This window comes from Salvelinus namaycush, chromosome 41, assembly GCF_016432855.1.
Source record: "Salvelinus namaycush isolate Seneca chromosome 41, SaNama_1.0, whole genome shotgun sequence".
In the NCBI taxonomy this organism is placed as follows: domain Eukaryota; kingdom Metazoa; phylum Chordata; class Actinopteri; order Salmoniformes; family Salmonidae; genus Salvelinus; species Salvelinus namaycush.
In genome coordinates, this window is record NC_052347.1 from 13,892,354 (window position 1) to 13,951,029 (window position 58,676).

General features: G+C 44.0%; 1 protein-coding gene across 2 annotated transcripts; it reads right to left on the minus strand.

Annotated features, from left to right (window-relative positions):
* Positions 1-3,216: 3,216 nt before the first annotated feature.
* LOC120033910 (netrin-1-like) lies at positions 3,217-52,401 on the minus strand. Of its 2 annotated transcripts, none has more exons than XM_038980301.1 (7): positions 52,149-52,401; positions 50,757-51,801; positions 22,387-22,575; positions 17,164-17,313; positions 15,942-15,995; positions 11,663-11,737; positions 3,217-5,892 (listed from the first exon to the last, which is right to left on the minus strand). In XM_038980301.1, the coding sequence occupies exons 2-7, from the start codon at positions 51,769-51,771 to the stop codon at positions 5,573-5,575; spliced, it is 1,803 nt and encodes a 600-aa protein (XP_038836229.1). In that variant the 5' UTR covers positions 51,772-51,801; positions 52,149-52,401; the 3' UTR covers positions 3,217-5,572. The 2 variants fall into 2 exon arrangements, with proteins under 2 accessions (XP_038836229.1, XP_038836227.1); XM_038980299.1 differs by having other exon boundaries at positions 52,118-52,401.
* Positions 52,402-58,676: the final 6,275 nt, after the last annotated feature.

Consider the following 58,676-nt stretch of genomic DNA (forward strand, 5'->3'; position numbering starts at 1 on the left):
ACTAACTTTGACTCATCACATACACTGCTGATACTGCGCATTATCTATCCTGTTGCCTGGTCACTTTACCCCTACCTATATGTACATAGCTATCTAGCTATCTACCTCAATTTCCTCGTACTCCTGCACATGGTACCCTGTGTATATAAACAAGTAATCGTTATTCATTGTGTATTTATTTCTTGTGTTATTATCGTTCTATTATTTTTCCGTTTTTCTCTCTGCATTGTTGGAAAGGGCACATAAGCATTTTATGGTTAGTCTACACCTGTTGTTTGCTAAGCATGTAACAAATACATTTTGATTTGACATTAGTGTTCATCACCATCATAAAGCGATTGGGTCCCTATGGGTCTTCATACTGACTGACATGATCCTCTCCTCAGATGTTCTAAAGCAAATAACGCTTGAAAAATATGTTTGCTGAGGAAACATTGGGTTATATTGTTCTTTGTTTGGTTGGCTGTTTGGAGGGGTTTTACGGAGTGTTAAGAAGATGGAGCGGGGGGGTGTTCCAGAAACAAAGGCACTGATTGCATCTACTTTTCAGAGAGAAGGGGATCAGAACCCCATGGCTCTGGTTCTACGTGATTTAAACACACCCTAAAGCTTTCCCTCGAAGAAAATGTGGAGGCACTCTTCTAAAAAGTTAAATGAAGTCTCTGTTTCACAGAGTCACTTCCCCTCACAGAGTCACTTCCCCTCAAGAGAGGAGTGGAGCGGAGGGGGAGAAGGAAGGGCTTTACTAGTGTCAGATTAACCATGGTGGCGCTAGAGGCCCTACTGCCTGCTGAGGGCCCTGGTTGTATTGGGTCTCAGAGTTTCTCACGGCACCTCTTCTCTCCAGGCTAATCCACTCTCCAAGCCTCAGACCTCCCCTCAGCCCTTCACCATCCACCCAACCCCATAGTATTCCCGTCGATGGTTTGCATCTCAAATTCTCCGAATGGTGTGCAATGGTGTTGGGTGGTGTAGGTGGGAGGCTGGAGTGTGTATGTGAGTCAGAGTTGTGTGGTAGTTAATATAACAGTGAAGTGGTGCTTCACAAGAGGTGTGAACCAGGAGAATGGGGGTGGGAATGTATTCCTGGATATGATGTGAAAAGTTCAACAGCGATGTGATCAGATCTTATTTCTACTACCTTCTAATTTACTAATAGAAGGTGGAGGGGTCCTTTGCTTCATTTAGAACTTTGTTTTAATTTTACCTTCGAACATCACTGTCTCCACAGTAACAGAGAAAGGGGAAGCAGATGGTAATTCTATGCCCCTCAAAAGTTTCAGAGTGAAGCCAAGGAGCAAGGAGCGAAATAGAGATTTCAGAGTTTGAAGCATTTGAATGTCTGATTGTGACAAAAAATATGGTCTTAAAAACACGGTCCTCTGGCACTAAAACAACTGACTGGGAACTGAAAACATGGATGGTCATATGATGGAAGGTTCCCCCATTTCCTGTCAGTGGCTGTTGTAGACCAGTAGTGGGGGGGGGGGGGGCTGTCCTGTCCTGCTGTCAGTTTGGTCCCTGTCAGACGTGCTGGCGGAAGCCTTTGTTTTTGGAGAAGTCTGCAGCCTGTTAACAGGGAAACAATGGCAGGAGTGTGTCTGGCCCTGGGCTGGATGTTTATGGAATGTACAGGGCTAAAGGCGGGAATCCCACCCTGCTGCAGTCTACTGGAGACTGCCTGCATGCGAGCTGAAATCATTCCTCCTCCCAATGTCAGTCCACAGCCCTCTCTCTCTGCATCCTGGAGTAGAGCCATGTGTTGCTCCAGATCCTCCTGTTCTCACACTGAGAGTGAGGCTCACACACACCCAGATCCCTTTTCACCTCATTTCCCATCCCTCCCTATTAGACAGTGAATAGAGGGAGAGCACATCATTAAACAGTCTGAACGTTTTAGTCTGAAGTGAAAGAGTTGTTTTGGGTGTTCAGGACTGAACTGTGTTTTTGTGGAGGAGGCCTGGAGCTTGGATAGCAAGAACATTCATCCTGGCAGCCAGCAAAACCAATAGAAACCAATAGAAACCAATAGCAGCACATAGAGAAAGTAGCAAGAGGCTTGTTGTGCAACTCCAGACACACCACATCTTTTGTCTGAATGAGCATTATGAGTTTACACTCATCCATAGTGACCTCATCCTCTGTCTTTCTCTCCTCTATCTTTAAGGCTTGTTAGTTGGGATCTTTTTACGGCCATGTCGGCCAGTCATGTTATTGGTTGTGGTCCCTTTCACTAATGAAGAGCACAGGCTTTTATAAAGGGGCGGTTGGTTGGACCCTTGGGAGTATTTTGGATTGTGTTTCCCTTGAGTAGGCCTAGCCTATGACCAATCAATCCTACTGTAGTGTTGCTACAAACTCCCATAACAGACAAAAAACTAACTAAGGACTTGAGTTGGGGATGGGTAATTTGTATGATGGTTAAAGCGGGGCTACTTTTGGCCATGACCACGTTGTTGAGAATGAAGTTCAGGATGTCATCCAATGACTACAATGCCTCCACCTCACAGTTCCATCTGTGCTGCGCATTAACTAAAAGCTTAGTGATATAATCAGCTTAATATCGAGTACTTATTGTCTGTGAAGATTATAGAGTTCAGGGATCTAAAACCAATGATGAGAAGGAATTGCTGAGTTAACTTCTTTGTGTTGTTGTAAATGACTGGAGCTCTTGGGCGGTAATGTCTAATAAATGTTGAATACATTTACTCAGTGAACAACTCTTAGTGTTGCTGTTTTCTGTAGTCACCCTCTGTGCTGACTGACCTGAAATGACCTTAAACTAGGAACTTGGTGCTGTTTAGATTATTATTATATATATTTATTTAACCTTTATTTAACTGGGCAAGTCAGTTAAGAACAAATTCTTGTTTACAATGACGGCCTACACCGGCCAAACCCGGACGACGCTGGGCCAATTGTGCGCCGCCCTATGGGACTCCCGAGCACGGCCGTTTGTGATACAGCCTGGATTCGAACCAGGGTGTCTATAGTGCCTTAGACCGCTGCACCACTCTTAATTTCCCCAACTGTAATTCGCTGTTATTGCAGGAGGAAAACAGACAAAGGCTGATGCAGTCTCATAGGGTAATGACAGACTGTGGTCTTATTGGGCCACACCATTTAGCCCATGTAAAATCCCAAATGACTCACTGAAGTACAGAACTACCAATGAGACACAGATGAGATGATGAGAAACAGTAGAAAGTCCACAAGTACTTTTACAGAGCTTTATTTCAGATTTACTAGGCTGTTCAATCGCTACAGACTTTTACTTTTTCATTACAGCCGTCTATTATCCAAAGCAAAGAGTAACCAAAAATAAAAACAGGCAAAAACAAAAGCCACATTGTTTCATATGTCATTAAATATATTCATTTGTGATAAACATAATATATTAGTATGCATTACAGGACATTACACAAACTTTTGCAATGGACAGAGCTAAACAACATTTACAAGCCCAAGTATGAACACAAGCAACATTCAGATATAAATTGTAGCAGATATCTGGTCATGACTGAGTACCATTCTCCAAATGGGTGGAAAACTGGTCTAACTTTACACACTGACAGCTTTGATATGTGAAGAACCAGAGATGGATGCACTGGCACAAGAACATTTGAAATGGATTGCAATAAAAATGTCAATACAAATATGTTTTTAAAAAGTGTGTGGGTATGTGTGTGAGCAGGTGTGCATCTGCTTGCATTTATATGTGTTATGCATTTCCCAAATATTTTTGGGACTGTTTATTACAGGTTGTAGATAAGCCTCTCTCTGCTTAAATATACTCCTGGGTATGCATAACTTGTAAACAAGAGAAATCTGCCTCTTTCTCATTCATTTTGTCTACCCATTTATTAAGCCTATGGTATTTAAAACTCTGGTTAATAACACATGGACATAAATCTAGTAAATGTTTAACAAAAAATAGTAAGAAACTATACAGCTATATAACATTTAAACAGCCGGTCACCCCTTTTGTTGAGTACCAAGTAACGTCTTGAAAATGGAATGTCTGCAAGGTTTGAAGTGAGAATCAGATGCTGACACAGTGTGTTGATCACACAGCTTGACTCCTGTGATATTTCATCACTCCACATGTTTTCTTTTACAACATAATGCATGTATCTTTATACAGCATATACATACTGTACATACTGTCATCCACAACTTGGTTAGCTTAGTCAGCTAAGTAGTCAGCATGCATCTATTATTTTAACAAAACGTAGGTTCATTTTGATAGGTCTTATCAAACCACATGAGGTGATTCACTGTTGAAGACATCAGAATGTCCCCCCCATGATCAGTCCTTTACCAGCAGAAACAGGTCAATGCTCAGAGGAATGTTCAAGCAGTACTTTGTATTTTAACAAACGTGAACAGGATAGCAAACCAAATGCATCAATCAATGACACAGAGTCAGTGGACATTAGGTTCCGGGACCAAAGGCCAAAGGCAGCACATAATCAGTCAAATGTGTGATCTCAGTTTGAACAATCATGAATGGACATACATTAGTTCTTTGATTTTTCTGAAACCATACAGTATGTTAGTTTGTATCCTGCAAAGTGCCATTAAACACTGAACATATCTTATATGTTCTGAATACTGTTGAATACTAAAGGACTAAAGATTAAGTGCATGGTTAACTAATCTATTTTAGTTCTTCTAGTTGAGAACAGAGTGCTGTCTAAATACAATAATATTGTATAATTATATCATGCCTACTGGTACTTTTATTTTGCTGAGGTCACAACCACACTGTCAGGATGGCAAGGAAATGTATCATTTAACAGACTCTTTCCCTATGCTAGTATCTGAGGAGCAACTTCTTCATGGCACTTTCATTTTGATTACATAGTTAGCAGTAATAATGAGGTAACAACCACATGAGGAGCTCTTAAAGAAGAAAGGTAACTGGCAATAGCTGGCTTGTTTTTGTTTTTTTTCTCCCATTTTTACAAGTATATTCTGAAACCACAGTAAAACCTAGTTTAAATGATCAATTTAACGTGTTAACACTCTTAGCAGTTTACACAGTTTATCTTGACAAGGCCTGGCAAGCAGGAGCCACTCATTAAACATGAGAGAGATTCCCCTTAAGCCATGCCGTGCCACCTCAGCTTGCTAGAAACAACTTTACACAATATATATATAAAGAGCCTCTTTAAACACAGAAATGTGATACAGTAGATTTTTTTCTGATGTTCTGTAGAAATGAACTGGAAATATAAAAATAATGGTATCACAAATAAAACAAAAAAAAAGTAACTTATCTGAAATATTAGGTGCAAACTCTGCAATTCCACAATGAAACAAACCTTGAAGGACAAACAGAACAACAACTGTAAAAAGAGCTCCTTCACACGAACGTTTCTAAAACTAATATTCTCTTTTTGCTTCCACTCAAAGCAGCAGCACTCAGTCACTTTCTCCCTCTCTCTCTGTTCACTTCACCTCTCCCTCTTTCCTCTCTCCCTCTGGTGTTTCCTCTTTCTTTCTCCTCCTCCTGTGTTCCTCAGACTTCGAGGTGAGCCCCCTCTCTTTCTCTCCTCTCTGGCGCCTCTTAACACTTGCCCCTCTTGTCGCGCTGTTGGAACTTCCTCAGTCTCCGGCCCCACAGGTCCTTCCAGGGGATGAGCAGGCTGCCCTTGTCCGCCACCACGCCACTCTGCCCGGGGGAGTCGTCACCCGTGCCCAGCAGCAGGTACTTCCTGCCAAGCTTGATCTTGGGGCACTTGCAGGCCACGTCCTTGGCACGCACCCACAGGAGCTGGTCGCCGCGCCGGATGCGTTGTTCACCTTGCTTGTAGACGGAGATGATGTTCACGGTAAACTTCCACCACTCCCCTGCCTTGTCTCCTTTGAGGACGTGCACTTGGACAGCTGGATGACCAATGAGAAGAAGGAGTGAAGGGGGAATAAGAAAATGTCACAATAAAGCAAGCAACTCTTGAGTATAAGAGATTCAGTTAAAAGTTAATGTACAGTAAAACATAGATCCTCTTAATAAAACACAGGGTAACTAAGCAGGGAATCCTTAGCAGCCTGTGGGTTTCTGTTCCTGGGGTCCAGACTGGCCTGGGGGTGACCCCTCAGCTGTAAATGTCCTGTTTTACTATAGCTCCAATAACTGCTCCAATGTTTGAGTATGATTCAGGAATTGCTGACCCAGTGTGTGTGGATTGTTCCCCTGGTCCCTCCCCTCAGCCATGACCCCTGACCTCTCCTTGTTGTGTTGGCTAGCATGCTCCGTATTACAGCAACAGTTGCCATAGTGCTCCCCAGGATAAAGACAATGGGTGCCCGCTGAGTACATTTGAATGAGCACCTCCCTGAGACTGGCTGTAATGTTTGACTGCTGTGGACGTATCCTTAGAAATGCTTTCCTTTCCTCAACTGAAAAGCCTGGAGAAAAATAAGTGGCGGGTATACTGGGTTCAACTCAGAAAGTCCAACAGTGAAAGTGCAGCATTCAACCTTTACTAAAAAAATACCACATCTGTTTGAGGTAGAAGCTCTGAAGCAAAGCCATTCCTGTGCTTTTGATAGAATGGCCTTTCAGCTGTTAAGCAGGACGCTGCACATCTTAAGAACCCTGGGCTAGAGCAACCTGGACCTGGTAGCCATTGAACCTTTCTCCCAAGAATTTGGCCCCTTAGAGCAGGCAGAAATACAGCCCCCCCTTACAGCAGCTCCCCTGCATGGATTTCTCTGTCACATAAATCTACCATTACTTCATCACTCTGATTGCAAAAACGCCTCAGTCATCGCAACAAGGGGGAAGCAACTGAACTCACTCGGGTAGGAGCTAATCTGTGCTTGAGGTGAAGTGGTTTAGCTGGGAATGTGCTATTAACGATTGGACTAAAGTAGGGGGGAAATGAACCAACCTGAATAGTTTCCACTCACAATTGTTTGAATTGACCCAATTTGGGAAACAGTGTGTGGATGGTGTGAAATGTTTCAAACACACTAATAAATACACACACACACACAAATGCATACATGCACATGCAGACACACAAGTGCACACATACACACATACACACACATACATGTGTGTGGACTAATGTTAGAAAAATATAGGTGGCTGAAAATAGCATAGGAAGTATTTTTTTCTCTCCTTGTCTCTCTCTGAATGCCAACGCTCTCTATTGCGAGCCGCATCGATTGTCCCCCATAACAGTCTGGAACGTTCTAAGAGAACAGGAAGGGGGGCCCTGCTAGTGTGAGCAAATTGTACACAATTTCAGAAGAAAGGAGGCCTGTTGGGCTGAGTACAGCACGCTCTCACAGTCCTGCCATTCATTAACAATGTGTCTCTGGGCTGGAGCCTACTCCTTCATCCAAACACATAAAGGGTGTGTGGGGGGGTGGAGTGGGCCACTATTTATCTTCCCAGTCACAGAGAGGCTTCCAGAAGAATCGCGATGTGTTCCGACCTCATGAGCTATCCGGGTTCTGCTCCCAGAGCCCCATCCAAGAGCAGCGTGAGAATCCAGCAGAGATAGCCCTCTTCTCTCTGGGTCGCTCTTACTGACCGACTGGCTAACGAGCTCCCCGGGTGAATGGACCAGACTCAGCTCTCTGCTGTCTGACACCAATGCAGAACCCTCTGTCACTCTATGGGCTGCTCAGGAAATTGGTAGTTCTCGAAGCAGATAGTAAAATACTGTTATACTGGACTGAGATTCCAGCCCATGAGGGGAGCAAAGTATGTAGTACTAATCATGGATGTTAGCTGGAAAGACCAAGCAGCTCAGTCCTCACACCTCTGCACATTGCTTCAGTCCTGCTTCTCACCCAATGAAGTCCAAAGCGCCCATGGGGCGGGTGTTGAGTTGAGCTCATGAATGGAGATCTAGGAAACTAAACTTCTGTTTTTCTGTTAGCAGACAATATGGTACATCAGTACTACTTGGACCATCTTAGCAGGGTAGCACAGAGGGAGGGAGTGAGAGGAAGAGGGAGGGAGTGAGAGGAAGAGGGAGAGAGAGGAAGAGGGAGAAAGAGAGGGGTTTAATAACACAATGGCAGCCAAGCCTCCCGCTGGGTCCCCTCTCTGAGCAGTGTGCTGGGGCTTGACCCACACACCGCCGACAAGGGGGCTATAATCAAATTAGAGCGTGTTTAATTTCAATACTGAGGCCCCTGTCCCATCTGGTTATCAGCTGAGTGACTGATCTGGGCCCTGCTGCCCCCAGGGTGAGCTCACAGGGACTGCCGGGTGACGGGGTTGTGTGACCCTTCCTTTCACCACTGGCCCTGAACGTCTGCAAAAGCTCTTTGATTCATTGTCCTCCCCGCTGGAGGGGTGTCAGCCCAGAATATAACCCTTTGTGGCTGCCGTCGCCGTAGCTACGGCCGCGATGGAAAACAAAAATGAATAAACACAACATATTTCTTTCTCTCCGGGGTGGCAATCCGTCAGCGTCGGCCTAATTTACCACCTGTTTGCGCCCTGTGGAATGCTCCGAGCCGGCAGAGTGCACCACTGTGTTTAAACAGGGGGCCTCTTCCCGCGACCCCGGGAGGCCCGCAGCGCCACTCACACAGGGGGGTCGTGGCCCCAAAGAACAGAGACACTGTGAACCCCACAAAGGCCCAGGGACAGCCCTGAGAAATGAATTAGATTGAGGCAGAGAAAAAGCCCCCTGAGGAATGGTCTCTCCATACAGCCCCAGCTCAGCCACAGGAGAATCATCTGCACTCTGTTTTGATGAACTCTTTAAAAACCAAGCTTCTGCTTTTCATGAATCAGTCTTGTGATTTATAGATTCGTCCGTTCTTTTCATGGATGACTAGCAAGACTAAATTAATGAAAATATGGATTCTGATGGCTGTTCAGTTTTCTGGTGAACTGAAACAAGGAGCTCACATTATTGTCTCTCTCTGTGTTGCACAATATTGATTGAGAAAAGAAGAACATTTGGCCATTTATGCATTGAAACGTTGTTAAAAGTCTCTGATGTATCGCTCTGTTTGATTGATGAACTATGATTGATGATCTGGCTTTTGGACATGTGACAGATATGAAGGGGAACAGTGTGGCCAATGCAGCTGGATGTGTTTCATTAGAGAGAACACTGAGCTAAGTCTTAAATGGATAGTTCACAAAAAAAAAAAAAAACTGACAGTGGTTTCCTTACCCTGTAAGCAGTCTATTAACAAGGTATCACAGCAATCCATGCTTTGGTTTAGTTGACTTGACTTGAATGGGATTTATGCCACAAATGCTAAAACATTATCATGTGAACAGTGAAAGTAGAAAACAGTGCCAGGGAAATTACATCAAAGCATGGATTGTAGTCATTCCTTGTCAATAGACTGCTTACAGGGTAAGGAAACCAATGTGTCATTTTGTAATATGGGTGAACTATCCCCAAACCCTGATTATAGCAGATACGGTCTTGTATGAACAAATCTATTCTATCAATCAAAGGCTTAACAATTTGAACACCAATTTAATGGGTATAACTACAGAGGAATTGGTGACCAAAATATTCAATATGATATAGGCCTACTGTACAGTTAGGTTTCATGCCAGGAGTCTAAGAGATCTTGCATTGTCTTTTATAAAGGAAACTTATGTGGGTATTTGGCTATAGGGAGTACGATCTGTTCTCAAATGCTGGCAGAGTGCTGGACGTGCCTCAGGGTTTGTGCTGCTGCTGCTGCTGCGGTTGGGGAGATTTGTACGGTGGTTAGCAGACATGAATCTGCTGATAGGAGATCTGCACCATAATACTACTGTGATTAATGGAATGGAAAACCCTCAGAGGCGAGGGAATCATTCTCCATATGGAGATATGGAGGCTACACGGTGGGACAGCACAATGAAACACTATATAGGAGGCCTATGATATGATCCATGGACTGTTCCTACTGCTACTACTGTCTCTCTTACATTACCCCCCACCTTCTCATTCTTTTTGCTCTGTTTTTAGATCTAGTGGTGCTGTTTTTTGGTGCTGATTCAGAATATAATGATACAAGTCCAGCATCATCAATCATCAAACTCAAATGTCCTTTTAGCTTCAAGTTACAGAAGTTATTTCATTTGTGAAACCGTTCTAAAAAAGCAAGCTATGTAATACCTGTATTTGGCTTGAACATGAATGTTTTCATATTATTCACTTACTGTAACGCTGTGATATCTACAGTGCATGTAATGGCACATTTGATCACAAGTATTTCAGATGCAGATGAACTCCTGTGGAGTCATTGATGACAGAGTATATTTGTTGTGAGATTTGGCTAATTGTATTAATATGGGGCTTGCTGACAATTCCTAAGGGCCAGCTCCGAGCCAGAGCCTCATGCTCCCAGGGTGCACCAGCCTCTCACCATGGAGCAATAAAACTGGACCCCACTGAGGCTGGCGGCTGAGAGGGGCCAGGGTGAGCAGGTCCACAGGGCTTAGAGGGAGGTGGAAGGGGAGAGGAAATTGTCCGCTAGCTGTAATTGAGAGGGACTGTGAGAGGACGCAGTGGGAGCTTGTTCTGCAGCCCTCTGAAGCTCAGAGCCCTCTCTTTATGAGGTACAACTCCCCTAAGACACACACACACATCCGTCAAGGTGGGACAACAAATCCAAATAGTTCCAGCTAAAGCCTGGCAGAGCGGAGCTTTGCAGCTCTCCAAACCAACAGGGGGGCTGGCTCGTCCCACAACCTATCTCTGAAGACAGTTTCAGCTGGAGTGGAGGAACTGATATGAGCTCAAGATGTAGAGGTAAGAGTTGAATATTCCCTTTGTTTCTCTGCCCAGACACTGATGCCACTGATCTCTATCTTTGGTGATAAAAGAAGAGGCCCTGCGGTGACGATGCCCCCAGCAAACACTCTTCTCTCTGTCCAGCTCCCCCCACCTCCAGTGAATCTCACATAGTAATGAGTGTATGTCAGTGCAGGGATGTTAGGATATGTTAGACATAGGTTTTGTGTGGCTAGTTTACAGATGATAGATAATAATATGTATATGTTTTCCATGCTAACTAATCAAAGTGTAAGTAGACTGGATTTATTTATTTTATTTTATTGCACCTTTATTTAACCAGGTAGGCTAGTTGAGAACAAGTTCTCATTTACAACTGCGACCTGGCCAAGATAAAGCATAGCAGTCCGACACATACAACAACACAGAGTTACACATGGAATAAACAAACATACAGTCAATAATACAGTAGACAAAAAGGAAAACAAAAAGTCTATATACAGTGAGTGCAAATGAGGCAAGATAAGGGAGTTAAAGCAATAAATAGGCCATGGTGGTAATTACAATATAGCAATTAAACACTGGAATGGTAGATGAAGACACATCTGGATACATCTGTTAATGTGCTTTACACCGTCATTGCCCAAACACAGTCGAAAGCTCTCTGGTTTTGTAACACAACCTTCAAGAAATATATATATATTTTTAATTCCATTATTTCCCAGAAAGCAGCACTCCTCAGTCTAATACTGGCTGGCCTGTCCATCAGCGGGGTCCCCTGGGCTCAGTTCCGAGACCCTTTGATGCAATGAATCCTGGGAGCATGAATAAGCCACAGAGAGGGGCTTGGGAGTGGGCATGCCTGTGATTAATAAATACATCTGACCCTTGACTGCTGGCCGACGCCTGGGCATATAATTCCTGCACAGTGGACTCACCATAGTCTTTCTTGCAGTACTTCTTCATGTTGATCTTCAGCTTGCCCTTGGATGCCTTGCAGTGAGAATCACAGTCTGTGGAAGCGAGTGAAATAATGGGTGGATTAGGTTACAGCACAGCCAACATAACACAAACATCTAGATTTGAATTATTCTCTCTCTCCCATGGTTTATGGACTGACCTCAATTATGTTATCTAATAAATGCCTTTTAGGTACATCCAAGGGTCTACACTCTACCCCCACCGTAAGGGATTGAAAGCTTACATCTATTGCCAGGCCATTTTAGTGTACTTATGGTACACTGTCTCATGTTATGCTGTTATGGTGTCCCTGTGGAGCTGGTGGAGGCTTAAGGCTTCCGCATGCTTCGGTTCGGCTGGCGCCTAGTAGGCGAACCGAACGAGTGTGCTCACATACTCCATTATAAGACCTTCGCTTGAAAAATGAGAAAAAACGGCAATAGTACTGTTTGTCCATCTTGAGGCGCCGTAGCCAGTATACACTTCCTCAAAATAGTTTGAATAAATCTAAGATAACTCAAGAAATCTGTCATTCATTTTGACGTTTTTGCAGAAAAGATCTGAGTCACACAATTTTACATCTAACTAAGATGTTCGGTTTAGTATTTCTCAAGTGAACAAAATGTGCATGAAAATGAATCATCTATCGTTGAATGTCGACAAACACTTAATTGAAGAATCCCTATTGTTGACCAATGACCAACGAAGGGGCGTAGACTTCGGCTACTGTCACGCCCTGACCATAGAGAGCCTTTTTATTCTCTATTTTGGTTAGGTCGGGGTGTGACTAGGGTGGGTAATCTAGGTTGTTTTATTTCTATGTTGGCTTGGTACGTTCCCAATCAGAGGCAGCTGTTTATCGTTGTCTCTGATTGGGGATCATATTTAGGCAGCCATTTCCCCACTGTGTTTTGTGGGATCTTGTTTATATGTAGTTGCCTGTGAGCACGCCATAGCTTCACGTGTCGTTTGCTCTTTATTGTTTTTTGTGGGGTTCACTTCTAATAAAATGTCGAACCGATTCCACGCTGCGCTTTGGTCTGAATGTTATTACGACGATTGTGACAGCTACTGAACTTGCAATAGCCTCGAGAAAAAATGTGGTGTGCACGAACAGCCGGAATAAAAACCTTGCCGAAGACCAAAACAAACAAAAACATCACAAAATGTCATAAGACACTGAGTGCACAAAAACTGATTGAAGTGGATTTAACAGGTGACATCAATTAAGGATCGTAGCTTTCACCTGGATTCAACTGGTCAGACTATGGTTTTGTACACTCAGTATATACGCAAAAACTGTTCGGAACAGTTTAGGATGGGAAGCATGCGGACGCCTTTACACATATCCTATTGTCAGCTCACTCCCACTCTCTCCCTCCAACCTCTCCACACAGAATCTCTAGCCTGTCAGAATCCTGGCATCCATTGTGTCAGCACTCAGGGTTGGGAAGGTCACTCACAAAAGGAGGTCACTGAGGGAAATTAGCTAGTAGCCTCACAAAAATTAGCAGGGGCCTAAACAGTATCCAACCCACTTGAGGCAAGAAAGAGAATACTCTCACTTTGGCCGGGGCCAATCTCTCTGTGGCCGATCTCTCTGTGACCTCTGAGAGGAGCCTGTTACAAACCAGTGGCCAGAAAGAGCTCATAGTTATGATTAATTGCTTTCGGGTCTGGTGCTATCCCTTTGACACCAGGCTGTGTTGACCTGGGCTCGCAGGCGTGCCAAGAGGCTTTATCGATGTCCGTCGACCGTCGTGTTGTCAGGGTGCCAGGCACCTTTTGTAATGGGGGAGATGGGGCTGGGACGAGAGGCCAAACAGAAAATGGAAATCGTTTGTTCCCACTTTTCCACTGACTGGCACAAATTGGAACCAGAACATCTCCTGGTTTTGCTCCCCCTCCCAGTGTAATAAGCCCCATGCTCTTTTATGGGGGAGGGGGCTGGTCGGCCAGGGGGAAAGGGGGAGCAGTTAGGAAAGAGGGGACCTTTCAGCTTGCCTGAATATGGACAAACTTCATTATTTCTTCCAGCCCTCTGTCCAGTCCTCCCCTTTCTTTCCCTTTATACTCTGTGTGAATGAGGTTGCCCGGGTAACAGCGGAGCGAGAAAAAAACGCACTCCCCCCAAAAAGGCGGATTGGGGCGGAGGCAGGGGGATGGGGAGAGAGTGCATGTATGTGGAGAAAACATTTCTAGTGAAACGCCTGCCAGCTTTCGGGCTGGTGTAGAAATGAAAAAGTGAAGGGAAATCCCAAAGTAAAATAATTTGACGAGTCCATATCGACCACGCCTGATTTCCATTTAAATGTGGCTAGGGCGGGGGCCCATTTGTCTCCCCCTGGCCCCTGGAGGCCTTCATCGTACCTCCCTTTGATAGCTGGCATTGCCCATTAGCCCAGCAGCACAATCCCAGGACTGGCCATCACACCCACAGCTCTCATTAAGGCCCCGGCCCCCGCTGGGAGGACAAACGTCCCCTTTGTGTGGCCTCTCTAGCGGGGCCACCACCATTCTCTAGGGTCCCTGGGGACCACACCACTCTTAATTTGGAGGGTGGTGTCTGTGTGGGGTTCCTGACAAGACTCCAAACCCCATTGCAGCTGGTCGCCAACGTATGTAGCAGGTTGGCCATTCAGCTCAGTGAAATATGTGGAGCCACACTGTTAGTCCCATGTTAATGATCAAAAGTGACAGAACCTATATGTTTTACATGCATGGCAATTTAAAGGAATACTTCGGGATTTGGGCAATGAGGCCCTTTTTCTACTTCCCCAGAGTCAAATGATGTCTCTGTGTCCAGTAAGAAGGAAGTTAGAGGCAGTTTCGCGAGCCAATGCTAACTAGCATTAGAGCAATGACTGTAAGTCTATGGGAATCTGCTGGCATGCTAGTATCCATTTAAGTAGAAGTTGGACCAAAAACAAGTTGGCTTAGGCAACAGGTTTTAGAGACCAATACTTTGCTCCAGGTCTCTCTTTTTCTCCTCATACGCATGCCAGGGGATCTACCTCACAAGCTTGGACTGAGCAGTGACTGAAAGTATGAGCTAAATGTTACAGTGGTATGTCATTTCAAATCAGTGTTGCACTATAGCACGCAGACGCAGAGCTGTGCATTTCAACAATAGGGTTGTAAATAAGTGAGCAAGGGAAGGGTTCTCTTCCCTCTCAGCGCAGCGAGAGATGATTGGAAAACAAACTGGTGCAAATGAGGCATGCAATCAGATTATGGGCTGGAGGCAGAGTGGGAATACATAATGGGAGGCCGGGGAGAGAGAGCTGACCAAAAACCTGGATTTAACATCTCCTGACACATAGACATCCACTTAAATACTGCAATTATGGAAGGTGACCCTTAAAATACTACAATGTTGAAGGTGGCCCTTAAAATACTACAATTATGAAGGTGGTCCTTAAAATACTGCAATTATGAAGGTGACCGTTAAAATACTACAATTATGAAGGTGGTCCTTAAAATACTACAATTATGAAGGTGGCCCTTAAAATACTACAATTATGAAGGTGACCCTTAAAATACTACAATTATGGAAGGTGATCCTTAAAATACTACAATTATGAAGGTGGTCCTTAAAATACTACAATTATGAAGGTGGCCCTTAAAATACTACAATTATGAAGGTGACCCTTAAAATACTACAATTATGAAGGTGACCCTTAAAATACTACAATTATGAAGGTGACCCTTAAAATACTGCAATTATGGAAGGTGACCCTTAAAATACTGCAATTATGAAGGTGGCCCTTAAAATACTACAATTATGAAGGTGACCTTTAAAATACTGCAATTATGAAAGTGACCCTTAAAATACTACAATTATGAAGGTGGCCCTTAAAATACTACAATTATGAAGGTGGCCCTTAAAATACTACAATTATGAAGGTGGCCCTTAAAATACTGCAATTATGAAGGTGACCCTTAAAATACTGCAATTATGAAGGTGACCCTTAAAATACTACAATTATGAAGGTGGCCTTTAAAATACTACAATTATGAAGGTGACCCTTAAAATACTACAATTATGAAGGTGACCCTTAAAATACTACAATTATGAAGGTGACCCTTAAAATACTACAATTATGAAGGTGGCCCTGAACCCAAAATATAAAAAATAGAAACTGTGGAATGATATGAATTGTGCTCGTACTAAAATACAATACATTTGTTATGTTATGCTTTAGTAATTGCCATACCCTGTGGATACCACATGGCTCAGCAGTGTCACAAACTCACCTAAGGGCTCTTCAGAGCTGGTATAGGTGGAGGTGGGCGATGCAACTGGAATCTCTGCAACAGAGAAACCACACCACAAATATAATGACATTTCACATCACTACTCAGTTTGACAGCTTCATATGTGGAAAAAAGAGCAAAGTTGTTAGAACGTCTTAGTTCAATTTCCTGCTCGCCTTCCTTGGGGCTTAAATGAACCTCAGAGCATTGGTGATATACTCTCAGGTATTCCTTAATAGGTTGTCATGTTATTGATTGCTGATTAGGACACAGAGATTGTGCTTGGAATACACATTAATAGCCAGTTTCCCATTTGAGTTTCACTCTCTTGTATTCGTGGCATGCTGTATTGTAAGGTACAGAAAGCCAGGGCCCCTGGCCTTGTTAAAATTGAAGTTGTCAGGAAGTTTGATATAACACAAATGTAATATTAAGCTATTAAACCTAAAACATATTAGCTCGAAAATATACAAGAAACCAAATATTTTTTGCTCAATTTTCAAGACCCCCATTTCCTCCATCTTTTTTACACTACATTTGTTACTTTCCCAACGAAATGAAGGAAATCATATTCCAGTGGGTTCACAGATTGATTTTATCGCTGTGGATCCTGGCCAAGCACACTGATTCCTTTTCCACAATGGCTTTGTTGAATTTCCAAATACAATTTTATCGGAAATGTCACCAATTGACACGGCTATATAAATGGTGGCCAATTGTAAATGTCTATGTGTCCCAGCCATCCGAGTCATCTTATCTGGTCATGCCAGCTGTGTTGGCGGTGCTAGCCACCCATTAGCCTATCTTGTGTATGAGGTGTCGTTTATCGCCGAGAGGCTGGAATCTGTGGGCTGCTGATACTGCCAATAAACATATCAGTCATCATTACCCTGGACTGGCTGGGTGGATTTACAGGGAGATGGGCTGTTAACAGTGCTACGACTCACAAGGCCATGTTAGCCTAGACATTATGCCCTGTTTACTTAAGCTCTGGTCTAACTGTAAAATATCCATCCAAAGAAATAAAGGAACAGGGGGAAATAACAAAATGAAAAGAACTCTTGAATTCCTGCATAACAAGCATGGGGTTTTGGTGCGATAGAGTACTTGTCAGCGACTACTCCTATTGATGGGGCCAGTGTTGTTACTAGCTGGGCTTTGGTTGGGCTGACTTGTGTGGTCTGTCTGAGGACATTTCTCTTAGTACTGAGGCAAGTCATACTTATGCAGGGGGCGATAGGAGAGCGGCTCTGCTGGTAGCCCTTGGCACAGCGGTTGCAGGTAATGCCGGTCACGCCGTCCTTGCAGGGACACTGGCCAGTGGTTTGGTTGCAGGTCTTGCCGGCTGCGCCAACTGGATGACAATCACACGCTGTCAGGAGGAAAGAGCAGAAGAAAACATAGATGAGATGAGATGACATCAACAAAATGTAGATGAAATCTGTTAGGTCTTCACTAGTATTGGTTTAAAACCAATTAGGCATAAGGCATCCTTTTCAATTCACTGCCTCTCGTTCCTCCAATGTTGACTCTCTGAACTTCAAAGTAAGCTTTGAACAAGCTTAAAGTGACTCACAGGCCACCACAGATGGGGACTGGGACCTCAAACAAGTTACAATTACTCCCTTTTTCCTTAATGATTGTAGGCCTTGCCATCAGGCATGAGTATTGAGGAACAGTATATTACATTATCAAATAATATCACATTTAGAATTCACTGCACAGTTCCTCTGCCTGGTCTGTTAGCACTTTGAGACTGTGTGTGTGTGTGTGTGTGTGTGTGTGTGTGTGTGTGTGTGTGTGTGTGTGTGTGTGTGTGTGTGTGTGTGTGTGTGTGTGTGTGTGTGTGTGTGTGTGTGTGTGTGTGTGTGTGTGTGCGTGCGTGCGTGCGTGCGTGCGTGCGTGCGTGCGTGCGTGCGTGCGTGAGCCGTGTGTGTGAGCCGTGTGTGACCAGTCTTTGTGTTCTCTCTGTGGAGCGTTGTGATCCACGGCGGGCAGAGCAGAGCCTGTGCACCTCTCAGATTGAGTTTACAATCTAAAGCTTTTTGGCAAAGAGCTCCTCGCAAATATATCCTGAATAATGTTCCCCATTAATGGGAGAGTGGAACACACTTCAAAGCCGTCTGTTTAAGTTGTTAGTCGGGAGGATCGCACATTAAATGTGAGAATTTAGTTTTGTGCATGTGCTCTGCCAAACATTTACCATAAAGCCTGTGTTTGAAGTGGAAGCCCAGCTCTCTCCATTAGAGTTGTATGTGTTTTATGTAGCTGAAGAGTCATTTGAAAATAGCTTTAAGTGGTCCAACAGAGGCTGAAGTTGGGTGTTATTAGCTGGGATTCAATGGGTTTCATGAATATTAGAAGTCACTTGTTAAATAAAAAAACTAAAACTTTTCTGTCCTCTTTCTACTCAATTTGCAGTATAAGTACATTTTGTCAAGTTTGTTTGACACATTTTATTGAGGTATAATAAAATCAGCATACAATAATCCTGCCAAAAAAACAAAAAATGAATGAAAAGTTGTTTCTAATCAAATCCTCCATCTTTACCAGCCAGAATGTTATTGTGGTTCTTACGTCAGGAATACAATAAATATGCCCATTAATTTAGAAACAGGATTCTAAACTGTACGGTACATGGACTGAAACTGTAGGCTTGCTCTTGCTTTCTGTTGATTTCATGGGCATTATCTTCTAAAGCATTTCCAAATTACTTTTTAATGCAGGGTGGGACCAAAACAAAAAACATGAGGTCACTCTTGTCCCTCCCGATGGCATGTGGGTAACATCCATGTGTATTCTAAAGATGTGTGTCTATTTCTTAAGGGGTTATAAGGGATTGTATTTGAAAGCCACATTAAAATAACTGTTGTTTTTGTATTACTTTATATTAGTTCTAGAGATGCCACTAACCACACATCACAATAGAGATGCACCACTGCGTCTCCACTCACTCCATCCGCCACCATCTAGTCCTCTTCCTCTGAGCTCAAACCACTGCATTGTGCTCTTAATGTTCTGAGTCCTACACTGGGAACCAACTGGAAACATTCATTCATTTCCCTGTGCGTGTATGTAGCTGCCTGCGGTGTGGAGGTAAAGAGTTGCTGAGAGTTTGAGGGGGAGTGTAATTCAGTGGACTGTGTGGCTGCTCCACTGCTGTGGGCTCCCTGGGCCTGGTGAAAGGCTTATACGGCGGAGCGGATGAGAGGACTGGGAATAAAACAAACCGTTAGAGCTGGGGGCCGCCGGGGGCCGCGCTGTGCTCCGAGAGCCGTGTTTACACTGCGCTTGATGAGGGATGAAGTCGTTAATCTGGGAAATAAAACATGAGGCATTCCACAACGCTGGTGTTTCGGCCTTTATGGCGGAGGGGTCTATTTTGTAATCTCCACCTTTCAGAGAGTGGTGATCCTCCATTTTGGGGGTTCAGGTTGAAGAATGAAAGCAGACTTCCTCCTGGCTGTGTTGGCACAGCATTGTGTTTCTTGTCCAAAAACAGCAGAGTGAGATGGTTGGCTGAGTTGAACAATAAATACCATGGGCCCTAACTGATGTCACAAAGCGCTGAGTTTGTCACCTGAGGAGAGCGCAGCAATCATGCTGTTTGGGTTTGATCCCAGAGTATGGAGCAGAGTAAATGTTGGGGCAGAGCTGGAAGCCTTCAGGTTACTGATACAGCCCTCTAGAAAGCCTAAGACAGGTTGCTGTATGTGGTTAGCTCATTAGGGAAGGAGAGAACCTCTGTAACACTAACCTGCCCATAGCTTCATCCTCTGCCCGCCCCTGACTGCATCCCAAATATAGACTGTAAAAATGTTTGGGCTGGCAGCGTGCAGTGAAACAATGATGCTCCCAACTATTAGTCACTTTCGAGAAGTGCAAAAGATCCATGAAATGGGATAAGAACAACAGCACAACATGAACTACATTTGCCCTGAACTCCAATTAGGTGTGAACTCTGACAGCCACCACTGTGAAACGACCCCAAAACACTCTGGGTAAGTGGCTGAGTTTTATACATGATGGTGGACTGTGTTGATACTTTCACTCCGTGAGACTTGGAATAGTCAGTATGAGTTAAGAGTGAAGGTCCCTTGTGGTCTGCAGTAGGAAATGTAATATGTTGCAGTTCCTGTGACTAATTGGTGGTGGACCAGGCTGAAGGGCACTGGAGAATAGGTACTCCGAGAACCCACTCTGAGCCAATAGGAATGCAGCCAAGGCTGTGGTTGGAGACCACAATATGCGGGTCTGCACAGAGTCACTCACTTGTCACTGAAGCGCAAGCTGGTCCCAGTGTAATACAGCACATTGAGATGTTGTAATCGGACCGGAAAACAAACGACTTGAAACAATATTCTGTCTTTCATACAAGGAGGATATTACACTCTTAGAAAAAAAGGTGCTACTGTATCTAGAACATGAAACGATTTTTCGGCTGTCCCCATAGGAGAACCCTTTCAAGAACGCTTTTTGGTTCCAGGTAGAACCCTTTCCACAGAGGGTTCTACCTGTAACCAGAAAGGGTTCTCCTATCGGGACAGCCGAATAACTCTTTTTTTCTAAGAGTGTAGGATATAATATATATATATAATATTGTTGTATTATAACTCTTTGGAAAGACTAGAAGCCATCCAGTTCAGGGTAATGTGTGATGTTGGTGGATCTGATGCTGAGGTGAAATGGTTGGCTTGTTCAGGGTAATGTGTGATGTTGGTGGATCTGATGCTGAGGTGAAATGGTTGGCTTGTTCAGGGTAATGTGTGATGTTGGTGGATCTGATGCTGAGGTGAAATGGTTGGCTTGTTCAGGGTAATGTGTGATGTTGGTGGATCTGATGCTGAGGTGAAATGGTTGGCTTGTTCAGGGTAATGTGTGATGTTGGTGGATCTGATGCTGAGGTGAAATGGTTGGCTTGTTCAGGGTAATGTGTGATGTTGGTGGATCTGATGCTGAGGTGAAATGGTTGGCTTGTTCAGGGTAATGTGTGATGTTGGTGGATCTGATGCTGAGGTGAAATGGTTGGCTTGTTCAGGGTAATGTGTGATGTTGGTGGATCTGATGCTGAGGTGAAATGGTTGGCTTGTTCAGGGTAATGTGTGATGTTGGTGGATCTGATGCTGAGGTAAAATGGTTGGCTTGTTCAGGGTAATGTGTGATGTTGGTGGATCTGATGCTGAGGTGAAATGGTTGGCTTGTTCAGGGTAATGTGTGATGTTGGTGGATCTGATGCTGAGGTGAAATGGTTGGCTTGTTCAGGGTAATGTGTGATGTTGGTGGATCTGATGCTGAGGTGAAATGGTTGGCTTGTTCAGGGTAATGTGTGATGTTGGTGGATCTGATGCTGAGGTGAAATGGTTGGCTTGTTCAAAGAGACTGTTTGAATCAACTCCTGCACTCCTGAATTCCATGGCAGACCTCACTTCTATTGTTAGCCACTCATCTTTTTTCCCCAGAGAAATCCTTTGAGTTCTCCACCTCCCCCGTTCACAGAAATGTAGGGCGATTCATCATAGCTCTCCAAGTTAAGCAAATAAAGGCTAATAAAATGTGGTCACTAGGGACCGAGTGTTGGGATCCTCCCCTGCTTTAGTGATAAAGGTACTCCAACTACATTGTTTCATAGGCTCTGTCCACAGAAATGCTGTTATTACTGTAACCTGTAACCTCTATTTGAGAGAGAGAACGTATGACTTGGACAAGGAACAGAGGTAGAAGTTAAAGCATTTGAGGTAAATGCGCAAAATATGCTTTTTATTAATCCACTCACTCAAACCTGCCTCAGCTTGTGCTGGTGTTTGTGTGATTGCATGTGTGTCTGTGTGTGCGTGCACGTGTGTGTGTATGCATGTGTGTGTGGACGCGTGTGTGTGCGCGTGTAAGTGTGTGTGAGTGACAGGTGCTTGTTTGCTCAGTGCCTCAGAGCCTGGCTTCTCTCCCCACGGTGCAGGGAGACAGAGGGAGTGAAGCTTTTCTCTCCTCACACACTAATCCTGAACAGCATGGACTCAAACCTGACTTATGTGCTCACACCTGTGAGTGTGTGTGTGTGGGGATGGGGAATGATAGCAAGATCTGTTTCCACTCAACTGTACAGCGGATCAGCTCACACATCACTCAGTTTGTTTTGCTTGTGTTGTCATGGAAATCCCAATAGACTCCAAATAGCAGAGTCACACAGGTCAGCAACACTCACACTGGCACAGGTGGGAGCTTTTGTCTTTACAACTATCTTTCACCTGTCTCACATAATAATAAATAGTAGTGAAGTAGTGGAAAGTTATACGCAATAAAGTTATCAAAAGATTGTTGTTCAACTTGTTTTCCAACAACATACGTCAAGAAAGTCCAAAACTGAAGCAGAAAATCAACTAGCGTGAGGTTTGGGTGTCATGCCATTTTGAGCAGCCCACCCAGCAGACGCCCAGCCCAGGTACTGTACCTTTGCAGGCCCTCCTGTGGGAGATGGCCTTGGACATGTCCCGGAAGAAGCCCTCCTTGCAGTAGTGGCAGTGGCGTCCGGCCGTGTTGTGGCGGCAGTTGAGACAGACTCCGCCGCTCCTCCGCCCAGACAGCTTGTACAGCTCCATGTTGAAACGACAGCGCCGGGCGTGCAGGTTACAGTGGCAGGCTGCAGAAAGATAGAGAGAGGGGGAGAGAAAGAGAGGCAAGGGGGAGAATAACACAGAGGTCAGTGCATTCGCATGCTTTTTACACAGGTGTTGAGTAATGAAGACTTTGGCCTCCTGAACCTCAACACTCAACACAAAAAAACTCCCACCATGCAACCTTGCAGTTCAGCTAGTCTAGTGCTTCATAAGACGGAACTGAAAACTGATGAACTCAGCAATTTCATTCACATGTTGTACAGTATATCATAGTAGGGTGTTGACCACGTTACTTTCCGATTTCCAAAAGTCTAGTGGAGGGGAACCAAATAACAGCTAGTGAACTGTAGTGTATGGAGACCCTGAGAAAGTTACTGTTACTTTAATGACATCAGTGGGTCAAAGTCCTCTGGTCAGACATGTCATTTGAAGACAATGAGTTATGAAAACAGATGGATTGGCCAGGCTGTGAGCGATCCAGTTTCTAAGAGTAAAATGGTGTGGTCCGACTCCACGCTCTCCTTTCCCCTCCACCTGCTTATAGATTTGACCTCTGACCCCTAGTGACGTCAGGAGAGAGATTTCCTTTCCCACAGATCTCGCAGCCTTTACTAACTCTCTTAGTTGTTTTATTGTCATAACATTATGAGGGATAACTTCCCAATTAAATCGGGTGAGTCATTCATCAGTTCATCAGTTCTCTCTGTGTGTTAGAGCCAGGGTGGACATTACACCTCTGCTCTAGTGATATTCTCTTCCAAAGCACTGTGAAAGAACTTCAATGTTTTGGCTTGCATTTGAGCTTTTCTGTTTTAGTCTCATCCAGGCACGTACTGCTGTGATAGGGCTGGAGGAGGAGAAGCCCACATGGTTTCTTATTTGTGGATAATCTCTCCATCAGTGCACCCTGCCTTAAGGTTATAGCCACAAGATCTGAGCAATAAGGGCACATATGCTACACGTTCATCAGCGCTCCCAATCACGTACCAACCAACTCACACCTGCCATTGGGGACCAGAGTTGCCAGGTGGGTGGGATTCAGAGCCGCTTCCTCTAAATTGGGGCTTAAACGCACACAGTCACACACAAACCGAGGTGTTTGGCAGCTGTCATGGGCTTATCGCACCTCAAACCCCAGGGCCGATCAGCACACTCAGAGCACACCAGACCCCCGGAGCTTTGAAGCGTGCTCCCTCCCTCCTTCTCTATCCCCCCTCCCTTCCCTCTCTTTCCCCCTTTCTCTTTACCGACTTCTTATCCCAGATGTGATCTCCACTTTGGGTGGACGTGTGAGTACAAATGTAATGGGATTTTTTATGAATGGGAAATGGAATGGAATGCTCTTAGTTTTCTAATCAGAGGAAAACATCCTACAGATAAATGCCCAAATAAAGGAAACACCAACATAAAGTGTCAATTAGCCGCCAGAACAGATAGATATTCTACAAGTGTCTGGAACTCTATTGGAGGGATGCTACACTATTCTTCCACCAGAAATTCCACCCTTTGGTGTTTTGTTGACGGTGGTGGAAAACGCATCTCAGGCGCCGCTCCAGAATCGCCCATAAGTGTTCAATTGGGTTGAGATCTGGTGACTGAGACACACAAACACACACACACACCCTTTAAACCCCCTATGCTACTTTGAGACCCCTCTTTTAAAGTCACTGAGCTTTCTTCTTCTAGCTATGGTAACCAAAATAATGGGTAAGTGGTCATTTTAAACATGAGCATGAGACGTTAATTGCTTAATTAACTCAGGAACCACACCTGTGTGGAAGCACCTGCTTTCAATATACTTTGTATCCCTCATTTACTCAAGTGTTTCCTTTATTTTGGCAGTTACCTGTATGCTGGTACTGTAACCTTAATCTTCCCATTGAGCCAGATGAAAGTTGAGAGATAAGAAATACCAGGTAAGTATCTGGGCACATGCATTCTGCATGCAATATAGGCCAAATCTCCTATTACTTAGACAAGCAGCACGTCTTTGTGCGGTCTGTGTGTGACCCACTGTGTGTGGTGTCGTTGTGGTGTCTATGTGTGTGAGAGAATGTCTGCATCATGTGATTAATAAGCGTTATCTCCTTGGCTTTCCCCAGCCTCTCCTAATGAGCGCTGTGCTATCTCATACACACTTCCCTGGCCAGCTCTCCAATCACTCCGCTAACTGTCCCTCAGTTCCAAGGCCTCAAGTACTGATAAGCTATATTTAGACCAGCAGGCCCAAAATATCCCTCACAGCATCTATCACACACACTGTTGTGTTTACAACTGGGAAGCCTGACAACAAAACAACAAGTGAAGAAAAACAAAATCTCCCTAGTTTTCAATATGTGTTCAATAAGAACGTACATTTTGTCCAATTACGGGAGGAAATGTGATTTCTGTAGTTTCACATCGATAATAGAGGTCGTAACAGTGGCTACATACCTGGCAGTGTAGCCTACACGTAGGGCCTTTTTGTTGTTATTTGAAGCACTGTAGAACATACTTAGAGGTACACCATTTCAATCTATTTATTTTCAAGTGTTGTAATACTGCACAGTGAGACGCTGACATGATGAATCATCCCACAGTTTCCTCTAGGTGGATTAATATTCTGTGTTCTGCGAGAGAATCTCAAGGCCATACATGCCCTGTATTGATAGCAGGTTCTGGATTGTTGCAGGGACTCAGCACCTCCCTGCCACAGACACACATAACCTACCTGTCACCAGGTGTCTGATGTTAACCAAACACTCTGTGTACACGGCTGCCTGTGTTCCTAGGCCGCAGACAGAGGAGTTGTGTGATTTGTATTGAGAGGAATGCTTCGCTTGTTCAAGGATGAAGAGGAAAGGAATTCCAGTGAATTATTGTTTATCCGGGATCAATTAGTCCCTCAGTCAGTGAAGGCCCATAATGATAGTGGCCCATATTATGAGAGGATGATGTGTGCCAAGCCAAACAAGCCTCTCATCCTCACCCTGTCAGTGATCTGAGGAAAATACAACATCAGTGCTCTGAGCAGGTTCATATGCTTGTCACATTCTCTCCGAGGTATCCAAATCAAATCAAACTTTATTTGTCACATGCGCCGAAAACAACAAGTGTAGACCTTACCGTGAAATGCTTACTTACAAGCCCTTAACCAACAGTGCAGTTCAAGAAAGAGTTAAGAAAATATTTACTAAATAATCTAAAGTAAAAAATTTGAAAAAGTAACACAATAAAATAACAACAACGAGGCTATATACAGGGGGTACCAGTACCGAGTCAGTGTGCGGGGGTACAGGTTAGTTGAAGTAATTTGTACATGTAGGTAGGGGTGAAGTGACTATGCATAGATAATAAACAGCGAGTAGCAGCAGTGTACAAAACAAATGGAGGGGGGGGGGGGGGGGGGGGGTCATTGTAAATAGTCCAGAAGCCATTTGATCAATTGTTCAGCAGTCTTATGACTTGGGTGTAGAAGCTATTAAGGAGTCTTTTGGTCCTAGACTTGGTGCTCCGGTACCACTTGCCGTGTGGTAGCAGAGAAAACAGTCTATGACTTGGGTGACTGCAGTCTATGATAATTAATGTGGGCTTTCCTCTGACACCGCCTATTATACAGATCCTGGATGGCAGGAAGCTTGGCCCCAGTGATGTACTGGGCTGTATGTACTACCCTCTGTAGCTCCTTACGGTCAGATGCCGAGCAGTTGCCTTACCAGGCGGTGATGCAACCGGTCAGGATGCTCTCGATGGTGCAGCTGAAGAACTGTTTGAGGATCTGGGGACCCATGCCAAATCTTTTCAGTCTCCTACGGGGGAATAGGTTTTGTCGTGCCCTCTTCACCACTGTCTTGGTGTGTTTGGACCATGATAGTTTGTTGGTGATGTGGACACCAAGGAACTTGAAACTCTCGACCCGCTCCACTACAGCCCCGTCGATGTTAATGGGGGCCTGTTCGGCCTGCCTTTTCCTGTAGTTCACGATCAGCTCCTTTGTCTTGCTCACATTGAGGGAGAGGTTGTTGTCCTGGCACCACACTGCCAGTTCTCTGACCTCCTCCCTATAGGCTGTCTCATCGTTGTCGGTGATCAGGCCTACCACTGTTGTGTCGTCAGCAAACTTAATGATGGTGTTGGAGTTGTGTTTGGCCATGCAGTCGTGGGTGAACAGGGAGTACAGGAGGGGACAAAGTACACACCCCTGAGGGGCCCCAGTGTTGAGGTTCAGCGTGGCAGACGTATTGTTGTCTATCCTTACCACCTGGGGGCGGCCTGTCAGGAAGTCCAGGATCCAGTTGCAGAGGGAGGTGTTTAATCCCAGGGTCCTTAGCTTAGTGATGAACTTTGTGGGCACTATGGTCTTGAATGCTGAGCTGTAGTCAATGAACAGCATTCTCACATAGGTGTTCCTTTTGTCTAGGAATGCCGTATTTCCATGACAACACTTGATTTTAATAGGTTGATATTTCTGAGCGCTGGGTTTGGCTGTGCATCAGGTCTAACTGTGAGTGTCTACCACATTGGTTACTGTAAACCACCCGGTGCAGTGGCTGTGCATCACGTCTAACTGTGAGTGTCTACCACATTGGTTACTGTAAACCACCTGGTGCAGTGGCTGTGCATCAGGTCTAACTGTGAGAGACTCCCACATTGGTTACTGTAAACCACCCGGTGCAGTGGCTGTGCATCAGGTCTAACTGTGAGTGTCTACCACATTGGTTACTGTAAACCACCCAGTGCAGTGGCTGTGCATCAGGTCTAACTGTGAGTGTCTACCACATTGGTTACTGTAAACCACCCGGTGCAGTGGCTGTGCATCAGGTCTAACTGTGAGAGACTCCCACATTGGTTACTGTAAACCTCCCGGTGTGGTGGCTGTGCATCAGGTCGAATTGTGAGAAACTACCACATTGGTTACTGTAAACCTCCAGGGGGTGGCTAAGCGTCAGGTCGAATTGTGAGAAACTACCACATTGGTTACTGTAAACCTCCCGGTGCGGTGGCTGTGCATCAGGTCGAATTATGAGAGACTCCCACATTGGTTACTGTAAACCTCCCGGTGTGGTGGCTGGGCATCAGGTCTAACTGTGAGAAACTACCACATTGGTTACTGTAAACCTCCCGGTGCGGTGGCTATGCATCAGGTCTAACTGTGAGAAACTACCACATTGGTTACTGTAAACCTCCCGGTGTGGTGGCTGGGCATCAGGTCTAACTGTGAGAGACTCCCACATTGGTTACTGTAAACCTCCCGGTGCGGTGGCTGGGCATCAGGTCTAACTGTGAGAGACTCCCACATTGGTTACTGTAAACCTCCCGGTGCGGTGGCTGGGCATCAGGTCTAACTGTGAGAGACTCCCACATTGGTTACTGTAAACCTCCCGGTGCGGTGGCTGGGCATCAGGTCTAACTGTGAGAGACTCCCACATTGGTTACTGTAAACCTCCAGGGGGTGGCTAAGCGTCAGGTCGAATTGTGAGAAACTACCACATTGGTTACTGTAAACCTCCCGGTGCGGTGGCTGTGCATCAGGTCGAATTATGAGAGACTCCCACATTGGTTACTGTAAACCTCCCGGTGTGGTGGCTGGGCATCAGGTCTAACTGTGAGAAACTACCACATTGGTTACTGTAAACCTCCCGGTGCGGTGGCTATGCATCAGGTCTAACTGTGAGAAACTACCACATTGGTTACTGTAAACCTCCCGGTGCGGTGGCTGGGCATCAGGTCTAACTGTGAGAGACTCCCACATTGGTTACTGTAAACCTCCCGGTGCGGTGGCTGGGCATCAGGTCTAACTGTGAGAGACTCCCACATTGGTTACTGTAAACCTCCCGGTGCGGTGGCTGGGCATCAGGTCTAACTGTGAGAGACTCCCACATTGGTTACTGTAAACCTCCCGGTGCGGTGGCTGGGCATCAGGTCTAACTGTGAGAGACTCCCACATTGGTTACTGTAAACCTCCCGGTGCGGTGGCTGGGCATCAGGTCTAACTGTGAGAGACTCCCACATTGGTTACTGTAAACCTCCCGGTGCGGTGGCTGGGCATCAGGTCTAACTGTGAGAGACTCCCACATTGGTTACTGTAAACCTCCCGGTGCGGTGGCTGGGCATCAGGTCTAACTGTGAGAGACTCCCACATTGGTTACTGTAAACCTCCCGGTGCGGTGGCTGGGCATCAGGTCTAACTGTGAGAGACTCCCACATTGGTTACTGTAAACCTCCCGGTGCGGTGGCTGGGCATCAGGTCTAACTGTGAGAGACTCCCACATTGGTTACTGTAAACCTCCCGGTGCGGTGGCTGGGCATCAGGTCTAACTGTGAGAGACTCCCACATTGGTTACTGTAAACCTCCCGGTGCGGTGGCTGGGCATCAGGTCTAACTGTGATAGACTCCCACATTGGTTACTGTAAACCTCCCGGTGCGGTGGCTGGGCATCAGGTCTAACTGTGAGAGACTCCCACATTGGTTACTGTAAACCTCCCGGTGCGGTGGCTGGGCATCAGGTCTAACTGTGAGAGACTCCCACATTGGTTACTGTAAACCTCCCGGTGCGGTGGCTGGGCATCAGGTCTAACTGTGAGAGACTCCCACATTGGTTACTGTAAACCTCCCGGTGCGGTGGCTGGGCATCAGGTCTAACTGTGAGAGACTCCCACATTGGTTACTGTAAACCTCCCGGTGCGGTGGCTGGGCATCAGGTCTAACTGTGAGAGACTACAACATTGGTTACTGTAAACCTCCCGGTGCGGTGGCTGGGCATCAGGACTAACTGTGAGAGTCTACAACATTGGTTACTGTAAACCTCCCGGTGCAGTGGCTGTGCATCAGGTCTAACTGTGAGAGACTACAGACTCAGAGATTGAAGTCTTGTTTATTGAAGTCTTGTTTGGCCACGCCCTCAGGAACCTAGTGATTTCCCAATTAGAATAGGTGTATACTTTGCACATGTTTATAGGACATTTTATGAGCTATGCAGTTTGTTAAACAGCATTTGTTTCAATGTGCTGGTAAAACAAATCCTGGCATCATGTGAAGTTAACGGTTTTAGTTGAAATTAGAGAAAAATAAACTTGTGACATTTCATTCAAAGTGCTTGTTACAGAGCCTACATGATGCCTGCATAATACTTGCATAACACATGCGTGGTGTGTGGGTGAAGCTTCAGAAAATGAGTCACAATTATTCATTAACATTCATAAAGCACTTATGAAATCAAAGTGTTCCCACTCATTCCCCCATAAATATCCAAATCGCAATGTAATATATGAAGTCATAGTTAAGTCAAGTAACTATTTAACTTAATCAATAAAAATGACAAGTGACTAATAGCATGCCTGACTTATGAAAGCATAATGAATCAATCGTTATGTTTTATTAAGGATGAGAACCTATGGTGTTACAGTATATCGGCATCAATGTGAGGGACATGAAAGTCACTATTTGGCTCATTAAGAATTATAGCAAAAGCTTTAAGTGGATGATACAATATGTTGCCATCACAACCGACTGAAAATCACTCCTACATTACTCTTATGAAGTTCTAATACATCATTGTCATAAATATCTGGTTTAATAGAGAAACGCATATATTATACATTTTGGTGCCAAAAACATGCAAAAATCAGCAGACATGCCTCGAAACACTACTTGTAATTTGCCTCCATTTCTTTGGGCCAAGGGATTTGTCACAGAATTAAGATCCAACTGTGCATTTGGTCTGTTGATACATACTGCATGACTTTAATGGTACAAACGCCCCTGGATGTCTTCTGTGGGGCACTCCCGTTAGATCAGTCACCCTTATGCTCTTAACTTCATGCCCCAGACATACTCAACATTTTCCTACAATAAATATTTCGATTGCACATTTCTGGAGCAGCTGCTATTTTGATGAGGGAGAAAAAACAACAAAGGCCTTTTGGAATGAGCTATCCAGATGATGAATCATTTTACGAGTTTCCGGAATGCTTTTGATGACTTGAGCTGGGGTGAAAAGACAGAAACAGTAAAAAAAATGTGAAACGTCTCGTATTGGGAGGACTGATTCAGCCAACGGCCCTGCTGTTCTTCCATAGCAACCTGTCACCTCGGTGTAATGCTAACGAATAAATAAACACGCGAGAGTGCAGATAAAGAGCGTATAAAGACTTTGATCCGTCTGAGCAGAGCTGACAGGTTGAGACAGACAACTGGTTGAACACGAGGACTTTTAGCATGTGTGATTTGTTTTTATTGAGACACACAGAGGAGGTTTTAACAGGATACAGTGATGAACGACCCTGGGGCTGGGGTTCATCTGCAGTGGAAGCAGCACCTGTCTCAGTTCCTTCCTCAGCTATAGAAACTCAATGGAAACTCTGACCTTTCTACACTGGAAGGTCCTACATCTGCATTATCCCCCTTAGTGGCCCCTCACACCATACCACTGACACTGGGCATTCAGTAGCTCTCTCTTTTAGAAGGAATGCACACAGGCATTGATGGAAATATTGCTCATCCATGAAGAACATGGAAGAACTGGACAAGAGGGTCTGCCACAATGACAGTTAATGGACAGTTGCTGGAAATACTGCATATTGACCAACACAGTTATTTTTCACACTTTGACATGGTTGGCTTAAAGGGTAGAGATTATGGAAGCAGATGAGCCCAGGTGGCCTGATTTTACCACAGAGATGTTATCAAACTAAAGTCATTAGGACGGCCAATTAGTGGCAACATGTCTAATCCCCGGGGGGCTATGGCTTGTGCTTGGTTACCATGACAGCACTGAGTGAGACATGATGATCAATCACTCAGCTCACCTTTAACCTTTAAAGACCTGCCAAACCACACAAGAGTGCACGTTGTGCCCTGAGATGGAAGATGAAAGAGATAAGCCAGGCTAATGAAATGTATTTCTGTGTTATGAAATGGTGTTTGATTCTGATGCTTTTCCATTCAACCCAAGGACCCAAGCATCCTCTTATGTCAAAGGCCAATGCATGGGTCAATACGCTTAGCCCATTTTAGTCTTCAGAAAGGTAAATGCTGATTTTATCAGTAACTGCTTGCCTTATACCAAGTCAGAGTGTAAGCTTATAGGGAAAACTCCCAAGGATAACCTTCCAGCTTTAAACTATCACTCTTGCCAAGAGAATACAACACGAAGAATGTTAAAGACCTGCTACTGAAGGTAAACGTAAACTTCAGGAGCCGCTACATGGTCATGAAAAGAATCAGACTGCCTAAACTTTGAGGTATAGTACAACACAAATGTTTAATGTTTATAACACCATGACAGACCCTGACTATGACAGTATACCATAATGAGAACTTGCACTCTAAATGACTGTACATTGTGTTTTACTGAAAGTCTGAAAAACACTTGTCCTGTGTGTCCTAGCTCAAGTGGCCCCAATTTCTATGTTCCAGAAAACTCCTGTATAAAGGCCCTTTGGCCTGGTAATTTCTATGTTCCAGAAAACTCCTTTATAAAGGCCCTTTGACCTGGTAATTTCTATGTTCCAGAAAACTCCTTTATAAAGGCCCTTTGACCTGGCAGCAAAATGGCAGAAGTGAAGTATGTTGAGCAGCACTGTGTGCCTGAGGACTAATAGGATCTCCTTTACGCCACCAACGCCTGTGGCCGTGTTTAGCAACAACAAAGCCTCCCTAATGGGCTCCCATTTCCCACTACTAACGCAGGTTTAATAGCAGTGTGTGTGTTCGCTCCCTGCTCCCCATCTCAGTGGGACAGCCTTCCCCTCTCTCCCTGTGGGCTCTCTCTCACACAGAGGCAGTCTGGGAAGGCATCTCCCCTCCGCCTCGCTACGCAGTGATGCAATGGGGAGCGCTCTCTTTTTACGAGCGCAGCTCTGTGATCTCTGGCGGAGATCAATTAGCTGAGCAATCAGGCCTCCCCTGCTTTTGTGTGAGTAACTCCTCGTAAAACAGAGCGGTTGCCTGGCGACCGGGCACGTGGCGTCTCAACAAAAACAGCCACCCAATGTCAGGCCAAGCCATGCTCTAAGAACGAAGGCAGAATTAAACCGTGGTTCTCCTGTTCTGAACATAACATTAGCTAATCTAATGTAACATTAGCGAATGCTAATGTATCCAGTTTGATGGGTGGTGACTGGTGCCAGTGTCAAAACCAGTTGTTAATTGGCCTAAACGATGCCAGTCTACTGCACACAAGATGTCATAACCATGGATACATGGGGTTGGATCCATGTTGTCTGAGAGTTCATTGGAAGCCTCTCAAAAACCACTGTTGATCTCAATGACAATGTTTGTGTTAGCCATCTTTCCCAAGTACTCCTTTGCGCGTGTTATCAGTTAAAAAGGCATAGCTACAGTATGGTATGCCGCCTTGTCCTTTTAGAATAGCTCAAGTGGAACCACACATCACCTACACATGAACCCACAGAGACTGCTCTGTATCACAACCCTTAACCACAAGAAAAAAGACCTGACACTATGGAACAGCACAATTGTATAATTGTGCAATCAGTAATAGCCAGAGAGCTCTGCTCCCTCCCCTCAACAACTAGTTGTGGTGCCAATGATAATACACCATGTCTTGTGAATAATAATATATAATGAGCAACATATCTCAGTCCATTTATCCTGCCTGCACAGGGCTGGGAACAGGACGAGAGCAGGCAGGAGAACACCTCAGTGGAAATGAACTCACTAACAAACAGAGCCCAATCAAACTGCTACTCTCCCAATCCACAGACCTGTTCTCATGGCCTCTGGTCTGAATGAGTCACGCTCTATTTAAGCTCTCCAGGTCCCCACAGTCAGGAGTCCTCATCACCTCCGGGGAGATACTTATGAATGATAAAGGTCGCTAAGACTTGGCGTGTGGATTAGATGTTAGCGGCCGCACTAAGGGTAATTGTGACTTATGTGAACTCCGCTGCTGCCTGGGCGGTCAATGTGAGAAAACATTGGACTATAACATTTCCAATTAAAGTATCAGGCTGACGTGCTAGTGGCAGAGCATCCTGTGGTGTCATGAGCTGCTGGGTGGTGGGAGAAAATAAACAAGTGTATATGGGGGGGATGTCGGTTTGACGGGTCGTCTGGGGAGCATTTCCTCTTTAGCCTATGTACTGTACAGCACCGGTGAGGAAACACGCCAGCATGGAATATTCCTCAGTGCTGGCGCAGTGGTCTAAGGCACTGCATCTCAGTGCTAGAGGTGTCACTGCAGGCCCTGGTTCGATTCCAGGCTGAATCGCAACCGGCCGTGATTGGGAGTCCCATAGGGCGGTGCACAATTGGCCCAGCATCGTCCGGGTTAGGGTTTGGCCGGGATAGGCCGTCATTGTAAATAAGAATTTGTTCTTAACTGACTTGCCTAGTTAAATAAAAACAAAATATAGGTGATGTAATCATCTTATGAACAACTTCTTAATTTCTGGTTTATTTGTCTATATTTTGTCTGCGTAGGTGTTTATTTTCATAACTGTACTGTACAGTTATGAAAATCCAGTGTGTAAGTAAAGAAACCAACTGACAGGGAGGCTGTTCCTTTCCTTCCCCAGGTTTATTTCTTTGAGTTTATGAGAGAGGTGATGTAAAATCCTTTGCTTACTAAGCTCAATAAGCAAAGTTTACACTCTTCCTTAACTTTCACAATGGTCAGTTGATGAGAGGTACGGCTCAAGTTCTTCTTGATTTACTCTAAATGTGTATAGCAACATCCACTACACCAGCCCCAACGCAGCACAAACAGTGTGTAAGTATATATATATATATATATATATATATATATATATATATATATATATATATATATATATATATATATATATATATATATATATATATATATATATATATATATATATATATATATGGTCACAAGTCAGTCACATAATTTACATAATTTATTATTACTGGGCCTCCCGGGTGGCGCAGTGGTCCTGGGCACTGCATCACAGCGCTAGCTGTGCCACCAGAGACTCTGGGTTCGCGCCCAGGCTCTGTCGCAGCCAGCCGCGACCGGGAGGTCCGTGGGGCGACGCACAATTGGCCTAGCGTCGTCCGGGTTAGGGAGGGTTTGGCCGGTAGGGATATCCTTGTCTCATCGCGCACCAGCGACTCCTGTGGCAGGCCGGGCGCAGTGCACGCTAACCAAGGTCGCCAGGTGCACGGCGTTTCCTTCGACACATTGGTGCGGCTGTTCGATGCGCGCTGTGTTAAGAAGCAGTGCGGCTTGGTTGGGTTGTGTTTCGGAGGACGCATGGCTTTCGACATTCGTCTCTCCCGAGCCCGTACGGGAGTTGTAGCGATGAGACAAGATAGTAACTACTAACAATTGGATACCATGAAAAAGGGGGTAAAATTCAAAAAATATAAAATAAATAAATATATATTTTTTTTACTATTACTGAGTCAAGATCATGAAATTATTAGTGCAATGCTGATGACACACAGGTTTTATACAGGCAGTTCAACAGATGTGCGGCATTATAGCTCATCCACTCCTCATCTCATCTCTGAGACTTTCCTTCTGAGATCCATGCGGTCATGGTCCAGGAAGCGACCCTCTCCTGGTGCAGATGTCATCATCCTTCATTGCCTTCCATTCCTCCCCCCAGGATTTCCCTGTCCTTGGTGGATGTTAACAAGCCTCCACACTGCTTTATTGGAATGCAGCAGCTCCACAGTGGGGACCTTTCGTCAGGGTAATTTACTGGCTGTGAAAATAACTTCAGTTAGTGGTGAGGTGGGCATGACATAGAGGGGGGCAAAGAAGGTCCACAACAGCCAATGCAGATCAGGAGATGAATTAATTCTGCACATCCATGAACACAACATCTACACACAGCCTCTGTCATATCCTGGCTTAGGTCCCTATCACCTTTCTTCTTATTATTATTCCATGTCCTGAGGCTGGAGGTGTCAGCGATCAGAATGTAAACAGGCTCTGGTGTGGTCAAGTGTGTGGTCAGAGGGGAGTTTCTCATTCATTCAGTCTCCAGACCAGAGGAGATATACTGGAAAGTTTGCAGTGAACATCTCCTGCCCTGGGCACTCTGGGACTTGGGGGGCTGCGGTACGGTGGGCTCCAGTCCAATCCTCCCCACAGTGCGGGGAGGATTTTTTTAGCGTTCTGCCACACGCGCCCTCCACACTGTCTCCCCCGTGGTGGAGAGCGAGCGAGCAGAAATCCGCTGTGCTGTAAATCATAAACGATGATCCATCGTAACCCTGACATGTTTATTGGGCTTTTCTCCCCTTTTCTCCATGGGCTCATTTATAACCACGCAAACTCCCGATGTTATAATCTCTCTCAAATATGTTTTATGTTTTCGAATGTGTCAGGCCAGCCATTTTATTTCTCAATAATCAGAGGATCATTAAAGGTCCTTATCCCAGTGGTGTTGGAGGCTTTCCTTTTAGTGGCTTGTTAAGCTTTCTCTATTAATCAAAACAGGTGTAAAGCTCATAATGTGAGATAAATGAGGAAATGTTTTAGCACTTTTCCCAGCTTGCCTCGGGAAAAGGGACTGAGCAGTTCCATTCTGGCGAGAGAAAAGAAAATGTTATGGAATAATTGTTAATGATTGTTTTCGTGGAAACACTGAGAAGTCATTGTGAGTTGTGTTATTTCATACTAATTTCACCAAAGTCCCAAAGTTTGTTCTGGTTGCTAGGTGGCTTTCAGGAGATGGAATTGGGCTGGAGAGGAAAAGGCAGGGTTCCTCCTTCTGCACGCCAACGTTTTGTTATCTTAGGGAACCCAATGAACCTACAGTAACTACGTCCTGAGCCAGATAGAAAATAAACCAATCTAACCTGTACGTTTGAACCGTCTGGTTCCAATCACTGTCAGATACAGTTTAATCCAATACATTTTACATAGACTTACATCACATTGATGTCTGTCATTTCTGTCACTTTCACTTAGGTCAGAATTATCAACTTGTCTCCAGATAAAATATCACAGAACTGTCTGACTTTTCACAATGACTTATTCAGATCAGACAGTTCCAATATGTCTTTCATTGTAACACTATGTGCTACAGGCTTGTTATGTTGATTTCTCTGTCAGTTGTGAGACCAAGACAAACTTAGCGTCATTGAAGAAACTGCTAGAATTAAACAATAAAATAAGCTTAAAAGTCAACCAGGGCTAGTTAATGATCTTTTGGGGGGTAATTTAAACTGGAATCCAGTGTGTATACGACATGTTAACTTTAAGGATTTAGTGTAATTTATGCAATTCCCTGAGATACGGAGTGGAAACCCTTCTGAACCTACTGGCCACTGTTTTATTTACTGTTGTCATTGTGATTTGAACATGGACACTGAGGTTGTGGCCTGGAAGTTGCTGTGACCTATAAGGTCATTGAAATGGTCGTGTCTCCTTTGAATCATCTCCATCTGTTGATGGGATGGGTCATGTCCACCATTTTGGATTTGATACGTGTTGAGGAAATGTCACTCTTAAAGTTCAAAACATTGTGTTACAGAGCCCAGACTCTGCCATTGTTACATCACAGCGTAATCTAACTTGGGCTTTGGTCTCTGTTTGTTATTGGGCCTCTTAGCTCATTCCATTTCCCACCCGTCTATGAGGAAACCAGATACCATATCTCAAACTTACTATCCTGAAGAAACGAAGCTCAGTATCTTGGAAAAAACCCCATCTTGCATAAAGAAAAGGGTTGTGAAAAGAGTGCCAATGATCCCCATCACCTCACCAACTCCATGCACACACATTATATGCACACACAAACACGCACACGTGTACGCACACAGTGTTCATCACCCAAGACATCAGCATGGCAGGGAGGATGTTATCTCTGCCTGTGGGTGTGGACCAGCAGGAGTGGGAGGAAGTAACGCCTGAGGGTTTGGGGTGTGTGGAATGACCATGACCCCAGGCAAGTGCTGGTTCCCTGGCCAGAGTATATGACAGCCTCCCTGGTTTTCGTCCATCTTCTCCAGGACTGGAAGACTTATGAAAGGCTGTGTGATCCTCTGCCTGTGCAGGGTTCCATGCTCCAGGAGCCAATAGAACAGAGATCTGCTCCACACAGCACAGCAGGAGGAGGAGGAGTGCGATTGATGAATCCCCAGATTTTTACTTCTTGCAGCAGATGGAACCCTGGGATATTTACAGTTCTGTGGGGAAGGATGGGGGTCTGGTAGCCATTGTCCTCAAGCCCTACTGATTATATCCTACTGTTATTTATCCCCCTGGATTTCCCCCTAAATCCACTAAGTGGTTCCTTATTCGGAGAAAGGAATTGGTCACTGGGGTATGGGAAAAAGACATGTTGTGTCTGGGGTGACTGAAATCAATTTAAAAGTACTGAAGACCCTTGGAGAGGCCCAAGCAGAAGTTATTTGGACAAATAAATAAAAGTGGGAACTACTCCATTCCCTTATCACGGCGGTGATTGGGTCTGCTGTTTGTTTGTTTTACAATGTTCTGGAGAAAAGTGGTTTTTAATGAGGAGGACGAGAAGAGTCGCTGAAGTCATTCTGGAGAGAAGTAGTTTTTAATGAGGAGGACGAGAAGAGGTCGCTGAAGTCGTTCTGGAGAGAAGTAGTTTTTAATGAGGAGGACGAGAAGAGTTGCTGAAGTCGTTCTGAGAAGTAGTTTTTAATGAGGAGGACGAGAAGAGTTGCTGAAGTCATTCTGAGAAGTGTTTTTTAATGAGGAGGACGAGAAGAGTCACTGAAGTTGTTCTGAGAAGTAGTTTTTAATGAGGAGGACGAGAAGAGTTGCTGAAGTCATTCTGGAGAGAAGTAGTTTTTAATGAGAAGGACGAGAAGAGTCGCTGAAGTCATTCTGAGAAGTAGTTTTTAATGAGGAGGACGAGAAGAGTCGCTGAAGTCATTCTGAGAAGTAGTTTTTAATGAGGAGGACGAGAAGAGTTGCTGAAGTCGTTCTGGAGAGAAGTAGTTTTTAATGAGAAGGACGAGAAGAGTCGCTGAAGTCATTCTGAGAAGTAGTTTTTAATGAGGAGGACGAGAAGAGTCACTGAAGTCGTTCTGGAGAGAAGTAGTTTTTAATGAGGAGGACGAGAAGAGTCACTGAAGTCATTCTGGAGAGAAGTAGTTTTTAATGAGGAGGACGAGAAGAGTCGCTGAAGTCATTCTGGAGAGAAGTAGTTTTTAATGAGGAGGACGAGAAGAGTCGCTGAAGTCGTTCTGGAGAGAAGTAGTTTTTAATGAGGAGGACGAGAAGAGTCGCTGAAGTCATTCTGGAGAGAAGTAGTTTTTAATGAGGAGGATGAGAAGAGTCGCTGAAGTCATTCTGGAGAGAAGTAGTTTTTAATGAGGAGGACGAGAAGAGTCGCTGAAGTCATTCTGGAGAGAAGTAGTTTTTAATGAGGAGGACGAGAAGAGTCGCTGAAGTCATTCTGGAGAGAAGTAGTTTTTAATGAGGAGGACGAGAAGAGTCGCTGAAGTCATTCTGGAGAGAAGTAGTTTTTAATGAGGAGGACGAGAAGAGTCGCTGAAGTCATTCTGGAGAGAAGTAGTTTTTAATGAGGAGGACGAGAAGAGTCACTGAAGTCATTCTGGAGAGAAGTAGTTTTTAATGAGGAGGACGAGAAGAGTCGCTGAAGTCATTCTGGAGAGAAGTAGTTTTTAATGAGGAGGACGAGAAGAGTCGCTGAAGTCATTCTGGAGAGAAGTAGTTTTTAATGAGGAGGACGAGAAGAGTCACTGAAGTCGTTCTGGAGAGAAGTAGTTTTTAATGAGGAGGACGAGAAGAGTCGCTGAAGTCATTCTGGAGAGAAGTAGTTTTTAATGAGGAGGACGAGAAGAGTCGCTGAAGTCATTCTGGAGAGAAGTAGTTTTTAATGAGGAGGACGAGAAGAGTCGCTGAAGTCATTCTGGAGAGAAGTAGTTTTTAATGCGGAGGACGAGAAGAGTCGCTGAAGTCATTCTGGAGAGAAGTAGTTTTTAATGAGGAGGACGAGAAGAGTCGCTGAAGTCATTCTGGAGAGAAGTAGTTTTTAATGAGGAGGACGAGAAGAGTCGCTGAAGTCATTCTGGAGAGAAGTAGTTTTTAATGAGGAGGACGAGAAGAGTCGCTGAAGTCATTCTGGAGAGAAGTAGTTTTTAATGAGGAGGACGAGAAGAGTCGCTGAAGTCATTCTGGAGAGAAGTAGTTTTTAATGAGGAGGACGAGAAGAGTCGCTGAAGTCATTCTGAGAAGTAGTTTTTAATGAGGAGGACGAGAAGAGTCACTGAAGTCGTTCTGAGAAGTAGTTTTTAATGAGGAGGACGAGAAGAGTCGCTGAAGTCATTCTGGAGAGAAGTAGTTTTTAATGAGGAGGACGAGAAGAGTCGCTGAAGTCATTCTGGAGAGAAGTAGTTTTTAATGAGGAGGACGAGAAGAGTCGCTGAAGTCATTCTGGAGAGAAGTAGTTTTTAATGAGGAGGACGAGAAGAGTCACTGAAGTCATTCTGAGAAGTAGTTTTTAATGAGGAGGACGAGAAGAGTCGCTGAAGTCATTCTGGAGAGAAGTAGTTTTTAATGAGGAGGACGAGAAGAGTCGCTGAAGTCATTCTGGAGAGAAGTAGTTTTTAATGAGGAGGACGAGAAGAGTCGCTGAAGTCGTTCTGGAGAGAAGTAGTTTTTAATGAGGAGGACGAGAAGAGTCGCTGAAGTCGTTCTGGAGAGAAGTAGTTTTTAATGAGGAGGACGAGAAGAGTCGCTGAAGTCGTTCTGGAGAGAAGTAGTTTTTAATGAGAAGGACGAGAAGAGTCGCTGAAGTCGTTCTGGAGAGAAGTAGTTTTTAATGAGGAGGACGAGAAGAGTCGCTGAAGTCATTCTGGAGAGAAGTAGTTTTTAATGAGGAGGACGAGAAGAGTCGCTGAAGTCATTCTGGAGAGAAGTAGTTTTTAATGAGGAAGACGAGAAGAGTCGCTGAAGTCATTCTGGAGAGAAGTAGTTTTTAATGAGGAGGACGAGAAGAGTCGCTGAAGTCATTCTGGAGAGAAGTAGTTTTTAATGAGGAGGACGAGAAGAGTCGCTGAAGTCATTCTGGAGAGAAGTAGTTTTTAATGAGGAGGACGAGAAGAGTCGCTGAAGTCATTCTGGAGAGAAGTAGTTTTTAATGAGGAGGACGAGAAGAGTCGCTGAAGTCATTCTGGAGAGAAGTAGTTTTTAATGAGGAGGACGAGAAGAGTCGCTGAAGTCATTCTGGAGAGAAGTAGTTTTTAATGAGGAGGACGAGAAGAGTCGCTGAAGTCATTCTGGAGAGAAGTAGTTTTTAATGAGGAGGACGAGAAGAGTCGCTGAAGTCATTCTGGAGAGAAGTAGTTTTTAATGAGGAGGACGAGAAGAGTCGCTGAAGTCATTCTGGAGAGAAGTAGTTTTTAATGAGGAGGACGAGAAGAGTCGCTGAAGTCATTCTGGAGAGAAGTAGTTTTTAATGAGGAGGACGAGAAGAGTCGCTGAAGTCATTCTGAGAAGTAGTTTTTAATGAGGAGGACGAGAAGAGTCACTGAAGTCATTCTGAGAAGTAGTTTTTAATGAGGTGGACGAGAAGAGTCACTGAAGTCGTTCTGAGAAGTAGTTTTTAATGAGGAGGACGAGAAGAGTCGCTGAAGTCATTCTGGAGAGAAGTAGTTTTTAATGAGAAGGACGAGAAGAGTCGCTGAAGTCATTCTGAGAAGTAGTTTTTAATGAGGAGGACGAGAAGAGTTGCTGAAGTCATTCTGAGAAGTGTTTTTTAATGAGGAGGACGAGAAGAGTCACTGAAGTCGTTCTGAGAAGTAGTTTTTAATGAGGAGGACGAGAAGAGTTGCTGAAGTCATTCTGGAGAGAAGTAGTTTTTAATGAGAAGGACGAGAAGAGTCGCTGAAGTCATTCTGAGAAGTAGTTTTTAATGAGGAGGACGAGAAGAGTCGCTGAAGTCATTCTGAGAAGTAGTTTTTAATGAGGAGGACGAGAAGAGTTGCTGAAGTCGTTCTGGAGAGAAGTAGTTTTTAATGAGAAGGACGAGAAGAGTCGCTGAAGTCATTCTGAGAAGTAGTTTTTAATGAGGAGGACGAGAAGAGTCACTGAAGTCATTCTGAGAAGTGGTTTTTAATGAGGAGGACGAGAAGAGTCGCTGAAGTCGTTCTGGAGAGAAGTCGTTTTTAATGAGGAGGACGAGAAGAGTCACTGAAGTCGTTCTGAGAAGTAGTTTTTAATGAGGAGGACGAGAAGAGTCGCTGAAGTCGTTCTGGAGAGAAGTAGTTTTTAATGAGGAGGACGAGAAGAGTTGCTGAAGTCATTCTGAGAAGTGGTTTTTAATGAGGAGGACGAGAAGAGTCACTGAAGTCGTTCTGAGAAGTAGTTTTTAATGAGGAGGACGAGAAGAGTTGCTGAAGTCATTCTGGAGAGAAGTAGTTTTTAATGAGGAGGACGAGAAGAGTTGCTGAAGTCTGCACATGTGAACTGAACAGAGATAAGTTTTACAATTAGAAGCTACACGAGCTTTGCTGTATCTGAAGACACGTTTTCCAGCTGAAATGAATTGAGTGTTGATACAGCACTACCATGCAACAGTATGGATCAGTCAAACATCTTTACTTCCACTTGTTGGTCCAGTTTGTTGGTGTAAAAGCAACAGTTGCTGGAAAACTCCTTAGCTCTGACGCAAACTACATGGTGAAAACGAAAAGCCTCCTGCTGACTGTCTCAGATTCTAATGAGTCAAGCCTTCGTTCAGCCATAACAGAGCTAGTTGCCATTTGTTGTTTTTGTCTTTTTGTTTAAAAGGTCCTGTATCCACATAACAGCAGGGAGGATGGCATCATTCAAGAGCCGTTAGCTCGGCTTCTACTGGGAGTTTCACAATGCTGAGGTAATAGGGTAATTGCGATAACCAGCCATGCCATTGCACAGGGAAGTGTGTGTGTGCGTGTGTGCGTGTGTGGGCAGGGGGTGGTAACGTCCCAGTACTGGCTGTGTTGGGTGGCAGCACAGTGGGGGAGCTGGTGGGGGGTCTGTAGCTGAGTGGTGGTGCACGCAGCGTGTCATTTCACTGGGCCATTAATCATTCCCAGACTCCCCAGCTCCAGCGCCGCGTAGGGGCTCCATGCGCTCACACTCAAACTAGGTGGTCCTGTCGCCGCTGCCGTAGCAGCCCAGGCGGGCAGAGAGTGGTGGAGGTTAAACCCATGTAGGTTAAACACGCAAACACACACACACATCAGGTTCCCATGCCTATGTCAACAGATACACCCAAACAACACACACAGATAAACAAACTAATACACATTCATTCCATCACACACGGTTATCAACAGATATAAATATTGCATATTTGCTTGTTTTGACAGAAATGGCAATCTCTTCCTTGGCTTCTCTTCAGACACTAGAAGATAATACCATCTAGCAACCAGTGTAACACTATTTAATCCCTCTCCATCCTCCACATCCCCCTGCTCTCTACTTTGGAATTACAAGACTGCAGATTTTATTCTGGGAGACAGTTTATATGCCAACACAGGATGGATATATAGTAGACAGACTCCCAGCTCTACCTGTGTGCCCCCTCTCCTCTGTTGACCATTGAGAACCCTTGTATATTTAAGCCTGCATTTTTTTAAGCCACCCCCCAGCATCACTAATGTACCTCAGCATGGTTACCCCATAGAGACAATGAGGTCACAGATTAGCAACGTGTGCAGCTGTTCCATTTAGTTGCCAGACCCACCTGTCTCCGATTTCACTGTGAGATCTCTGAATTATACAGTCTCTACAATTTCCTCTTGGCTTGTGATACAGCACCTCAAGCATTCATAATATGACCTGTGATATGTATAATGCAACACTTGTCAGCAGTTATCACGTATTAGTAACACTAGACAATGCATTGACTGTTTCAGGTCCTGAAGAGAGGAGAGTGCCCACCCAGATAAACAGAGACAGGACCTGTATGTCCTCTGACACACTGAAGCAGTGTGAAATGACCCCTCATGGTCCTCTGACATCAGAGTAAAGAGAAAAGAAATCCTAAACCAAAGCTACCATTTCCTTCCAAATGTTGAGGGCCACCTCTCCAAACCGCCGTCCACAACATAGCCATAGAATATTTTCTCTATTGTCTTAAAAGGCAGAGTAAAGCCTCTTTGGCTCTACGTTCATGTCTGTCTTGAATTATAAGCTCAACAAAACAAAATCCCCAAAAACATGAAGCATTTGCCCAGAGGACACTGGATTCCACCAGAGCTTGGATTCTGAGATCTCAAAAATATACGTCTTTGTTTTTTAGTCTCCCTGTATACAGTGAAACCTCCCAGCTCACCACAGCCACACAGGCTGATGTGCCAGAAGGACTGTCCTGCAGACCCACCATATGGAGATACACTGTAGTTTCCACTTCAGTTACGGAACATAATTAGTCTGGGGATGTTTTGGAATGAGTAACAGCCCAAATGTACTGCTATTCATTACCTTGTTAGCATTTACATTTTACATTTACATTTAAGTCATTTAGCAGACGCTCTTATCCAGAGCGACTTACAAATTGGTGCATAGTTAGCATAGAGGTCTATCGTGTGGATTTTTATAACTCCTGATATTGACCGCAGATTATTTGACCGTTTTTTTTAATATACAGTAAGTGTCTCTACAAACGCGCAGACCATAATTTTTCCTTAAAGAATCACAGAGGCCAAACAATGTACATATTTCCCTCCTGGCACTGTGCTCTATACTCATGGTTTCACATGGACCTAATGATATGATTTTATTCTAAGTGCAGTCTAATTGATCTTCTATTCCCAGTGGGGTGTTTAAAGGTGTCTGAGTTTTCATCTGTCTGTTGAGAGACTCCCAATACTGACCTGGCTGCAACCAACCTGCTTCCGATTAACTGCTCAAAAAGCTCTCCTGCTGCATGTACTTGTTTTCATTTTTGTGTTTTCTTTTATTGGTTATTTTTCTCTTTCATTCAAAAAACATTTATTTTACAGAGATTCATTTTTAGGTCTGCATGGCAAATTTCCTGTTGCTTGGTACCCATAATTGAATGGTGCATTCTTTCAGCCCATGAGACCTTTCTTTGATAGTTGTGTTCACGAATATACACTGTATTCTATGAAAACAAGTAACTATCCATACAAAACAAGTAACTATCCATACAAAACAGGTAACTATCCATACAAAACAAGTAACTATCCATACAAAACAAGTAACTATCCATACAAAACAAGTAACTATCCATACAAAACAAGTAACTATCCATACAAAACAAGTAACTATCCATACAAAACAAGTAACTATCCATACAAAACAAGTAACTATCCATACAAAACAAGTAACTATCCATACAAAACAAGTAACTATCCATACAAAACAAGTAACTATCCATACAAAACAAGTAACTATCCATACAAAACAGGTAACTATCCATACAAAACAAGTAACTATCCATACAAAACAAGTAACTATCCATACAAAACAGGTAACTATCCATACAAAACAAGTAACTATCCATACAAAACAAGTAACTATCCATACAAAACAAGTAACTATCCATACAAAACAAGTAACTATCCATACAAAACAGGTAACTATCCATACAAAACAAGTAACTATCCATACAAAACAAGTAACTATCCATACAAAACAAGTAACTATCCATACAAAACAAGTAACTATCCATACAAAACAAGTAACTATCCATACAAAACAAGTAACTATCCATACAAAACAAGTAACTATCCATACAAAACAAGTAACTATCCATACAAAACAGGTAACTATCCATACAAAACAAGTAACTATCCATACAAAACAAGTAACTATCCATACAAAACAGGTAACTATCCATACAAAACAAGTAACTATCCATACAAAACAAGTATCTCAATAAAGTGAAAGCATTTCAGTGATTATTTGCTCCAATATACTTTTACTTAATATGCTACATTCTTTAACCAACAAAATATTTGTTAAAACAGACAAAATAAAGGTTATTAACATAATAGAAATAACAATCATATAAAACTATTCAAAATAGGGATTAATAACTTGAAAAATCCAAACCTACAAACATGTCACCAAATCCAGATGGACCTAACCCCTGGCAGTAGATGATGGCTGCTTGGGGCCGAAGAGTTCCTCTACAAGAACATCTATGACATCATCTTTTTAAGAAGTTCTTTTTCCTGTCACATGGGCTACAAAGGAAGCGGAATGAGACCCAGATGGTGGGCAGCCGCGGCCTCGACCCAGCCTGGCAGCCCAGGGGAAGGCAGCAGGACTGGAGTCAGCAGAAACAATGTCAATGGTCCTAGTCAGCCACATGGAGAAAGAACTGAGCTGTCAATGTCAATGGTCCCAGTCAGCCACATGGAGAAAGAACAGGCCTGCAGAGAGACTCACTGAGCTGCTACACACGTAGTGAAGGCCTCGTCAACATGGGGTCAAAGCAGAGGTCTGGGATTTGTTAGAGCCTGTCTCCTCTTCACTTTTTACCAGACAGGTGGGATAGCTCAACCAGAGATATCACAGTTTAAACAAAGCTCTGTGTTCTATAACAGAGTCTTGTGACTGAACAACCTCTGCAGTAGAACATGAACTTCTACTTTAAAAATGCTCTCTCCAAACTGTTCCCTTTGAGACATAGTGAACGCAATCCAGTGGGCTTTCGGGGTGATTTAAGAGCTCACATAAAGATTCAGCACACTTTGACGCTATTTTTAGTGTTGGTCCAACACAGTATGTGCTGGACCGCCTGGGAGGAGAGCCTGTGGGATATTGATATAATCACATCCAATTCAACATCCCTGTAGGTGGTAGACGTGTCAGTCCAAACCAAGAATGACTTCTGTTTCTGTTCGATAGCTGCCAAATACTTTCAACAGCGTACAAAACATGCTGATAACAATTATAGGGGAAAAAGCATCTTGTGAGAGAGTGTGGCTGTTTCATAGGTTTGTCAAAAAGGGAATACAGGTGCATGCCATGCATCGTTTGTATCCTATTTCAATCTACATGTAAATTCCCTTTTGTCCTTTCCTGTAATATGTACTATAAACCAGGGGGTTGGACAGTTTCTTTTCAATTGCTTTCTCTCTCTGGTTCTTTGTGACAGGCTCTTTGTTATGTTGATAGTTTAGGGGGGTTAGACACATGCAGAGATCTGTGTAAGGCAACAGGTCAAACATGGCGGAGGAGCCAGTGGCAAGTGACTGATACTACCCCCCTGCCAGAGAACCCCAGCTCAGAGAGAAAAGAAGGCCATGCTGAATTACCAGGCCTTGGCAGGAACTTTCCAACTCTCCCTCTACATCAGTGGGCCAAAAGCCTATAACATACAGTACAATAAAGAGGAGAACATGAAATCAATAACTAGGCTTGGATGCACAAATGCTCCACAACTGTAAAAGCCTGGTAAGGTCAAAGCCCCATCTCAATGAAATAATAGCGTTGCATTTAACCTCTGTTCAAAACAAAGTTCAAATTGAACAAGTGCAAAATTACACGTATGAGTGACTAAGGCTACCATTTTCAACTTGCCTCAAAAGCCACTTGGCAGGCAAGTCTTTCCCACCTATTCCTTCAGTCAACGAAGTGAGGAGAGTAGGTCTGACGCGAAAGGGTCAATGCTACGCTGTGCATGGTTGGAATACAAAGCAGCTGGGATGAATTTAAGAGATGTGCCTCTTCTGGAAGAGAAAACCTGATGGTCAGGGGAGGAGCCAATTCTCTGTGTGTATTTATCTCCTTCATTTATCTCTTCAATGATAAACCAATCACTGGCCATTGGGGGTGTGGTGGCAACAGATGAAGCTGATCATGGAGATGTATTTTCTCATAGCATCTAAGATGCAAAATGAAAGGCAAATCCAATCAGGAAGATTTTAATTTGGTTTAAATGAACTAACTTGCTTTGCATGCCACATCATTGGATGGGAATGCAATGAGAGGGTAACGGCTGCCAATAAGAATGTATTTCCACTAAATATGATGGCCTCCCCGCATGCAAACCATGGGAAATGGATATTGTTTTACTTCCCCAGTGCAGCACCTGCAGTGTAGCCAACTACTCTCCCATATCCACATCTCTCTCTTTCTCTCCACTTCTCTCTTTTCACCTCTCTCTCTCCATCTCTCTGTCTCTCTATCACTATCTGTCTCTTTCTATCTCTCTCTCTGTCTTTACACTTCTCTCTCTCTCAACTTCCTCTCTCTCCACCTCTCTCTGTCTCTCCATCTTTCTCTGTCTCTCCACCTCTCTTTCTGTCTCTCCACTTCTCTCTGTCTCTCCACTTCTCTCTGTCTATCCACCTCTCTCTGTCTCACCACCTCACTCTCTGTTTCTCCACCTCTTTCTGTCTCTCCACTTCTCTCTGTCTCTCCACCTATCTCTCTCTCTCCACCTATCTCTCTGTCTCTCCACTTCTCTCTCTCTCCACTTCCCTCTGTCTCTCCACTTCTCTGTCTCTCCACCTCCTCTCTCTCCACTTCTCTCTCTCAACTTCTCTCTGTCTCTCCACTTCTCTCTGTCTCTACTTCTCTCTCTCTCTCCCCCCCTCTTTCTCTCTCTCTCCACTTCTCTCTCTCTCCACTTCCCTCTGTCTCTCCACTTCTCTGTCTCTCCACCTCTCTCTCTCCACTTCTCTCTCTCTCCATCTCTCTGTCTCTCTACTTCTTTCTCTTTCCACCTCTCTGTCTCTCTACTTCTCTGTCTATCCACCTATCTGTCTCTCCACATCTCTCTCTCTCTCCACCTATCTATCTCTCTTAACTTTTCTCTCTCTCCACTTCTCTGTCTCCACCTCTCTCTCCCCACCTCTCTCTCTGTCTCTCCACTTCTCTCTCTTCACTTCTCTCTCTCTCCACTTCTCTGTCTCCACCTCTCTCTCTCCACCTCTCTCTCCGCCTCTCCACTTCTCTCTCTCTCAACTTCTCTCTGTCTCTCCACTTCTCTCTGTCTCCACTTCTCTCCCTCTCTCTCTCTCCACCTCTCTCTCTGTGTCTCTCCACTTCTCTCTCTCAACTTCTCTGTCTCTCCACTTTTCTCTGTTTCTCCTCCTCTTGCTCTGTCTTTCCATCTCTCTGTCTCTCCACCTCTCTCTCTGTTGTTCTACCTCTCTGTCTCTCCACTTCTCTCTCTGTCTTTCAACCTCTCTCTCTGTCTTTCTGATAGTACTCAAAGTCAGGGGCCAACCGGAATCCCAGAAAGATCATTAGCAGCAGCCATTCTGATCCTCTTTAGCCAGACCACTGAGCTGGGCTGTAGCACAGTGAATAACAGCCTCCCTCGCCCATTCCACACAACGAGGTGTCAAGCCACCCTTATTATTCCCTTCCCTTCCCTTGGACTGCATGCTTATTCTGCCTGTTCTGACGCTTTATCTAATGACACTGCTGACATAGAAAGTGAGGTGGTGAAAGGGGCCTCATTCTGACAGCATGATGGATGCCACAAGTGACAACCTTTTGTTTCAGTAAAACACACTGACATGCTGGCCTTGCACAGGCAAAATGCAGAGGGCAAGGGGAACAACTTGTTCACTTGTTCTGTGTCATTGAACAAACCATGGCAGTGTCAGAACTTGTTTATTTTCCAGGTTTTGGTTCACTGTAGATGAGGTTTGTTCTGTGTGGTACTGTTTATATGCTGTGTGGTACTGTTGATACAAGCACCCAGATCTGTTGAAAAATATACTCTACTGATGGAATTAAACTTAGTTCTGGTTTCAAAGTAACTCATGTTTTGTCCCTCTCTGAATAGTTGACTTGGCCCAAAGTGGCAGTTTATTCTCTATGTGCCAAAAATGTCAATAAAACCATCTTAATCGCCCATGCAATCTGGCAAAAGCACCTGCTTACGGAAACACAACATGCCTCTGCGGTCTATCTCTGCAGCGGCAATGTTTCCTTCCTATTGAACTGCTACTACAGTCGGAAACGCTGCTCAAAATGCAATTAGGCACTTCCTTTGGAGAACTAACTTCCTGCCTTTTCTTTCTGGGATTATTTCTGAGAGTAAAATATAAACCTAGTTAAAGCAATTAGACTAAACAGTAATCATGTGTTTTTCATGTCCTCCAAAATGGATAGTATGCAAAGATGACATGTTTATAAATGTATTTATATATTATTTTTTATTTTTTTGGGGGGGGGGGTATTTCCATTTGTTGATATCAATATCTAACAATTTGCCTCTACAATGATTTATGTGGTTACATACTTATATCTATGACGTGTTGTTCTAAACAATCCAAACATGTCATTGGTTGGTGTCATCTCAGTCAATTCATGAGATGAAATACTATTCAATTCATGAATTGAAAATTGTCCATTATTTTTAAAGGAGGAGGAAGTTAAAGGAGGAAGTTCATTAATTCAGTGATTTAAATGTTAATTAATCCAAGGCTAGTCAAAAGTTGATGAGTATTACAGTGCATTTTGATATGAGTGTAACATATTATATCATAAAACAACGTTTTTAAAAATGTAATTAGGCCAACACATCGTGGTTACATTTCTTTAAAAAATCTGTATTTTGGTTTTGATTTACGTTTTGCATAAATCATTGCAATGTGTAGCTAATCAGCGTTTGATTTTATGTGGGTAATTGTTAGTAAATTAAACTAACTATGCCATTCCATTTTTGTATGGTGGTTTGAGTTATAAAAACTAAGTTTGGAACACGGACCAGGCCTCACTTTATTAAATTCAAAGCATTTAATTAAATAATTTTCAACAAAATCTATTTTTTACATTAACACAATAAGTTGGTTATAGGCTACAACATTTGATATAAATGATGCTGACTTTTTCAAATTGGTTGATATACCTGAATAAAATCCCCTCCTCACAATTACTGTGGTTTTGCCATTTTGATTCGTTATCAAATAGGGCATATTTGAACAAGGTAATTAATTTACTGGTGTAATTTACGAATGCACGGTGCATTAGTTTTATTTGACACAATTAAACGATTTAAATAAAACTAATTAGACAAAAACAATCGGTGGTTTACAAAGCCTAATTCATATTGGATCAATGTGAGATGCTTAAATTAAAAAAAAAATGAATTTAAGAAACGGAATAATGAACAAATCAGGTCTGCGTTAGACTATGCATAAAATGCGTTTTTCTAGGCATTATAAGAAACATGCGCAATCACACAAAATACTTTAAATCATTATGAGTCTTGCAATTTAGAAAGTACATTTAAGTCTCGAAAAAATACGTTATAGCGCAAAGCTTTGAGTTATGAAGGTAAATAGTTGACTTACCAACACATTCGTTTGCCTCTCTTGCGGTTGCGCGCTGCCAAGGACGATCATAATGGAAAGGTTTGCACCTGTCACACTCCGGCCCCGCGGTGTTGTGCTTGCACTCGCATACCAGGTTTCCTTCCCTATCTTTTACGCACTTTGAAGCGTGACCGTTGCACTTGCACCGCCCGCCAACCTGCAGGTCTGATACCGCGTAAAAGTAGGAATCTCTAGCCAGCTCCGAGTCATCCTCGTTCTCATCCCCAAACGTGTGCAGTCGGCTGAACGTAACCTTGATGTCGGTGGCTGTCACCCAGTCCTGCAGCACGGGAGAGTTGTCGAAGTCGTGCGCCGAGGGTCTGCCATCCAAGGTGCTGAACGCAATGAGCCCACCTGTCAGCGGGTGCATGTCCGTGTGAGAGTCTGTGCAAATCGCCTCTTGTTCGTTCTGCTTGGTAATTGCCGCCTTATTCTGCTTGTTATACATCTTCTTACACTGGGTAGAGTAGAATTGGAAAGGAACCCATGATTTGCCATAGTCCATGGACTTAAAGATAGCCATAGATTCGGGTCGGGGTGAACAGAACTGCAAGCTCACATAGGTGACCTCAAATTTTTTACCCAAGGACAAAGTGAGCGTGACGTTCTGAGGATACTGGATATAGTTTTCTGACTGCCAACAGGTGAGGTTATGAGGGTTGTTCAAATCAGTTAAATACGCAGGTGGATGCGTTTTCTTTGGGTCCCCTGAATCGCAGGTATGGCAATCCCTAGCCCTCTCCTCTCCCTTCTCTGTCACGACGCAGTACCTTGAGGCCGGGGTTCCACAGGTGCTGGAGACGCGCACGTCCTTCCCGAAAGCAGAGTTCACGAAATCGGGGATGCACCTCCGGGGGTTGCCGTTCTCATCATAGCATGGGTCTGGAGGGGACGACTGGGCAGCAAACATACTCATCCCATAATCTCCAAGAGCCCCCTTAACCAGCAGAGAAATGGCCACCGAGGTGACCCAAACCTCTAAAATCCTTATCATTGTAATCCGTGCTCTTTAGTGTCACTTGCGCTGAAATGTAGTCGTAGAAAAAGAGAGACATATTTAAGATGTTTGTTACATAGATTTAGAGGAACATTATCATATCATGCATTACACAATGAATAGCCAATAAAAAAAAAATATATATATATGTGTGTGACCATCTATATTTAAATGCTATTTAGCCTACATCTGAAAGTATCCACGGTGAAGACAAACAAGCAGAATATTCACACATGTTAATATTAAATCAATAGCCTATGTACATTTCTGTGTTTTGTTCTCCACACATAAACAGACGAAACACAAACAGTCATGCACATGTATGTGAATGAAATCATCTTACGAGACAAAGAAAACTCCACAGAGGACACTACCTCCGAATAACTGTTCAGCCTGGAGGAGAAGTGTTGTAAAACTTAAGAATTTAGAGGGCAGCCTACTCTCTTTTTACGCACGAAAATCTACCGCTAGTTTGCCCTTTTCTGGGTTTCTAGACATAAATTGGAAGGACCAGCTCGCTATTAGCTTCCCTGACTCTGTCTTCCACTCAGTCACACCTCTGTCTACCTCTGTCTCTTGTCTGTCCCATTCCCTTTCTGACGCTCTCACTGTTTGAACAGAAAAGTGAGACCCTGTTATCCAGCAGTTTGAGGTCATACGGAGATGCTCGCAGAGCTAAAAGAGAGAACAACGACATCCACTGGTGTGTAACAATAAATTATAAATATACCTCAACTCAAATTTATTTGAAATATGTTTGTATTCAGCTTATTACATCATTAGGATGTTTTTTCTTCTTATTTGAATTATTCAAAGATCACATAGCTGGCAGGTCCAATGACTAACTTCAGTGTTCTTCTCAAGTTACCACCTGTGCCACAACAGGATAACAGATGCAGTTATAACTGATAAATAATAATACAAAAAAACGTTTACATTGAATCTCACAAAAGTGCCAATCCAACAGGTTTCACCTCAGCCTTAACCGTATTATTGAAGTACTTCTGTAGGATACGTTGGAATCAGATTTGCCTCAAATTTAACGATAGAAGTCCCGCCAAACTTCAGTAAATTACACGCAAACAGCGACATCGTGCGGTGGCGGGAAGTTCTGTTACGAGAAAGGAATTCACAGTAATCTATCCTTGAGACATTAGTGCTGACTGTGCCCGAGTTTGTTGGCTACTCTGATGCTCAGTAAACGCTTGTTTGGGAAAATGGAAAATAATGAGCCAAAAGCAAACCAATGTCACATCCCTTTAAATGTTCCACACATTTTCCCATATTGAAAAAGTTTTGTGTGTCAAATTTTTTCAGACATTAGAGCATTAAAGGAAGACTGCGAAATGATGTCGCCACAAGCAGCACCGCAGATATGTGGTCATGGCTAGAAGGATTACAACTTTTGTCAAATACTTTTTTTAGCTAACCTTACCCTTTTCCTAACTTTAACCTAATTATCCTAACCTGCTACGTTAATTATCTTAACCTTTTGCGTAAATTCTCCTAACCTGCTATGAAAAGTCAAATCTGAGAAAAGCGGTATCCCATCTAGTTAAAACCCAGATATTGAGAGAAGCGAGATGCAAGACTTCACTCTCCAACAGTCACACACAGCGCATGTGCATGGGTTCGCTTCACGCTGCTCACAACGTACTAGCCAGGGCACCAAAACAGCAGAGCAATTGAGCCTCACACTTCAACGCTCTTAGTTTCAACGCTCTTAATAATTGAGACTCAAGATTAGTTGTTGCGGAAATTTACCCACTGCTGGTCATCACTAGTTACCACAGCCACAAAGTCATAATTATGGCTAAAACACCTCCTATTTTAAACCTTACCATAACGTTAACCCTAACCTTAACCACACTGCTAATGTTATGACTAAAACTAAACTTAAATTAAGACCAAAAAGCAAATATTTGTTTTCATGAATTTGTATGATATAGACAATTTTGACTTGGCTGTGCTATCTTTTGGACACCCACTATGCTGTTGATTTTCTGCATCTACTTCATATTTCATATCACTGGGTCTAACTTTAAGGCTTCAAATATGCTTTACAGTTTCAGTTGACCAGAAATTGTCAATGTTATGCAATTTTTCAGACATTATAATCTGTCTGATACTTAGATAGAAGTAGGCCTACTTAATTACTTTGACAAGCTGTCAATCTCTTGACAAGATGTCAAATGAGGAAAATGTATTTGCAATGCCCTGCCCTCATACCACCACAATGCCAACTACCTCCTCAACATGGCTTTCATTCAGTTCATGTTAGCTACACATGCTCACTTGACTTTGAATTTGGATCATCTATTTTCGTTGGGCTGTGGCAGCACACACAGTGAAGGATGTGGTCACTGTATTCGTGTCCCTTCCACTAGTGAGCCACAGCTGTATGGGAAGAAAACTCTGGGATATAAAGCACTACTGAATGACACATACACTTCAGGACAGCTGCAGGGAAGATTTAACAATCTTCCCTCAGTATCTGGTCTACTGCTTTGATGAAACGTCAACAGGTCCTTTCTCCTAGAATAATTTAGATACTGTGCAAGAACTTGTTGGTGTATGTCTTGACTCAAGACTTGGGAAAGGAAAATAATTGAGACTCAAGATTTGAGTTTAAACTGCAGTTGAGTGTGTGTGCAGTGTTGATACCCTCTGTACCCAACAACAACACTGATCTCACCTCTGGTGCAAACCAAGGTCAGTCGCCTAGATTTCTTAGAAAACGGGCCCATTTTGCAGAGGTGTGAAATTTCTAAAACTTCCCAAAAATGTTGCTGCAAAGGCAACGTGTTGCTAAAGCCTTCGTTTCCTGTTCCTCTTTCAACATATCATCCACACAATCTGTCAACAACAGTCTTAACCAAGTCACAAAATGATCGTTGTGGTGTTGCTTCATGTACTCCAACACACTCAGTTATTGTTGCTCCCAGTACAATATTGTTGTCCCTGTGTTATATGGGAGTCGGCACTATGGATTACAGAAACAGTGTCACAGGGTGACAATAGGGTGACACCTGCTTCCCATGCTGAGGTTGGAAGTTTGTCCAGGGCCAGTACAGTAATGTCAAGTAGAAAATTATCAGTAGAATAACCTTACGGAAGAGCTCAGAGACTTCAACGTGGCACCGTCATAGGATACCCCCTTTCCAACAAGTCAGTTAGTCAAATTTCTGCCCAGCTAGAGCTGCCCCGGTAAACTGTAAGTGCTGTTATTGTGAAGTGGAAACGTCTAGGAGCAACAACGGCTCAGCCGCGAAGTGGTAGGCCCCACACAAGCTCATAGAACGGGACCGTTGAGTACTGAAGCGCGTATCGCATAAAAATTGTCTGTCCTCGGTTGCAACACTCACTACTGAGTTCCAAACTGCCTCTAGAAGCAACGTCAGCACAATAGCTGTTCGTCGGGAGCTTCATGAAATGGGTTTCCATGGCCGAGCAGCCGCACACAAGCCTAAGATCACCATGCGTATTGCCAAGCGTCGGCTGTAGTGGTGTAAAGCTCACCGTCATTAGACTCTGGAGCAGTGGAAACGCGTTCTCTGGCGTTATGAATCACTCTTCACCATCTGGCAGTCCGACGGACTAATCTGGCTTGGCGGATGGCAGGAGAACGCTACCTGCCCCAATGCACGGTGCAAACTGTAAAGTTTGGTGGAGGAGGAAAAATGGTCTGGGGCTGTTTTTCATGGTTCGGGTTAGGCCCCTTAGTGACAATGAAGGGAAATCTTAATGCTACAGCATACAATGACATTCTAGACGATTATTTGCTTCCAATTTTGTGGCAACAGTTTGGGGAAGGTCCTTTCCAGTTTCAGCATGACAATTCCCCCGTGCACAAAGCGAGGTCCATACAGAAATGTTTTGTCGAGATCGGTGTGGAAGAACTTGACTGGCCTGCACAGAGCCCTGACCTCAACCCCATCAACCCCTTCAGCTCTTGTAGCTGAATGGAAGAAAGTCCCCGCAGCAACGTTCCAACATCTAGTGGAAAGCCTTCGCAGAAGATTGGAGGCTGTTATAGCAGCAAAGGGGGGACCAACTCTATATTAATGCCCATGATTTTGGAATGAGATGTTCGATGAGCAGGTGGCCACATACTTTTGGTCATGTAGTATACGTGAAAAGCTACCATCAAGTTCACACAACACAACTGTAAATATGGTATATGTGCACAGGAAAGGTTTCAGTGAGTAGGGCAATGTAATTTAATTATTCCACGTCATCCCATTCCTGCCTTAAAGATGCACTTCCGGGATCTTAAGCACAACAAATATGTATCATATTGCACAAATTGGATTTGTAACATATCACACAAATTGCTAAATTCGTATGATACTGTATCATACAAATTGCACAATTCCTAACATCACACGTGACCCTCAGTTTCCTATTCACATCTCAGTCCCTGTTGCATGGCAACAGTGGCAGGGCTGCCTTTGGACCCCAGCTGTACTTCACAATGACATCTTCCTGTCTGCACACATGAAGAAAGAGACCCTCCAGGCTAAATATAGGGCCCCATGGGGACCCAGGTCTGTGTGAGAGGCCACAGCAGCTTTACTCTGGGCCTAAGGCTCTTATTTAATATATGCCCAATCTGATCATCAGTCTGTGGATTAACAAAGAGCCAGGGGAGTTCACACTGCTGAAACATGGAAGTGTTATTTTCTGATAGACTTCTCCATCACCATTTATTTATTACAGCTTTTAGTCATCCACAGAACAAACACTTGTGGTTGCAAGTAATTAAGTAATTAAGAAAAAAGCGTCAATGTTGTTCAAGTACTGAAAATCCTGTGATGATTCTGCAGGAGATGATCTAAGATGGAGCACACCTCGTGCACAGAGGACCGTATCCACCACGCCCTGGACAGGTGCCTTTATGGCCTGGGCCACAGCTCTCCCAACACACAGCCCTGGAACGGTAAGCCTCATCACTTAGATTTACTGATCTAATGTTCTTTGAATAGCACATCTCCTAAGAAGGAAGTTCTATCATCTCAAAATCAAAATGTAATCTCCGGATATGATGAATCAGTGTGAAATTTCATCACTTTCACGTCTGAATGTTAATAAATGTGGTGCATTGGTTAGGTAGTCAATCATCTGTATTTTCATTCATAAAAAATACTCCCATCATTGTGAAACAGTGTTAAAATGTTGGGTCGTCTAGCTTCGCCATGAGTCAAAGGGGAAATGAAAGGGGAGGAGGGTGGGGAGGAGGGTGAGAGGACATAGGTCACACGTCAAACAGGAAATTAAGATCATTTCTAGGGCCTAAGTCATTCAAAAAGAACAAATATATGAAGCATTAGCACTCCTGAGTGACAATCAAGCAATAAGGCACGGATGGTAGTGTAATATTCACCCCCTTTGGCGTTTTTCCTATTTTGTTGCATTACAACCTGTAATTTAAATGGATTTTTATTTGGATTTCATGCAATGGACATACACAAAATATTCCAAATTGGCAAAGTGAAATAAAAAAAAAAAAAATACAAATTAAAAATGGAAAAGTGGTTTGTGCATATGTATTCACCCCCTTTGCTAAGTAGCCCCAAAATAAGATCTGGTGCAACCAATTACCTGCAGAAGTCACATAATTAGTTAAATAAAGTCCACGTGTGTGCAATCTAAGTGTCACATGATCTGTCACATGATCTCAGTATATATACACCTGTTTTGAAAGGACCCAGAGTCTGCAACATCACTAAGCAAGGGGCACCACCAAGCAAGCAGCACCATGAAGATCAAGGAGCTTTCCCTGACTCTGGGGTGCTGCAGGAGGCCTGTGAGGTGTTCCACTGTTTCCTGTCCTGGCCGGAGCCCTGCTGCAGCGCCAGCCGCCACCTGCTCTCCCTCATCCAACAGGAGCTCAGGGCGCCAGGTATTGAACCCTAGACTCTATACAGCCTTCCTGTTGGTCTGGGTGTCATCTCATCTGTCACTTGTCACTGTCCTGATACAAGTTCCATTTTCTTCCACATGGAGGCCCTATTGTTTAAACCAGGACTCTCCAACACTACCATCCTGTAGGTTTTCACTCCAACCCTAATCTAGCACACCTGATTATAATAATCAGCTGGTTGATAAACTGAATCAGGTTAGTTACTGGGGTTGGATCAAAAACCTACAGGAGGGTAGTTCTCCAGGGACAGGGTTGGAGACCCCTGGTTTAAACAATACAAGAGGTAACACCATCCCTTATACTGTATTTCCACCAGGTATCTAATTTCAAAGACTAGTGAGAAGAACAGGGCTTGACCACCACCAATCACTCAAACTATGTAAGTCAACACAGGCCAACAAAGACCATCTGTGATTAAATCATTCAACGTCGCTCCAACTTGAAACATTTAAACACAAACCACTGTGATCCTCTTTGTTGTGTGTGTGTGTGTTCATAACGTGTGTGTGACTGTATTAGGATGGTATTGTTAATGAGCCCAGGTGAGGATGTCCCTCCCGAGCTCCTGTCTGTCTCTGAGCAGCTGAGTGGTGTCTGTCACTCCCAGAGGGACACCTCCATCACCCTGATCAAACATGCCTTCCAGGCTGTCCTGCGGACCAAGTACCCCCTCCAGATACTGCATCATGCACTGCAGGTATGTCCTATTATGTGATTCCTAAATGATGTGTTCAGTGTCATGTCTGCTCCCGCTCTTCCCACCCCTGGCACTTGAGGGTGCCAGGCTGCCCTGCATCACGCACTCCTGCCATCTATTACGCACACCTGCCTTCCCTCGTCACGCACATCAGAGATATTGGACTCACCTGTTCATTACCTCCCCTATATTTGTCAGTTCCCCTGCTCTGTTCCCGGCTGCTGCATTAATTGTTTTTTTCCTGTGTTACTCGTTTGCTGACGCTGTTCCTGTCTCGTTCCA

Excerpts from the sequence above, each read along its gene's own strand:
- LOC120033910 (XM_038980301.1), bottom strand. The coding sequence starts at position 51,771 with ATGATAAGGATTTTAGAGGTTTGGGTCACCTCGGTGGCCATTTCTCTG. Across the intron at positions 17,314-22,386 it reads CCACAGGAGGGCCTGCAAAG|CGTGTGATTGTCATCCAGTT; the intron begins GTACAGTACCTG and ends TCCTCCTGACAG. Across the intron at positions 11,738-15,941 it reads CAGCTCTGAAGAGCCCTTAG|ACTGTGATTCTCACTGCAAG; the intron begins GTGAGTTTGTGA and ends TCGCTTCCACAG.